This window comes from Daphnia pulex, chromosome 2, assembly GCF_021134715.1.
Source record: "Daphnia pulex isolate KAP4 chromosome 2, ASM2113471v1".
NCBI classification, from domain to species: Eukaryota; Metazoa; Arthropoda; class Branchiopoda; order Diplostraca; family Daphniidae; genus Daphnia; species Daphnia pulex.
This window is the reverse complement of record NC_060018.1, coordinates 10195053-10262706: the sequence shown is the minus strand read 5'-3', so window position 1 is coordinate 10262706 and position 67654 is coordinate 10195053. Positions and strand designations below refer to the sequence as shown.

The 67654-nt window shown below is 41.7% G+C and overlaps 9 protein-coding genes, 1 long non-coding RNA gene and 2 other non-coding genes across 18 annotated transcripts; 9 read left to right on the top strand and 3 right to left on the bottom strand.

Annotated features, from left to right (window-relative positions):
- Positions 1-11294: 11294 nt before the first annotated feature.
- LOC124206047 (enhancer of split mbeta protein-like) lies at positions 11295-12598 on the top strand. The gene is made up of 2 exons (XM_046603664.1): positions 11295-11494; positions 11619-12598. The coding sequence occupies exons 1-2, from the start codon at positions 11426-11428 to the stop codon at positions 12267-12269; spliced, it is 720 nt and encodes a 239-aa protein (XP_046459620.1). The 5' UTR covers positions 11295-11425; the 3' UTR covers positions 12270-12598.
- Positions 12599-16996: 4398 nt separating this feature from the next.
- LOC124206180 (transcription factor HES-1-like) lies at positions 16997-20175 on the top strand. Its single transcript, XM_046603884.1, has 2 exons — positions 16997-17703; positions 18254-20175. The coding sequence occupies exons 1-2, from the start codon at positions 17629-17631 to the stop codon at positions 19244-19246; spliced, it is 1068 nt and encodes a 355-aa protein (XP_046459840.1). The 5' UTR covers positions 16997-17628; the 3' UTR covers positions 19247-20175.
- Positions 20176-21408: 1233 nt separating this feature from the next.
- On the top strand, positions 21409-21482 carry Trnan-guu. The gene has a single exon. It is a non-coding gene; the product is annotated as a tRNA-Asn (tRNA).
- A 5181-nt stretch (positions 21483-26663) lies between these two features.
- LOC124202636 (transforming growth factor-beta-induced protein ig-h3-like) lies at positions 26664-28419 on the top strand. The gene is made up of 8 exons (XM_046598990.1): positions 26664-26796; positions 26896-26998; positions 27133-27235; positions 27300-27426; positions 27508-27584; positions 27658-27791; positions 27871-28080; positions 28164-28419. The coding sequence occupies exons 1-8, from the start codon at positions 26734-26736 to the stop codon at positions 28256-28258; spliced, it is 912 nt and encodes a 303-aa protein (XP_046454946.1). The 5' UTR covers positions 26664-26733; the 3' UTR covers positions 28259-28419.
- A 362-nt stretch (positions 28420-28781) lies between these two features.
- LOC124205361 (transforming growth factor-beta-induced protein ig-h3-like) lies at positions 28782-29694 on the top strand. The gene is made up of 4 exons (XM_046602759.1): positions 28782-28960; positions 29025-29130; positions 29195-29404; positions 29474-29694. Exons 1-4 carry the CDS (start codon positions 28901-28903, stop codon positions 29569-29571), a joined length of 474 nt encoding a protein of 157 aa, XP_046458715.1. The 5' UTR covers positions 28782-28900; the 3' UTR covers positions 29572-29694.
- Positions 29695-30149: 455 nt separating this feature from the next.
- Positions 30150-34405, bottom strand: LOC124205371. Of its 5 annotated transcripts, XR_006879292.1 has the most exons (13): positions 34205-34405; positions 34025-34128; positions 33814-33960; positions 33635-33705; positions 33317-33563; positions 32781-33238; positions 32653-32714; positions 32323-32587; positions 32025-32256; positions 31224-31957; positions 31031-31152; positions 30792-30966; positions 30150-30729 (listed from the first exon to the last, which is right to left on the bottom strand). It is a non-coding gene; the product is annotated as an uncharacterized LOC124205371 (long non-coding RNA). The 5 variants fall into 5 exon arrangements; XR_006879293.1 differs by having other exon boundaries at positions 32323-32714; positions 32781-33233; XR_006879290.1 differs by having other exon boundaries at positions 30150-30734; positions 32323-32714; positions 34205-34404.
- A 495-nt stretch (positions 34406-34900) lies between these two features.
- Positions 34901-41003, top strand: LOC124188665. 2 transcript variants are annotated; one of them, XM_046581459.1, is made up of 6 exons: positions 34901-35162; positions 38479-39037; positions 39126-39708; positions 39776-39972; positions 40031-40420; positions 40487-41003. In XM_046581459.1, exons 1-6 carry the CDS (start codon positions 35134-35136, stop codon positions 40763-40765), a joined length of 2037 nt encoding a protein of 678 aa, XP_046437415.1. In that variant the 5' UTR covers positions 34901-35133; the 3' UTR covers positions 40766-41003. The 2 variants fall into 2 exon arrangements, with proteins under 2 accessions (XP_046437415.1, XP_046437416.1); XM_046581460.1 differs by lacking the exon at positions 34901-35162 and adding an exon at positions 37916-38329.
- On the bottom strand, positions 35310-37915 carry LOC124188667 (DNA-directed RNA polymerase III subunit RPC3-like). Its single transcript, XM_046581464.1, has 9 exons — positions 37738-37915; positions 37362-37649; positions 37174-37301; positions 36985-37115; positions 36655-36928; positions 36225-36590; positions 35962-36154; positions 35726-35896; positions 35310-35645 (listed from the first exon to the last, which is right to left on the bottom strand). Exons 2-9 carry the CDS (start codon positions 37518-37520, stop codon positions 35499-35501), a joined length of 1569 nt encoding a protein of 522 aa, XP_046437420.1. The 5' UTR covers positions 37521-37649; positions 37738-37915; the 3' UTR covers positions 35310-35498.
- Positions 41004-46714: 5711 nt separating the features above from the next.
- On the top strand, positions 46715-47524 carry LOC124188669 (dnaJ homolog subfamily C member 10-like). Its single transcript, XM_046581466.1, has 4 exons — positions 46715-46730; positions 46789-47010; positions 47071-47281; positions 47344-47524. The coding sequence occupies exons 2-4, from the start codon at positions 46825-46827 to the stop codon at positions 47439-47441; spliced, it is 495 nt and encodes a 164-aa protein (XP_046437422.1). The 5' UTR covers positions 46715-46730; positions 46789-46824; the 3' UTR covers positions 47442-47524.
- Positions 47412-49198, top strand: LOC124188668 (dnaJ homolog subfamily C member 10-like). The gene is made up of 5 exons (XM_046581465.1): positions 47412-47524; positions 47590-47842; positions 47905-48100; positions 48180-48453; positions 48538-49198. The coding sequence occupies exons 1-5, from the start codon at positions 47505-47507 to the stop codon at positions 48689-48691; spliced, it is 897 nt and encodes a 298-aa protein (XP_046437421.1). The 5' UTR covers positions 47412-47504; the 3' UTR covers positions 48692-49198.
- LOC124188666 (protein gooseberry-neuro-like) lies at positions 49199-55016 on the bottom strand. Of its 2 annotated transcripts, none has more exons than XM_046581463.1 (6): positions 54675-55016; positions 53977-54329; positions 53733-53910; positions 50636-50841; positions 50144-50345; positions 49199-50081 (listed from the first exon to the last, which is right to left on the bottom strand). In XM_046581463.1, the coding sequence occupies exons 1-6, from the start codon at positions 54745-54747 to the stop codon at positions 49489-49491; spliced, it is 1605 nt and encodes a 534-aa protein (XP_046437419.1). In that variant the 5' UTR covers positions 54748-55016; the 3' UTR covers positions 49199-49488. The 2 variants fall into 2 exon arrangements, with proteins under 2 accessions (XP_046437419.1, XP_046437418.1); XM_046581462.1 differs by having other exon boundaries at positions 53745-53910.
- Positions 55017-60135: 5119 nt separating this feature from the next.
- On the top strand, positions 60136-60208 carry Trnar-ucg. The gene has a single exon. It is a non-coding gene; the product is annotated as a tRNA-Arg (tRNA).
- Positions 60209-67654: the final 7446 nt, after the last annotated feature.

The window sequence follows — 67654 nt, the reverse complement described above, 5'->3', positions numbered from 1 at the left end:
AAGAAAAAGGAGATTGGGCGGCTATACAAAACAGGATCTGTGATGGAGGCGCTCGCATTCAATTAGAAACACGTGCGGTGTAGTAGTAGTAGTGGTAGTAGTAGTACAGGGCTTTCCGAAGAAGCTGAGGCTCCTTCTTCTTGGTGCTGCTGAGTTTCTTTTGTGTTCGCTGAAAGGGCAGCGCGACTATAAGACGAAAAAGAAATGCGATCCTTTTGACCCGCGCGTTGCTGATGCTCGGCTCTTGTGTGTGTCCTAGTCTTTTAATGACTTTAGCAGCAGCAGCAGCCCCTCACAGAGAGTCCCTTTATATTCATCTGGGCTAAAAAGACGCTAGGGTTTCGCTCCATCCATCCATCCATCTCTATACAAGCCGAAGAAGAGAGAAGATGTATTTAAATAGATGTCTAGCTGTTGTGTGTGTTGTCGCCCCCACATCTTCTTCTTTTCTCTACCAGCATGCAGCACCACTTTCCTCTCGCCCATTCTCAATAGACGAGAGAGATGGGCTCTATGTACTTTGCTCGGATTTCCATATCTACACACTACATCAAGCATGTACGCTGTGCTGTGTTGTTGCTCCTTTGCCAAGATTTCACTCGTCGGAGACAAAACAAGACCCTCACCAAACACACAGCAGCAGCCCAGTAACACACCCATTTCTGTCTGGATGGTCTTGCAGCCGAGAGAAAGAGAGAGAGTAAGGAGATACTGCGCGTTGGCGTTGGCGTTGGATTAGCGTCCTCTTTCCGACTAATTAGTCACCTCATTATATCGCCATATATGGCCAAAGCCATCATTTTCGTGTGGGTGTGGAGATGTGCTGGCTGGGCTCGAAACGATTTTCCTTCCAACACGTGTTTTCCACCAAATTTGACATACGATCGCTCTAGTGTGGTCTCTCTATTCTATATTTATCTATTCAAAAAAGGCGGGGAATATAATATAACTCACACGTCACTCGAGTTGATTATTCCCCCATTTACTTTGTCATTTGTTCGTCTTCTATTACCTTATTCGCCTTTTTTTCTTTTTTGTAAAAGGAGAATTTTTCTCGCCTTTATATTGCACAGAGGAAACTGATAAAAAAGAGTCGGGATGAAACGATAAAACAAGTTTTCGGCCCTTATTTTATATCAAAGATGTTGTGCGTATTTCGATGTATAATCTCGAGATATATAATAATATAATTTTAAAAAAAGGAGATGTTTTTTTCAATGACATCTGTGGCGGCCGGCAAGGAAATAAACGAACGCGTGGCTGGCATGACGCACACAAGTCTTATTATATAAATAAGACACAAACACCAGCAGAAGGTTTGATTCAAAACATTCCGACCGAAACCGCCGAAAGTATGTAAACACTCAAATCTTTTTAAGACTGTATAAACTTCTTTTTCTTTTCGAGATTCGTTTCGTCGTAGTCTATAAAAATATGAACGGGATTTCGTTATATTCTTTGAAACAAACATATATATATATCGGTCCCGCGGGCTGGAAATTGTGTAAACAACACAAGAGACGGGCGTCATATAATTTAAATATATACTTATAGTACTGGGCATATACATGTATGTTAACATAGGTCGTTTTGTATAAATATTTTTAATCCCCTTTACATCATCTGCAGCCAATTATAAATCGCAGTTCCAACCGAGTTTTATTTTTCCCAAGATATAATGACCTATAAGATGATTAGAGCCTATACATTGTTATACTGCGCCGTATAAAAATACGGTGAGTGTATATATACAGTTATAGCTTAAAAGTCCCTCGGCGCTATGCAACAACAACAAGTTCATCCAGCGGAAAATGAGCGCAAAAAAATGATTTGAATGTCTCAATCCTCCCAACAAAAGAAAAACAAAATAAACGAGGGAAACATAAATAATAACGGTGACGCGGCCATTGCCAAAAAGTCGTAAACCAAAATCCGTTACGTCAGGAGCGGACCAACAACAACACGACCAACTCCAATTCCATCCATCACAATATAGATGAAGTAAATAAGAGCGTGTGTGTGTCACACACGATGAAGGGTGGCAGGTCAACACGGCGGGTCTTCCCCCCTTCTTCTTTTCGTTGTGGAAATGTAAAGAAATCAGATCGCTCAAGAAAGAGAGGGGGGAGAGAAATGTTATTTGACTAACATTCTTTTTTACTTTTCCCTATACCATTATTACCATGCGAAGAAATATACAAGGAAAAAGGCAGCACAGCACGGCTGGTTGGAGAGTTTTTCGCGCTTCTTCGGGGTCTTCTTCTCCTTCTGGGTTCGAGCGTGGGAATCTCGGGGAACTCGAGCCCCCCGATGAAACATGGTATAGAAAAAACACTTGTCAAACAGTCGCTAGAACCCGTGTTACGATCAAGAGGGCCAAGGCGGCGACGCTCCCTCTCTATCCTACACAGGGTCCGTCCGCAGTAGTACCGCGCGCCGGTTTCCATCTGTTCTTTTCTGCTAGGGGCCCCTCTGGTCTCGGCGCTCTGTCTATATACACACACCCCCTTTAGAGTGAATGTCTATAACTATTCAGAGGTGGGTAGTACTTGCTATCCTGTGTGTATATAGAACCCCATAAAGAGAAAGAAAAAAAAAAGACTCCCACGCTTTTCAAGATGTAGATCGAATGAGTCACAATACGAAAACCCGGGGTGTATAAGGAATGTACACTTGGAAGACATCGCGTATATAGCTTTGAAACGCGTTCTATTATAATAGCATTTCCTATGTAGCAACTGGACGACTATTTAAAAACAAATATAGATGGATGGTTTATTGTATGCGCTTTAATGTCTATCTATAGGTCTGAGCATATAGGAAAATGTCTTATAACGTCATACTATAATGACTTCTCGTCAGGGTATCTAGGAGCTAATTATTATCAATCCTAATATAAAAATGAAGGAAAGACAAAACAACGGGCCCCCACACAAAATGGGGAGGGGGGAAACAAAACAAGAGAGAAATTAGATTTTGGTTTATTTTTTCTTATTTCTTCACGGGATAACACGATGATCGTCCAGGTATAATTATTATAACTTGAATTTTCTGGGTTTTTTTTTTCTTCATCCCCCACCGCAATTTTACTTATTTTAGACCGGCGGTGTGAAAGTTGGACCTCTCGAATTTCTTAGAAAACAGCACGAGATCAAACCCAATAAAATTAGAAATTTAAATTAATTAAAGAAAAATGTTAATAAATTTTTAAACCAAATTTTCAATTCTTTTTGATACTTTTGGTATGACGACTATAATCGTGAAATTCCAATAGAATTCCACGCATATGTCCCCAATAATGATTAAATTGCAATCATTCCCTTCACGTTATAACTGGTTTATTACTCTGCATAAAAATTCAATTCCATCTGAGTTAAATATCATCAAAGAGAAGAAAAAAAACCCTTTGAAAAAAGAGCGCGCGATGATAAGTGAGGGGGGACCCTCATCATTCCGATTCAATCCCGTCACTTTTGTGATATTGGGTAACTTGATACCAAGGGCGGGGATGGCGTACTTCTATTCCATCCGCACGTATGTGCTGTATATTTAAACGTATAGCTCTACGATAATATAAAATCAGCTGCCACGTCAAAGGAATTCAATCCTGAAAAATGCGACGTCTTTCATCGCGTCATCCCGTCCCGATGACAATACAAAAAGGCGTTTCGTTTTGATGGCCCCGCGCGGTCCATTTGCCAGCTCGCTCTTCTGCTCAATATATAGTCCCCCCTCACACACAAACACAGCACTTTTTGATTCATAATATTGACAGGAATTCCGATTGTCATGGGCGGATCCTCTTTCGATTGATTGCGTGACGCCCCATTCATTTATGATGCGACACAAAAGCGCCCCGGCAAATCGATTGAAAAGTCCTGAATGTCGATCGTCGGAAAAAGAAGCCCCTCTTCTTATATTTTCTCTCGCAACAACAACAACAACACGGAGAATTAAATGTTAGAATGAAAAGAAACCAATACACACGAGGGTCGAATGAGAAAATGCCAACAAATATGTGCTGTGCTCATGGGGGCGAGAAAACTTATTGGGCTCGCGCATACCTCCCGCAACCAGCGCCGGCAAAAAATAATATAAAGCCTTTTTTGTGTGTGTCTGTGTGTGTATGTGTGTTGTTGTATGCGCAGTTAAACTTGAGGGATAGCTCCGAGAAAAAAGTTTTTTTTTTTCTTTCTTTTTAAACGTGGGAAAACATCTGCTTCTGGCTGTGGCCATTCTCTCGACATGCCCATCAAGACCACCGACTGCTGCCGGTTTCTCCTCGTGTGTGTGTGTGTGTACACACAGATAGATGTTGTAGGACTACTCAACAAACTCCCCCACTTATCTCTCCATTGTGATACGACGACCAACACACACCAGAACACCAGCCACACATTCCATCGTCGAGTTTTTTTCTTCTTCTAATATTTCCAACAGCTTGTAAAGAGCTTCTCTCATATCCGGACAGATCGATACTTAAAATAACACACACACATACAGGAAAGAAGGAAAAAAACTACTATATAGGTGTATAGGCCAAGTCTTTTTTTTTTACCTGCTCGTTGTATATCGTACGAACCCCCCTGTTATAATTGTATGGAAATGCACACAGGGTTGCCTATAAACACGAGGCTATAATCACATCATTATATAGGGAAACAGTTAGACTAATAGATCCATTGACCCGATTTAAATGCTTTTGACTATACAGATATAGCCTATATATTTTTCTGTATTATTTAGATTCTCTTGTACTTTGTATCAAACGGAAACGGGGGAAGACGAAGAAAAACTTGGTGGTTTTTTTTCTATTCACAGGTAAACATGTGTGCAGATAATCACTCTCTCAAAAGATGTAGAGACGCTCAATTTGTGGGCCTGATGAAATCTGCGCGAAAAATTTTTAAGGAATAGAATAAGAAAAAGATTTATGGGATTCATTATTCTCAATTTATTATTATCCTGTTGTGATTGTATTAAGGAAGGATTTATATATTTTTCGGGTCCTATATAGAGGACATGGCTCAATAGTGGGTATTTCAATGGGATGTATTTATTTATACACGGAAGGATTAAATCGAATTGTGTTGTAGTACATCAACAGCTGTGAAGAGTATTTTTGAAACGGCCATTTGAATTATTATTAGTTCTAATAAGATGATTATTAATCTTAATCGTTTTCCAATAATTTTATGATGAAATTTAATTTAATAATTTTAAAATCAAAAATTAAATTTCGTAGGAATGTTAAACGAAACCCCATTCATTTATTTTTATTTCTTATAAAAATTCGAATTTCAAATTTTGTTTCATTTTTTTCCCCTACCTTATTGTGCCTTGCTGACATTTCAGTGCAACTCGAATTCTATAGCCACCCCCATTTTTAATAAATAATGGTATAAGGTAACAAGTGCCCGCTCGGATTACCATGATAGACCTAATAGATTCACTATAAAAAAATACATTTTTTTTTTCTACGCATAAAAGATGTTGTGTGTGTATAGGCTCCTATTTTTTTTTATAGGCAACTCCCACTGTAGGCCATACAAATATTAGATAGATAATACATCCAGGAGATATAGGAAAGCAAAAAAAATGGATATGATGGAATGAAAAGGACATAGGCGCGCTGGAATTCGACACAAAAAATTGTGTGTGCATTTGATGCAACACCCGATACATAAAGTGTACGCACTGCTGTGTGTGTGTGTGTAAATATTCGATCGAATGTGAAACCCGATCTCCCCCCTCCACGTCTATAAATATATACACACAGTGCACGCAACATGTATAGGCCTACATTAAATAGATTCGGTGGCCCCCCTGTTGAATGGAATATTATCGTTTTCTTTTCGATTATTATCTTCTCGGCTTCTTCTTCAGATTCTTCTTCGGCATATTCTATAAAGAAGAGTTCAAAAGAAAAAAAATAAGTTCTTGGCTCTTATATCAATCGATTCGAAACGACCTTTCACTCGGACAAAAAAAGGTTTTCTTTTTTTTTTCCTTTATTCTTTCGAACCGACATACTTTATTCGAATTTAATAACCACCATCAAAGTGTCAAAAGTCCGCTGGCATCGGGTCGTCGTCCATCCAACACATCATCATTACCAACTAAATCCTTTTCAGGTTCTTTTCTTTTTTTCCTCTCTTAAATTCTATTCGATTTTTCTGTGAAACGAGTAAAAAGCTTACGGTCGTTTTTCGTCGGTCTATAGAAAAATCTCCTCAATTGCACAGCAGAACGCACCTGGTCAGAGCTGTTCCCACGACCTTAACCCAACCGCTGCCGCCACCTTAACCAATTACTACTCGACAGATGATTAGAAGAAAAGAGCGCACAGCACAGCTATCATCCAGCAGGTTTTATTATTGCGCGGCAGTCGCCAATCTTCTTTTCTCTCAGCTCACAGCATCTCTCTCCGAGTCTCGGCTCATCACGACGGTGGTCTGGCGGCCGCAACATCTCACACACCGCGATATCCGCTGCTGGAGAGAGAAAGAACAAAAAAAATAACAATTGGAGATCAAAGGTCGGTGAGCTTCTCTCTGGTCGTTAAAAAGGTGCGCTGGCTTCTCCGAAAGATGATGGTGATTCATTCAGCCTCCGTCATGTTTCCCCCTTCTTGGAAGAAAAAAAAAATAAAGAAACTGACAGCGGATCTACGTGGTGGTGGGATTTAGCCGTCACGCCGAACGATGATGACAATAACTGCACGGCACAGCCGGGTAAGAAGAAGAAGACGACTCCGTTTGGCGTGATGGGTGTCGTGATCATAATGATGATGATGGACGAAAATCTTAGACTCCGGTTCGGGGCCAAAGTTAAAAGGCATCCAAAAGAAAAACACACAGCATAGGGCAAATAGAATTTAGAAATATATAGAACTCAACAGTTGGGCGCACCTGCCGTCTTTTCCCACGACCGGGCCATCACACACACACAGTCTCTCTCTCTCCCCTTCTCTTCTCTTCACAGTTACAGGTAGTATTATACACACACACAAACTGTGGAGAGTGTGTGTACACACACGCAGCACTGATAAGAGTTCCCTCTCTTGACGTGTACACACAAGGAGGGGGGCTGATAGATGCAGGGCGTCGTCGTGAGTCAGGTAGAATTCACTAACATGTTCTTCCCTCCTCTCGCGCTACTAGCTGTCCACATATAATACTCTACAAGCAGGGGACTTCTTTTTTTGTTATATTATTCACTTGATTGTTATCGTCCGTTTCACTTGCGCTCCAACGTCGCGATTTAATAGCCGTCGTTCCCCTTCTTTTCTTTTCTTTTCTTTCTCCGGGGGGATTTATATTTTCCGACCAGTTGTAATCGTTCAAGAACCAAAAGAGGGGAGAGACTATATATGGGCAAGAGTTCAAACGATGTTGTTGTCTGGTAATTGAATAGACGCCGGTCAAATGACTCGGCAAGGGGGAAAAATAAAAAGAAAAAGGAAAATCTTTTTTTTTTTCGTTTGCGCAACGATTAAGGGATTTTTTTCGTTGGGTTTTATCAGAGGCATACGGGCTTATAGATGTTATCTGGTGTGGTTGTGTGTGTCTTTTGCCTTTTTTTCCGGTTTGAAAGAAGCCATAGTGGATAGCGCTCAAGTCACGTTTCAACTGATTACAGTCAAGTCGCAGTCAAACAAAAGAATAGAGTCAACATATTGGTTCATTAAATATAATATCGACGTCTTATTTTTCCATGGGAAAGTGGAGTAGCCAACCGTCAGTAGTCGCGGTGTGTATATCGCTCAGATTCGTGTCTGGAAACAATATGACCCTTAAGCGTTCGGATTTCCAACGATTCACAAGGCCTATTTAGCTATACGCATCTCTCTGCCTACGTGAGAATTTGTTTGGTGTTGACGTTTTGGTGGACCCACACACGAAGTCGGATCAAATGGATTTAAAAGAGATATCGAAATAAGGCGTCCCAAGTTTACATCGTCTTTCTTTAATTTAATCCGTCGTCGTGAGATATATTTTTTCCAAGGAAACTGTGGGGGGATTATAAACTGGTTGTCTTAGTTTTTAACTAGTTTCAAAATTTGAGATATTAGACCGATAATCCTGATAGGAAATAAGAAATGAGTGTTTTTGGTGCATTTGAAATCCCCCCCAATTTGGCGCGCGCTCTGGTTTGGGGTGGACAGTGTAGTTGAGCAGATTACCGCTAGACTTAAAACTGGCGCTGAATTCCAGTGTGAGTCGAAAAAATAATAAATAAACATTTTTTCCCAATAGGACGAAACCCAATCCCCCCCGTACATAAATTTCGTTTAAATAATCATCTAACGCGCCGTGTTGACGTAAATGCCCGCGTGAGATTCGAGTGGCGCTGATTTTTCCCGAAGAAAAAAAAAACCCCAAAAAATCCGTGGTTGCACCGCGTCGCCAGTTACGTATACCGCCGTTTGCTCTGCGCCGGAGAGAGAGAGAGAGCCGACAGGAAAACAAACAATGGAACCGGAGATGACGGTGTCGGTAATGATGACACGGCACATTGGAAGTTGAGAGAAAAGAAAAAAAGAAATAAAAAAGGATGAATACATCCAACTAGAGAGAGAGAATAAGGACGTGAAGCTGAAGCCACGTGTGTGTTATTGATGTTCTCTTGTGCAGTGCACATGCAATGGACGCTAGCGATCCTCTCTCAGTCGAAAGGAGAGAGTTTTTTACACACACACGCACGCAGAGTTCCGTCAGTTGCACGAGAACTGACGGATTTGAATGTCGGTCCCGGGGGGTCACGGACGACCGGACAACGCGCGTGTGTGTGTGTGTCTATCCTCCCCCCAACTGTTCATATAGACGAATGTTATTCACACATGATGATGTATATACTAGGCAGACGCAAAAAGAAGAGAGAGAGAGAGAGATAGACGGCGGCGGATATGAGCGTGAAGCGGATCGAATGATCGGACTGATTTCCAAAACAACACCCAGTCACAATAGAAAACGGTTTTATTTTTATTTTAGACTTCCCATCATCTCCCCCCCCCCCCTTTTTTTTGGTTGTTTGTCTGATGTATAATAATAATAAAAAAAAGCCGCCGGATTTATATATTCAGAGAAAATCGCTGCTCCATCCATCAATGGCTATTGGGAACACACACACAAAAGCTGAACATTGTTTTCAGAATCAAAAAGAATCAAAGTAAAGTTCATTGTTTTCAACCGAATCGATGATGTCAACCTAAAAAAAAAGTCGAAAGTTCGAATTCTACACGTGTGAGACTGCGGTGGTTATCCGCGGTTATAAGTAACGAAAAGAATTCCGATGGAAACGGAAGCGTCCAATCAACACCCAGACGAGAGTCTTTTAGTGTCCAACCAAACACGACCCACCCTTTCTTTTGAAATGATTATTTCCCAGAAATCAAAAAATGGCCGCGCCCATTCAGATTCAAGATAAAAGTTTCACCAAATCATATCATCCGATCCTTAATGGATTATAACGGCCTCGGAAATGACCAATAAGTCATTAGCACCAGCAGACGGCTCAAAAATAAAAAACCTCTAAACACAAAAATGATCGTCGACCTTTGACCCGAGAGACGGCAGGTCATCATCGCCAATAAACGACGCCACCACTTTTGGTCATTGTAGACTCACACACACTCGATTGAAGAATGAATGATTCAAATCACGTGACCAAAAATGGCGAGTGGCCACACACACACGCCCCGAGTCAAGGAAAAAAAAAGTCTCATGTGTTTGTATTATTTTTAAAAAAAGAAAGAGGGGGAATATAATAATAATAAAAAGAATTCTTTTTAAAAAAGAAAAAAAGACGATGGGCGCATGCCACCATCAGAACCGTTCCCACGGCAGCCAAAAAATATGGCGGCGGCTTGTCTGAGCTGGTAGCAGTGGCGGCACGCGTAGAGAAGAGAGAAGAGGAGGGAGAGAGACTACTAGTATATATGGAAGGGAGGGAGGGAGGATGAATAACAATGAAAGAGGAGGAGGATGTGTCGGACTTTTCTCTTATTTTCTTGACTGTACGCTCCCACGATTCCATGTTTCCCACGCTTCTCTTCAGCACAAGCCTTTCTTTCTAAAAACAACCTGGCGGGGTGTTGAATATCACCACCATAAAGTAAAAGAAGAAGAGGGGGCCTTTTTTCTCTTCACAAGAACAAGTTCACGTTGGTCTACCTGTATCGATTGATTCCCTTTTTTATGATTCCCTTTTTTTATAAATGGCAGTTCTTATCGAACGGCACGTGCCCTAATCGGCCGCCATTTTCTGGGGGGAATATGTGGAAAAAGAAAGAAGGGTCTTGCACACACACACACACACAAAATGGCCGAGTTTTAATGAGACTATTTAGTGTGTATCGATAAAGTATTCCCCAATGTCTTCCTATCGACCAAATCCTGGAAAAAAGATGAAGATGCCGACATCACTCAACTGTCAACTGGAAAAAATCTTTTTGTTTCGTTCGCATGGGAAAACGTTGGCCAACGTCTTTTTTTTGGTTTTTCATTCTTTCGCAGACGAATTCGGACATGATGGCAAAATCAGATCACCACGTGACCAGGAACAAAAAAATGGCTGACTCGAGGCGATACAACAACACACACCTTTTCGTGTGTGTGTGTATGTGACGGCATTGGCTCACCCCCCGAAAAAGAGAAAAGAGTTTTGGACACAACCGAAAAAAATAAAAAAAGAAGAAAAAATAACGTGGGAAAGTGACCAAAAACGTCCCGACGTGTGCGCGTGCTGAAAGAGCGCCCCGCGTCGATTGTTCAGCGGTTGGAACGTGACTATACACCCGTGCGACCCGGTTGGGAAAAGAAAAAGAAGAAAAAATTTCATGATCATAAAAATAAAAATAAGAGAGAGAGAGAGAGGATAAAAAAACAGAAGCCGCGCGACGACCATTGTACCAAGAGCGGTTTTTAGCTCGGGAGTGAAAATGTTGGAGCCGATTTTCCTATTGGGTTGGCCGGGCTTTTGGCTGGGGCGAACTTAAAGCGCCGGTCCAAATCGGTCGGTCCCAGGACCGTGGGAACGGCTGCAAGCCGACAGATCTTCTGTGTTGTATAGCCCCCACGCACATATAAGCGAGAGCCAACACACCGAGACAACAACAAGCGGGGGCAAAGTGCCGCTACACCAGCGCCGATTCCCATCGTGGCCGATGGAGGCAACTCGGCAATTCCCCCACCGCCCACCGACTTGATTACCCCACCACCCACGGCACAAGCCAAAACGACGGTGGGAGGAGCTTGAGACCCTCCTCTCCTATATAAACCACCCTGGACGGGTGCCGTTTTCATCACTATTCATCTTTGTGCCTTACAGTTCACAACGTTTGTCAGACTCTCTCTCCACCGAAACAATTTCTCTCAAGTGAATCTTTTTCTCTCATTTTCGACAACACACACACACAACCAAAATGGCTTCCACAGTTTTGAGCAACGTAGAAGAAGAGCAGCCCATTTCGAGGACTTACCAGTATCGCAAGGTGTGTTCAACTTTCCACGTTTTACGACCCAAAAATGTGTTCGATTTCAATCGAACAATCGACTCCATTTTGCCACTGAAACAACCGAGACTAAATATATTTTTTCTTTTCTTTTTCCCTAAAGGTTATGAAACCCATGCTGGAACGTAAACGTCGTGCCCGAATCAACCGGTGTCTGGACGAATTGAAGGAATTGATGAGCTCGGCCTTGGCGTCTGAAGGCGAAAATTTGACCAAATTGGAAAAGGCCGACGTTTTGGAGTTGACGGTTCGCCATTTGCACAAATTGAGGGAACGCCAAGCTCTCGGCTTGAGCCCGTCTCCGTCGTCTCCCGGATCGCCCAACAACAATAACAACAGCCAAGACAAATTCCGCGCTGGATTCACGCACTGCGCCGCCGAAGTGTCTCGCTACCTGGCCACCTCCACCGGCTTGGACGTGACGGTTGGCCAGCGACTTCTCTCCCATCTGGGACGCTGCGTTCACCAATTGGAAACTTTTCCGGCTTCCGGTGCTGCTATCCCGTCGGCCAGCTACACTCCACCCAGCTCTCCCACCCAGCAGCAGCAGTCTGAGCTCCATCGCATTCATCGCTCTTCCGTCTTGCCTCCGCTGCCCGTCAGTCCGGCTCTTTCCGACGTCATGGATTCCACCAGCAGCAGCACCACCATGACCGGACCTTGCGACTACTCCAAATACTCGATCCGTTCCGATCTGTATTCTCCGTCTGCCGTGATGGCCAACGTGTCCGAGAAAGTCTGGCGGCCTTGGTAGAAAGAGAAGAAGAAAAAGAATCTACTACTACCCCCAAAACGTTTCCATTATTTGTTCGAGCCCCCCCACCCCTCGATTGTTGTGATAACATTTTTGCCTAATGTTTTATGTTGGTGGGCCGGGGGATTCATGTGATAACTTGTACAAAAAAAGAAAAATTAAAAAAGATTTTGTTTTTGTCGTGGGATTCTAAAGAAAGAAGAAGAAGAAGTTAAAGAAGTTGATCCCAATTTTTGGTTTCTTATTATCCCCGTTTCTTATGTGTGTGTGCGTTTTCCAACCCCGAACAATTTGTTTCCAATACATCAGAATATGTTTTTCTCTCGAAAGAAAATGTGTTTTTGATTTGATTATTCTTATTTTGATTATTCTGGTCTCTTATATGGGTGACTGATCATCTCGTGGGACGAGGAGGAGGTGCGAAAATCGTCAGGTGGTCGCTAATTGCGCCATCATCCCGAGAAATTTGATTTTGGCTTTCATCTTTTATTTTTATTTTGGACCATCATTTCGGACATGGAATTTGCGTTGGGGACGAAAAAGAAAAAAAGAGAGAGGTGTGACATTCCAGACGGTCGACAATATCCGCGAAAAAATATCGAAACGGAAAAATCGCACATCGGCGATATGATGGGAAAAATAAAAGAAAAAGAGGAGGGTGGTGGTGGATTGCGACTTCCTGTGTCGGTTGCACTTGTTTCCGAACTATCCGAAGGCCGTGGGAAAACGTGCCAGGTGTCAAGTGCGTCGACTGCGCGCGCGCAGGTTTGTTCCTCCTATACCTGACGGTCTTCTCCTATACCTACCCCGTGTAATTTCTTCATAACGTAATACGATGATGGCCGTCTTTCGACAAGACAACACACCATTTTATTTTCCCTCGAAATAAAAAATCTCATTTTACCCGGAAGTCAAATTGAAAGAGAGAGAGAAAAAAAATGAAATTTTATAAATTGAGGTCAACCGGAAATTTCGGACCAAAAATAAAGAAACAAAAAGGGGCAGAATAAACGGTTGCGTGTTTGTACTAGGTAGTAGTAGTAGTAGTACACAGGAAGGTGTTTTAACAATAGAAGAAGAAAGATGCTGCTGCTGCACTGCTGCTGGCTGCTGAAGATTCTGTGGGAAAATGAGGCCCATCCGAATCGAAAACAAGTCAGCCGCCGTCCGCGAGAGATGAACCAGCAGCTCACAGGTGGCGCTCACCTCACTCACGCAATCTTTTTTTTTTTACCTTTTGATAATATTCCAATTTTGATTTTTTTGTTCCCTCCGTTTTTTTTTTAGATACATATAATCACCTGGTGGAGGATAGGTAGAAAATAACAGGTAGGGACAAGAGTGAGTGAGAGAGAGAGAACAATCACGGTCAGCTGATTGAACCGAGTCCATTCTCTTTCTCCCCCCCCTCCTGTCTCTCTCTCTCTCTCGACTCTTCTCTTTTGTTAAATTCGTCTTTCTTTCTCTCTCTCTCTTCTATCTCTATTTTTTCGTTTCCCTTCAGTTTTTTTGGTTCTCACGACCCGGCGGTCTCTCTCTCTCTCTCTCTCTCCCCTCCGTGCGCTCATGGCAGCGCATATAATTAAGCAGCTCCGACCATAAAATAGCGAGAGAGAGAGAGAGAGAGAGAGAGAGATTGGTGGGCTGGAAAAAGAGACAGACAGTTCAAAGCGTTTCTTTCCCATTGTGGGAGCAGCAGCAGCAGGAGCAACCCAGCAGCAGCAGCAGCTATAGTAGAAAAGACATGGAGAGGAATAGGCCGCAGGCGATGACGGCACGTGCTAAGTGAAACTGCGGGCGCGTACTGCCCGGGCTGCGGTCCCCCAAAAAATCTTTTCCCCCCCAACCGACCATCATCTACCACCTCCTTCCACTTTGAGCGTTCCCCATTCAAACCGCGCGCGCCCGTTTTCCTCCACCGCCGCCGTTTACCGCCCGCCATCTCTCGGCCACAGCGCCAACCCAATCGGAAAAGTTTAAATTTAAACAAAAAACCGCGAAGGACAAAAAATAGATAAATAAAATAAAATCAGAAATTTCAATTAGAAAAGAATCAAATCTTTCCCACCCGGATAGAAAGAAAAAAAGGGACAAACAAAAGAAAGGGGGAGGGGAAACCCAACAAAAAAGCAAACACTTGGAACGAGGCCGAATAATCGTGAAAATCACCTTGTTTGTCGTGCTTTCATGGGACATGTTTGACATGAAAATAATCCCCCCTTTTCTTTTTTTTTTTTGAAAGTCGGTGGGGAGAAAAAGGGACGGCGTCGGAGAGTCACAACAACAGCAGCAGAGCCGGAGCTCGTTTTTGATTTCCCGCCGCTTCCGCATTAATGGATCACGACATTAATGGCCGACGAACTTGAACCGAACTCTCCGTGAAGTGCCTCCCACGGCGTGTGGCGACTTCTTTTTCACTTCGTGATGTCGTTCTTTTCCCTTTATTGTTGTCTATATACTCCCGCCAAACAAAATTTCATCTCGTGATGATGATTATTACGTCCTTGGAGACACCGGAATCGAGCGGAAAACAATTCAATCGGCAAATCAAAATTTCGAAGAATAAATCAAGAACTGGGCAGCAGACGACGACGAACGGCTGGAACGATAATTGAGCCGCGCGGTCAACGGCCATATCCGAATGAAACACCATCTTTTGATTTATCTCCGTGTTATGTCTACAGCAGAGTCGTTCAACTCTTCTCCTCTTCTTCATCTTTCTTTCAAAAGAAAACTTTGATATTAAATTGTAGGTGTTTGATTTCGGATGGAAACCGTTCAAGTGGTCAAATGAATAAAGGGTGGGAGGGGAGAGGAGAGGCCATTGAAATGGTGAACTTAATCCGTCATGATTCAATCGATATGGCCTACTAGTTACTACTACTACTACTACTACCACTACTACCACTCTCATTTGAATAGAATAAGCGCGGGTTGTGCCTCTTTTTTCTCTCTCTCTCTTTCTCTGATTTTTTAACGATTTGATGATTGTGTTGCGCGCGCTGATGTATACACGGGAATATAATGGGGTGGCGGTTGGGGGAGGTATATACGTATATGAGAAAGAAAAAGAAATGGAGGTCAAGACCCCGGCGTGCCACTACACACACAATATGGCGGGTGCCTATACACAGTGCACACACAGCACACACGCATACAATACACACTGGAAAATGGAGGGGGAGGTAAGAGGAGGAGGATAGAGCAGGAGCTGCTGTGTATAGGAGCGCGCTGCTGACTCGTGGGAAAGAAAATGTTCTCACGCTGAAGAGTTTCATTTCATTCCCCCCCTCCTCCTCCTCCTCCTCCTCCGCGACCGCCCACCTATTCTCCACCCACAGCAGAAGCCACTACCGACCAAGGTACTACCACCACTACCACCACCGTCCCTTATCTGCCTACTGTACTCTGTTGCATCACGACCAATTTTCTGTAGATTTTTTTTTTTTATTTTTTATTATGATGATGATTTTTTTTTCTTCTTCAGGAGGATGGGAAATCTGTTATTTCATTCCCCTCTGGAATAATTTTTTCCCGTCATCAAAACCTCTTTTCTTTCTTCTTATAATTTTTCTTCTTCCACTTTTTTTGTTTTTTTTTGTTAGAGAAAAAACTACCACCTCCATTATTATTTCTTTATTAATGAATGAACTCGTTCTACATTCTTCGCTCTTATTCCTTAACTATAATATAACACACATAGACACACCGACGGGGGTACATTCTTCAATTATTATTCAGACGCCTAGCTGCATCTTACATATAGAGTCTGGCAAATATTAAATTATAGTTGATTGAAGAAACACCAGCACAACGACCGCTATGACGGTATCGAATGTTTTATTTTTAAGACGAATTTCGATCCACCTTATTATTTCATTTTCTTCCTTTCATTCGCGTCATGAGGGTTTATTCCCCCCTTCATTCAATAGCATATAGGAAAAGACGTCCCCCTTGTAATTAAAGATGATGGTGGTAGTCCGTCAACGCGCGCCATTGTCCGCGCGTCGCTCCATCCACGCCAGCGCCGCCGCCATTTATCGTCCGATGGGCGTGAAATCGATCTCGAATTTTAACCGTTGATCAACCGATACCAGATATGGGCCTCTTCTCGAATTTGATAATGAGGGAGAGAGAGAAAGAGAACAAAATAAAATAAAAAGGCCCCCACTTTTTTATTATTTTTATCCTGGATATAATAATTATCCGTCTCCTGGACGTTTCGTGTTAAAATCATCAGAGAGCCGGATCCGCGTGAAACAATTCAAATCACGCCATCGGGTTCCAAAAAATCGTTTGAGTGCGCCCGGGATAATCGTATCAAGTCCGAAAAGCGAACGACCTTTATGTGTTCCCTGGAATTTTATGTTTCGATTTTTTGCGTCTTGTATCTAAGTTGATGAGCGTCTGTCTGTAGCGCATCCGCTTTGGATTCGGCCGGCCCAATCATCATCAGGTTGCCGAGCAATTAAATGCATTTTCATCGGGGCCGGTTAAAGGGGGGGTGTAGAGAGAGCGGGAACGGGCCGGCCGCTGCAGCACAACAATGTGGAGCGTGTGTGTGCAATCAACATGTCACTGATGAATAAAAAAGAATTTTGGCGCGCACCTTTGATGGATGATTCCGATCGTAATCATCCGGATAACAAAAAAAAAAAAATACAGGTGGTGGCTGGCCCTGGCTGGCCCTGGCCGTGGCCCTGGCTTGTGCTGCTGCCATCACATTTAAGCCGAGACCCGGAGAGAGACTGTGGGAAGACGCCGGATTCCCACGCTTCCATCCAGCAGCAGCAACTGACGGAATGAAGAGAAGAGAAAAAAGCACAACACCCCATCCACCCCCCTCCCACCACCGCCCGCCACCATTTTCGCTCTCTATACAGTCGTAGGAGGAGTTAAAACGACTCTATGTGGGGGTGGTGGTGTTTGAGCCTGGGAACGGAGGGTGGCATAGCTTTACACGAGGGTGCAAGACCTCACAGGAGACTCTAAAGAGGAGGAGAGGGATCTTTGAACCGTTTTTCTTTTTCTTTTTTGACTGGGATAGATTTTTTCGCTCCCGCTCTTCTTCTTCTTCTCTCTCGTCTCCACGTGGTGTCGCGGCACAACAGAGCGACCACGACCAACGACAACCACCGACAAACTCTCACGGACGGTCAGTCTGTATCGGCATGTCGAGCTGACAACACCTACGTGCGCTCACTCCTTTCCCAATTGATATCTAACCTGACGTCGATGTCCTATTAGACCTTGTATACACAGTGCACTACTCTATTACACTACACGAGACGACTCAATTCAAAGTTGTTGTTTTTTACCTGTGCGTTCATCAAAGCAAATCATTTCGTCTATCGCCAAAATGCCTTCGCATCCGCCCGCTACCAACACCTGGGATGACAAAGAATCCGTTTCCAGGACCATGCTCTACAAAAAGGTAAACCAATTGATTCAGAATCATCAGCCAAGCGTTCATTGATTATGTCGACAGCCTTTTATTAATTGAAACAAATTAAAAAAAAAAGCGAATTTTTTCTGGGGGGAGGAAGAAAAAAACAAAAGAAATTGTCGGTATACACCGTGACTATTTTTTTTTTCCTTTTCTTTCGGGAAAAGTCCGCTTTCTCACGCTCGTCACGGCCGGCAAAGCCCGTCACAATCCGTTGATGAAACAAGTTGAGAACTAAAATAAAAGATTCAGTCGGCTGTGACGTCACCACGTTGTTTTTGACCATTCACAGCACGGAGTTATAGTTATAGACGATAGGGTCCACAATGTTTTTCTGATTTGTGACGAAAGAATGGACCAATCGAAACAATAGTTGGATAGTCTGCCCGTCTCCTTTTGTTTCGCCCGCCTTTTCTAGACTGTACCAGTTTGAGCCCATCACAATTGAAATGGACGAGATCAATTGAAAATGTTAACCTTTTTGTCTCTTATTTTAATTGTTTTTTATTTTATTTTGTCTCCCTTTTGTTGGTTTTAGATCACCAAGCCGTTACTGGAACGACAGCGACGAGCTCGAATCAACCGGTGCCTGGACGAATTGAAGGAATTAATGAGCGCCGCACTGGCGGCCGAAGGTGAAAATCTCACCAAACTGGAAAAGGCCGACGTCCTGGAATTGACCGTCCGCCACCTGCACCAACTCCACCGCGAAGGTGAGCTCAGCCTCAATGCAGTCGGAGGCGGTGGTGGCGGCATTTTCAACCGGCCTCCGTCCGCTGCCGCCGCCGTGGCCGCCGCTCCGGCCGATCGCAGACGCTACCAGGGCGGATTCATCGCCTGCGCTCAACAAGTGGCCTCGTACGTCATGAAAACGCCCGGATTGGAACCCGGATTGGGTCAGAGGCTCTTGGCCCACCTGGCCAGGTGTTCCCAGCAAATCTCTCCCGAACCCCAGCACCAGTCGGTCCCGCCTTCTCCCGTCCTGGGATTGGCCGGATTGCCACCGCTATCGCTGCCGCCTGCCCTTCCGCATCAGCCGCAGCAACAGCCAGAAGGAGCCAATTTCGGTTCGACCGCCTTCCCATCGCTGACACTTCCGGTCGATTATCACGCACCGTCGGCGCGGGAATATTCCATCACGGCCCAGTTTCAAGTCTACCGCCCGCCCGTAGCGCCTCAGCCGCTGCGGATCACTCCCGACCTGCCGCCAGCTCATCCAGCCCACGAAGGATCGTCCGACGAATCCGTGTCGCCCGGAAGCAAGCGACGGGCCTCTCCCGATTTCCCGCACATTCCCAAAAAGCGCTACGCCCATTTCAATTTCGACGAGTCGGCCGGACGCCTCCGCACCGAGTCGGAATCCAACGAACCCGTGGCCAGCACTTCCAGCAGTTCGCCCGGCTCCGCCGCTGCTGCCCATCCAGCGTCGTCCGACTGTTACGTGGTGGAAAGCCAAATCGTCCAGCTCTCGCCTCGACCTCCTTCATCCAGCGACGGCAAAGATACCGATTCCATGTGGAGGCCTTGGTAGAGATGTACAACATTTGATTGTGCGCGCGTTTCTTTTCGTTCGGAACGAACGCGGAATCATTCCGGAACCACTTGTGATCATCCTCCCACGTCTTCTGTCTAATAATACTGCGACAGCTGTGCGCGTTTTGTTTGTTTGTACATTAGGAACTCGGCTGAAAATAGAAGAAGAAGAACACAACAATCTGCGCTAAAGTTACAGAAATGTTTTTTTTTTTTTATTCCTTTTTGTTTTACACGGTATGTTGGCTCACCTCGAGATTCTGACGCGCCGGAACAACCGGATGTCTTTCACTTTCGCATTGTGTGGTATGGTGAGCGGAATTCACACGTGCCTCTTTTTTTTTCTGTCTCTCTCGTCTTCTTGGCCTTGTGTAATACGTTCCGTCTCTTCCGCATTTCCCACATTGTTCATAAGCCAAAATCCAAGAAACTAAAACTAAAAAAATTAATAAATAAAATTAAAAAAAAAGAAGAATTCAAATAAAATTGGGAATAAGATTTTCAAAAGTAATTAATTATTATAAAGAAAGTGAATTGAATTATGGCTTCCTATTGATCTCTTCTCGCATTGCCGTTGATCGAAAATTCGATAAACAAATAATACAAAAAAAAAAAAAAATAAATAAAATCTATACACATGTGACCCAGTTCGGAATGTAAAATTATTTTTAATTTGGAAAAATTGGAAACGGGCGCAGAATTTTGAAAAACAAAAACCGCACGCAACAAAACCATCGTCGTCTTCCAACCAATTTCTCCCTCTAATCTCATTTATGATTGTCTTTGTGTTGTAATTTTTTTTTCCTGTTTGATGTACATAAAACTGTGATTGAAAAAAATAATAAGAAATTTCACCCGAGATTCTCGTGTGTGTGTGTGTTGTGTGTGTTGAGAAAAAACCCTAATAAACATGTGTGTGCGCTTCAATCTCGGCTCTCCGCGCTAATGAGACTTGATCGATTTCCAACAACCTGTACAGCAGAACTATCTCTTTTTTTCGTAGATAAGAAAAGAAACTCGACGTTACGCTTTAATAATAGCACTCTCATTTCAGGTAGATTCTTATTGAAGTAGCAGCAGCTAATGTGGAGCCCTTTTGAATTCGGAGCAGCTCACAAAAATGTTTTCCAAGGTTCTTTGAGGTTGGAAAATGACCTGAAATTTTCACAGGTATATAAAATGTAGAGGAGAAAAAGAAAAAAAAATCCTTGAGCATACACACACATTCATTTCAAGTAGTATCGGATTTAAATACACACACGTATATATATGTGTGTGTTTATATACGGTGTGTGTGGATATGAATTTTACGCCTATTTCGTGACCTTTCGAAAGAGAGGGGGGACCATGCTAAAAAGCCCAGAAGGGAAGAGAGGGGGGATGTGACATTGATGGCTTCCGGTATCATTAAAATAATAAATATTTACCATAAAAAAAGGAGAAGAAGTGGAGCCATCAGAAATGCGCTGGTTCTCAGACACAGAGAAGGGAACCGAAAGTGACGTGGTAATTTCCAACTAGTCAAAAGTCTCAAAAAGAAGAAGAAAAGCTCGGCACGGGCGGCCCGCGATTGTGCGACAGGTCACAAAGGTGAAAGCCCCTCGTACACGTAGTATTATAGATATGAGAATAAATCCAGGAGCACGTATATACGTACGCGGAGCTATATAGCCGAACTAGAAATCGTGATTTTATCAAAAAGAGTTTTTATGATAGTTGGATTATATGCTTGGCCCTTTTTTTCCGTAACGTTGATTTTTATAGAGCAAGTTCAAGAGTTCCGAGAAAAACTTTTTTTTTTTAAGAAACAAAAAATCTATTTCATCCACGCTTTTATTACGACACGATCAGCGCCACCAGAAAAGACGATAAAATTTAACTGTTGATTTCTTCAATTAAAAAAACGAGTCGCTTTTTTGTTTTGTTTTTATTAGGCGATATTTTTCTTTTACTAAATATCCAGTTAAATCTGTCTACTTAGTTTTAAACGAAAAATTTTCTCCAATTTTCTTAACCCTCATTTGTTTTTAAATGGGATCAGAAAAGTCAAACTCGTTTTTTTCTCAGTTGTCCCACAAATCGTTTCACACCTCAAAGACGCGTGATGTACTTTATACATTTCATGCGATTTGTATGTTGTGATCATTCCATTCACACATGGCCTCCGTGGCGCAATTGGCTAGCGCGTTCGGCTGTTAACCGGAAGGCTGGTGGTTCGAGCCCACCCGGGGGCGGTTCATTTTTGTTCCCAAAAACTTCATTTTCGATATGCAAATTAGATTCCACTTTAATCCGCTGCTAAGAAAGAAATGTTATCATGTTTTAATAACAATGTGGTCATGCAAGATTGTTGTTTTTTACGAGATGGCATATTGCGGCGCACACCCAATCATTGTCGATTCGTTCCGACTGAACTACATTCTTGTACACGTTGTAATTGGCTGGCAGTCGTTGGCCTTAATAGCGTCACCCACGCGCCGTTTCAATTTGCGCTGACATGACGCTTCGATTCGGTCCAACGAACGTCGGTCTCGCCTTACAGAGGCACAAACATTACGCAGAGCTCCCGCCCCGATCGCATCTCAACTCTCATACAAACTGGCGGAGTCCAATCGCAGTCATACAGTCCAAACAAAAAAAAAAAAGAGTAGCAACTAAGGGGAAAAAAACCCCCAAAAAACAAATTTGATATCCTTAATTGTTCTATTGACCTGGCCAGGAGAGTTTAGGATGTCACACAAACAAATACAAACGCATTATACAAAAAAATAAAATAATCATAATAATAGAGAACAAAGTTCATCGGGAAATTAAAGATCGTGCGTGAGAGAGAAAGGGACGATATCATGGTGGCTGATGGGTAACCAGAGTCGGATTTATACCACTTCCTCTTGTTGAAAAATCTACGGTCCAAACTCACAGCATCAATTGCACACACACGCTCACGCACATAAACAAGAGCGTGATGATGAGTGCTGAGTGCTGACGCGCGGCCATTCCGCTCAGCGACTGCTATGGGAATGAGAACGAAATTTAAAACACTCACGGCCAGAGAATGGGAGAATGAGAGAGAGTCTCAGCGCAGAGAAGAGAGGATACACCCGATTCGGGAGAGAGATTAGTCCTCCGAGAGTCTCCTGTCTAACGCGCGTGTGTGAGGCCAACAAAACGGTCGAGTTGAATCGACAAAAGCGGCGGCGGTCGAGAGCAGCAGCAGGAAACCGTGACTGGTTCTTTCTCGTTCACACGCCGTGTGTGGTGTGTCGTCTATCGACTCATGCCGGACAGATCCAGCTCCAGCTATAACATTACCTGACCGTCATTAATACGTTTTTTCCAGTCGGGGTTTTTGTGGACGAGAAAATAATTCTTTTACTGATTTTTCTAATGCGTCGATCTAATTTTTTCTTTTTTCGTTCGTTCGTTCGGCATTTGTTTACAGCGTGTAGCGTGACACCTAGTAGCGAAATCACGAACTTGAATCCTCTCGACGGCCAATCGTAGAACCGGATCTGTTTGAATTCTACAAAACAAAACAAAATCTGCTGAATTTTCAATTTGTGTAATGCCAATTGCAATGTGTGCTGCACTACACATTCCAAATTAAGGCCAATAATTTATCCACCCAAAAACCGAACGGATCCTGCCAATATAACACGATATATCGATATAATTCTATTTCTAAGGATTATAATCTGCCGTAGTAGTTATAAGCTTTCTCGTATTTCCAAGCAAAGAACTTTGAAATCTTGATCCCAATCGTTGTTAACGGTTACTAGGAATAAAGCACGAACGTCAACCGTTTCTGGCCTTGTATATGCGCTCAAAAAGTTAAGGGGGATAGAGCTAATGTCGGTAAAGTGAGCCACCGTATTGAGCAGACCACTGCAATCTTTTACAGCTTCCATAAAACCTTTTTTTCTTTTTTCTAAACTCAGCCCTCCCAGAAGCGGGCCGTTGTACGCACACAGTAGTTCTCCACGTTATCCTCTGTTCCATTCGGGTGGGTTCAAAATTCTTATTTTTAAGAAATTCGTTTAATATTTTCACGTAGTTTGATTACTCCGCGATAAAATTTATACTAATAATACATAACAAATTTTCTGAAAAAAATCAGGTTCGATCCTATAGACGTTCTAGGCGGCTGTTGGGGTCCGTCGTTGCGGCAGGGCTCTGATTCTCCTAGCGTCTCTTGCGCGTTTCCTTGGATTTATCATACCTGTATTACCCGCAACGAAACATCGACATGTTGCGCATTTTCGGCCGGATCCCTTCGTGAGGGCACTTCCACCAACAGTCCTAATCGTTGTCATAAACCGTCCCTGATCTCAGCCCCCTCTTAGCTGGGTTACAGCAGTGCGCCAATCTGCCGGCATTCAGATTCAAAGTTGGTGGGTACAGAATGTTGCCTCTGCTGTTTAACTGCTTCTCACATCAATATTCAACATTCCGATAACAAGATTAATTTGAGTTTAGTTCTCCACGCTCCCAGCTGTTTCACATATCCAAATCGTGTAGATGTCTATCGCTATAGAGTCGTGATGCCGTTGTTGTTTCTTATCGATGCAAAAGACCAATCATCGACTCTGCTAATAATTCAGTTAACAAAAATGTTTCGACAATATCCTGACGAACCAATCGTCTTAACCAAGAAAATATCCAAAGTAAAATGCATGTTGTTAAGTGTTGTGCTGTCTATTTTGAACGTTGACAAGATTTCCATGTAACGGTAGGTAACGGCAAAGCTTATTTAAGGATGAATCACTTTGCTGGATTGACACGTCAATTTCGTTTCAGCATCCGTTTAGTTTTTTCCCCTCTGCTCTGTGCTAGCCTATGTGTGTACGAAAAGATATAAGATCGTTATACCCCACCGTAACGAATGTAAACCGTACTTAAAGATGAATGCAAAATGGTCTGTCTTGACCTATATATACAAAGTAGACACAGAGTCACAGACATTGTCGTAAAACATGCCCAGAAGTCGACCTCCCGTACAACTGACATTTCAGCGAATCAAAGCGCAAACCATTGAGGCATTTTATGCTGCTGAACTTATGCGAATCTCAATTTATTCTACGAAATTCTCTACTCCACGTTACAACTTTTGAAAACATAATTAACCTTGTTCCCAAACTACCTGGAGCATATAAACCCGCTGTTCCCTTCTGGTGTCTTCTAAATTTTTATTCTTGCAGATTCGTTTAATATTTTCATTTAGTTTGACTACTTCACGTTAAAATAAATACTAATAACGCATAAAAATTTTTTAGAAAAAAGTCAGGTTCGATCCTATAGACGTCCTAGGCGTCTGTTGGGGTCCGTCGTTGCGGCAGCGGGTTTTTCCTAAGTCCTAGCGGCTCGTGCGCGTTTACTTGGATACACCGTACCTGCAGTACCCGCAACGAAACATCGACGTGTTGCACAGCCTCGGCCGGATCCCGACAATTGGGAGTTTCCACCAACAGTCCTACTCGTTGTCATAAACCGTCCCTGAATTAAGCCCCCTCGAAGCTGGGTTACAGCAGTTCGCCAATCTGCCGGCATTCAGGGTCAAAGTTGATGGGTTCTAATGCATGTTGCCTCTGCAATTTGACTGATTCTTTTTGTTTACATTCATATTCAACAAAGAATCCAATTCCGATAGCGAAGTTTGTATCTTCTAAATTTTCTTACTTTCTCATATGATGTAATCAGTAAATTCACAGACGTGGTCAATCAATTTCGTCTGCAGATTTTTGTGTCGAAAAGGAAACATATTTTTCGTACCTTACACCAACCCCAACCCAAAATCAAATGTAATTAGAAATAAATCCTCAGTTTGCTTATAATTTCCTTCTTTTCAATTCCGGTCGTTTCTTCGAATAAAACCTAATCTCGGCGTAACACGTTCGCTACCCGATTTCGTGATTTTTTCCAACCTGTTCCCACATATGTCCGTTCAATAGCGCATATTCGCATGACGGAAAGATGCCTCCCACACGATTAAGACTGACGGTTCGGGAAATTTTCGTGCTTCTGGATTTAGTCATCCTTGAATTGGACCTTCTGTGATGACATTGAGCGCACCACCTGATCGCCATAACGAGTATATGTTGTTATAGCTTTGTGAACATCAGTCATCGTTTCGCCATTTGGCTGGTATATCCATCAGATACGAAAGCGGAATTCCACTCGATAGTATTATTTCGGGAAAATGGAATTCAGAGACCAGAAATATATCAATTGCAGGTTTTTCGTCCTTATCATTAGTAGAGCTAAAGCTCACGATTTCTTCAATCCACTGAGCGGGTATAATAAATCATCGGTTCCCTACAAATCAGACTCCCGTTCACACGATAATCAGGGCAAAGAAAGTCACCCTACAGATAAATCAAGGTATAATTACATTTTGGCTAAATAAAAATTTGACCAAAGTGTTTGAATATGAAATTCTCCGAAAGTTAGATTGATCATTGTTTGCTTCATTAATGTCTGCTGACATTGATAACAATGTATGCATTTTAGAGGCAGAATATAGTGAAATCAGGAAACACAACAAACAGGTTAACTTGAGCTCTCGAACAATGGGGCTATTCGATTCGTAACCGGAGCTATTAGAAATCTTTTCTTCTCTCGATCACGACCTTGTCGTCGAGTTGGTTGTTATACATTTTACTTTTGGCTTTTGTTTCAATTTTATTTCAATAACATAGACTCGCCTATCGTACTACGCTGCAATCGTAAAATATATAGAGGCAATCGACACTGAAACGACCATATAGTGTATATAATGTTCTTTTCGTTGGCGGTTAGCCGGTTAATAAAAAATTAGACGTCATCAGTCGAGATTGAATTTCGGTATAGTCGTTTCTTGAATCCCACACAATGGCATCAAGGTTACGACGCCAAGGTTATACACTATTGCTATTGAGGAAACCATATGTTACGTACAGCAGTAGACTTGGCCGCAGTAGACAATAACTGATATCTTCTAGCTCTAGCCCTCGCTGTGAAGTCAGTCCAGCTATTAAATATTGGTAGCCCTGTAAAATCTGAACAAGTCCAGTGTCTGTTGCGATATGCAGCTATCGGAATATATTTGATCAATGTATCGTTTAAAAAACAATATTTCAATGAACAAGTACAAAGAAAATATTACTATATCCGTTTCACGGATTGAAATGGAAATTTGCATTGGAACTTCCGCAATCCAAACATTTTTTGATCCCCATCGACAGGAAAAGAGATTTCTATGGGCAAGCACGCACCGTATGCAAATTTTTGGACAAAAAAGACGGAAATTGAATTCACTGAAAAGCCCTGTTACCATGAAATTATTACGTTATTTACATGTTGGAATATAGATAGCAGCTTCCCTTCTGTGACATTGGTTTGTATGAATATATTGACATGTAAAACGATTTAGCGTGTCATTCCTGTTGGAGTAACGCTGCACCCAAGAGCCACCAGCCGGCTAATTTTCAGTTAACTGGAAATAAGAAAATGAAGCCTTATTGGGTCATAGCAACTTTGTTGGTGGCCTCGTCCGCAATCGACGCCTCACCGGTAAGTTCCCTACACACAAAGTCATCCGCAACAATCCGTTATTTCCGTGATTTCTATTATTAATTGTGAAAAACATGGGTGTGAATTGCTCAATTGCAGGTCTCACCCAACAGTGTTAAGGTCATGCTAATTTCAGCCAATTTCACGGCACTGGTCGACTCACTCGTAGCCAACCGTCTCGATGACGTATTAAACGCCACAGGTCAGCCTCGATGACGCCATACCCAAAACGTTTTACCTTAAAAAAAAAATAGAAAATGATGAATACAAATCAAGTTCAGAGAAATAATTTCAACATCGTTGATTGATTATATTTATCACCGGCTTATCTGACAGGGCCAATTACAATTTTCTGTCCGACAAACGAAGCGTTCAAAGCGATGATGGACAACAAACCAGAGATGGTGAAAGGATTCAATGGCAACACCACCCATTTCAAGCAAGTATCTGTGTGAATTTAAAATTAACAAACTGTTTTGAAATGACGTCAAAATAAATTGCAGGAGGTTTTTGCATTACCACGTTGTTCCACGAAAGATAATGCCCGCCGACATCCATAACGACATGACAGTTACACCATTCCTGAAGGACAAACAACTTCGCTTCAATGTTTACGGAACCGACAAAAAGGTAAATATGATTTGAATAAGGCGTGGTACGCTTCATACACCTTAGCTTCAATATCTATTCTTATTTTTTTTTAAATAATAGATAATGACTGTTAACGGTGTAATGTTTGGGGTACCAACAGTTGTTACTCCCACCGTCGTCATGTACAAATTAAACAAGTACGCTAAAACAGAAAACTATATTTAGATGTTTTTATGTTGAATTTGGGAATGATTTGTTAAATTACGACAGTTTTCTTCTCTGCGCGATTGGAGGAGGCATATTCGATTTGTTAAAAATCCACAAACAAGAGAACAAACAGCAACATTTTACTATTCTCGTGGAGGCCATCCAATTGGTCAATTTGACCCATACTTTGGAAAAAGGTAAAATAAATTACGCTACGATTTTCCGGGGCCTTAAAACACATGATTTAATTTCTTTTGGTGGTTACACGAACAATAGAGGGGCCGTTCACGCTCTTTGCACCGAACGATGACGCCTTCCGCCGTTTGCCTGATGGCGTTTTAAATAAATTAATGGCATCTCCCGCCGAATTGAAAACCATCCTGCTGGGTCATATTGTTTCTGGAACGTATTTCCTTAGCGGATTGACAAACGAAAGTGATTTACCTACGCTGGATGGCAGATCAAACCGCATTGCCGTGGGAAATAGTAAGACAACAGTTTCGAATCATATTATAGCTAAACTCACTTATGCAATTTGAAATAAAAAACGCCGTGAATGATTTCGTAAGCTTTGACGGTCGACGGCGCCAAGATTAACGTCGAGGCGGATATGTTAGCTGCCAATGGAGTCGTCCACGTAATCGATCGTGTTTTGATGTCGTAGTGATTAATGGCCCTGCAAGAAGATCTGAACCTCAGCACCCATGAATAGTTTCTTCGTCATTTTATAATTACTGCATATTATAACTTGTCATCGCCGATGGTTAATAATGCACGTCCGCTACTGAAGATGGATCAATAAACACATTTCCATGTTTTCCAAAATCTCAGTTGTCAAATCGACAGCGATGCGAGGTATCATCGTTTCAACGCCTGAATGTTAACTGTTGTGTGGTCATAGTAGATACAACCATCCGGTGAGATGGAAAGCAGAGACCCCCCGACTACACATGGACAATCATTCTCAGAATAATTCCAACAACGTAGTATGTGAAAAAAGATAAACAACATGACAATAGCCTAGTTCTCTTTTAGGCCAGCCAGGAAAAAGGATCTGTCTGAAGTCTGAACAGAAAAATGGCACACGCAATTCACTCTCACGGAGGAAGTGCATGTTACCAAACACAGTTGTTCGGTTCAAACAAGATTCATTTAATTGGAAATTTTTGGAATAATCATTGTGTTCGAACTACACAGCCAGTATTGAACATTAACTGTAGTGAATCGCTTTCACGACGCTCCTCACTATATAAAGGAATTCGAGCATCGACTTCAGTTACGTCAGTATCGTCTTCTAGAAGTTAACATGAAAATATTGCTCCTCGTATTAAACGTGATCATTTTCCCGTGGTCACTGATTTGCGTAGTGAGTCACATTTTTTTTTCTAAATAGATTTTCATTTTTTGAAATCCTTACATTTTCTGAATAGGTCGAATCTAAAAACATAATGGAGGTATTGGAAACAGACAACGATCGCTTTTCTATGCTCTTGCAAGTCATTAATTTGGCCGGCTTTGCAGACACTTTAAAAAACGGTGAGGCAATATTTCATTTCAACTGTGCTTTAATTCTGACCACTATGCTGGTATCTGGAAATAGGATTGTACACTTTTCTCGCTCCGACAAACACTGCGTTCTCCAGCTTATCAAAAGATGTGCTGGACGAATTGTTTTCTAACACCAGCGAAATGAAAACATTATTGAGTACGCACATCGCTGACGGTGTTTTCTTTCTCAGCGATCTAACGAAAATGGTTGAGTTGATGACTATCGACGGAGATATGAAAAATGTTACAAACGACGGAAGTAGTACGTCAATTTAAAAATAACTGTATAGGCTATTCAAATTCTATTGGTAATAAAAACTATTTTTATTAGTTAACATGGTGGGAAACTCCACGATTATACAAACAGATATGAAGGCCGATAATGGTGTTGTTCACGCTATCGGTACGGTCCTCCAAACTACAAAATAATAATTACCTGCCTCAATTGACAACTAAAGTTCCTATAACACTTGTCACGATGTGAATGTCGCCTTTAAAATCGTATGCAATTTTTGTTAATCATTTATCCCTATAATACACGATGAAAGAAGCAATTGATAACCACAGTTACAGTCATTTTACGTTGCATCCGGTAATTTCATTGATAAGAATGAAAATGATTTATCTAGCTTTGAATAAAGGTTTGGCGCCAACTGTACAGAAATTGTACGCAAATTCACATTTGGCCATTGTGCTGCGCGCCTAGCGTCGCCAGTTTCCCTCCGGGTCTTTTGGGGTTTAACTTTTTTCTTTTTTGATGAAGTGTGCCTAATAAATTTTTTGGGGTTAGGGCAGAGCTATAGAATACTATTATAGTCCGCGGATGTTTTTTTGTTTTTTTTTTTGCGAAGAGGAGGATCGGATCGATGAACGAATTACTAATTAGCCCGTTTGATGCTTCTGAAGACGATGGCGATCGAAATGAAGCTAAACAAATATTTTGATGAATAAGACGGGCATAGAATTTTAAATTAAATTTTAGTAGAATTTGACGAGCGAATCGACGATTTCTCCAACTTTGTTCATTTCTTCATTTTCAGAATTAATTGCAGTATAAAAACATATTAGTAGAAATGTTGTCCAAAGAAATGTTGTAAATGACCACGATACTTCTACTGAGCCATGGCCCAGCTTCTGAAATGACTACCATTCTTCTCTAGATAGGTCTCCGCCATCAATAGTTGTTGTATCCTCCTCTTTGAATACCTACGCCATCTGGATTCAAACGGCCTGATGGAGGCTGATGATGCGGTGGTGGTGGATGGAATTGTCCAGGATAGTTTGGAGCGAAATGACCTGGTCATCCTCTTCGCTTCTGTCATAAGAACCGGGAGGTTCACCACCTCCTCGATAGTTGTTGGGATCAGGACCTGCACCCCAACCGCCAAAAGTTTCCTTCGCCATGCCGATCACTCATTCGTGGAGGTGGGGGAGGCGGATAACCGCCTTCCATCCGCATGTCGACTTCAATGGGCTGCATTGTGGGTCCTCCAATTCCTATATAATGCATTCTTCTTCATTATCCATAGATTTATGGTAGACCACCCCACGCTTGATCTCCACCTGGTGGTCCGTGATGACCTCTCCCTATTCTTCGATCCGAAAATTAGTTTAAATGACATGACCTAAACTTAAAATCATGAGCGTACCTCTGCCTGGAGGTGGAAGTAGAGGTCCACTTTGATTAAATCGGCCCTGATGGTGCGGTGGCTGAAAGTAGGGTCTATTCATTGGGCCCTGGCTATGAGGTGGTCGAGAATGAAAGCAATCTGGTTCCTGGTTGCTGTTGTAGTTCGAAAGGGGGACGATCCCAATTTCCTATTTCTGAAAATAATATCCGACAAATAAGTTCAAGTTCATCATGTTTTTTCTACTATTTAAACAAAACCTTGAGGTGGAACACCGTGGTGATTATAGTGGTTATTGTGTTGCTGCAGTTGTTGTTGCTGCGGTTGCTGTGGTAATTGATGGTGGTGGTATTGCTGTTCAGCTCCTGGTGGTAAATGATGACTATTCCGAAATTTAGTACAATCGTACAATGTCAACAGCAGAAGAATCATTTACGTATATAAAATAATTACCTCTCTGAGGGAAGTCTCCTAGAAAATTCCCAGTCGATGTTAGACCAATCTCTGATGAATGACCCCTGTTGTAGCACGTAGAGACGTCCAGAACAGGTGTTCGAGAGCGCGGATAAAAATCGCGGTCGTCCAATTCTCGATCTTGATTATATTCGCCAGTTGGAATTATTTTGGGTTTAGTTTCCTCCTCAACAGTCACTTTTCAAGCCCATTGACGGTAGAACCTGATTTAATTCTTCTTCGCCGTGACGAATGGCTCGCTCTAACTTTTAATCAGCTTCGATGGACAGTCTCGCGGCGTCCATAATGACTGCAGTCGGGAGTGGGAAGTTGAGTAACAGGTAATGACTGAGCCGTGTCGAGCAACAATGCATCCACTTTGGATCATTGACAGGCATGTCAAACAAGGTCAATGATGCGCCACCCAACTGTTGCATTCCCAAGGTAACGGGATCAACACCGAGGACGTGATCCTCTTCATCAGACGGTACACCAGATGCTGACGATAGGCTGGATGTGGGTAAGGTTTTTTACTAGCTCTTTTCATTGTGCCTGGAAGTAACGTGGAATTGGTTTGGCATACGGAACGTTCGTGATGGGGTTCTGCTAATTGCTCCTCATCGAGAGCAGGAATCATGCCTGCTCTTAATAAACTGAGGCTATCCGTCTCCGCCTTCTGCTTCCGCCTTCGATTCATCTGGACAGGAAACTAAATTCCTACAAAGTGTTTTCGACTAATTGGAAAAAAACTGTATTGTTCAAACTTTAATTAAATAAAGCAATCGACTATGTTACACTTACCCAGATGAAGATGGGCAATAGGTTAAGAGTCACTTGCTCGAGACGACTCAGCTGCTTGCGTAACTCCATGGCAGCTGGAGACTTCCTCACACACTGCGTTCCAAACAGCAGCGTGAGAAATCACTTCGGTGAGTAACGCCTCACGTTTCCTCCAACTGAGAAGTCTTAGTATCGATTCTGTAAAATAGCTCATTGTTTCGCTGTGCGAGAGATAAGAGTGGATCGCCATCGCCTGGAATAAATTAACAAATTCGTTAACAAAAAATAAACGCATACCAGGACACAATTTTAAGTAAACCTAGAAAAATCCAACTCAGACGGTTTCCAAGAGCAGTAAGCATGGTGTTGGAAGCTTGAAGAGCAGGGGAAAGTTTTCGGTGAAATCGATGGGCCATGTCCGGAAAAAAGAGGCGTGTAAAAGAAACGACGAGCCCAAAGCCCCAAAGCTCCAATCGAATGTTGTTTTGTTGCACTACACACAAAAGAGTGTTCGGAATTTTTTGTAGAATTTGTTGGCGTTGGCCAAGAGCCACGTTGGTAAAATTTTCGCTTCGCAAGTTATTCTGAAACAAAGCATTAAAGCAACTTTCGTTAGCTGGACTTCACTGATGATTTCACACTGCTTAACCAACGCTTCGATGGCACCTAGATCGAAGAGTTCCATAGTGGGAGTAGTCAATTATAGGAAACCTAAACAATCAACAAGGGTTAAAACTTTTATCGACTAAACGAAAACTATACTCTTCAAATTAATACCTGAAGATTGACGGAGTTCAACAGGACAGCAATTTTGGGTCGAGATCGCATGATATTTTTGTACTGTTCCCAGAAAAAAAGAGCCACAAAGCAAAGATCTTTCAGAAATATTGCCCATCGTGACTATTCAATCGTTTCATCCACTTCGAGAAAAGTGTGATGAAGACCCTTTTCCGAGGCAATTTAAACTTCGACAGCTACGGCTTTTAGCAACCAAGTCATTTGTGAGAGCTGCGAAAATTGAGATCTTTCCGGAGCAAACGGATGGGTGACGCATTTTCTCAGCAACATCCGACAGATTAGGATGAGAACAAAGCAAGCTGGTAGAGGAGTTTTTTGGTCACTTCAAAAGCACGCGAATTGGCATCAGCAGAGTGACCATCTGCGAGAATATTTATCTCCAAAATCCATGTGCATGGAAACATCTCCGAGCCTGATCGCGGATTCCAGCTACTGTTCTGTCAAAACACAGAACACCATGAAATTACTGGAATACAGAAACTTGCATTTTTATTAAAGAGGAGTAGGACACTTACTTGCTTAATAGAGCCTGAATGCTCAAGCCAAGAAGGAAATGTGTGAAACTGGCATAGGGAAGATTGACTCCTTCACTAAGAAGATTGAAGATGAAGATTGAAGAACAGCAAGCCGACATCCTTGTCCATCACAAGGTTTTTTAATTGATACTGAGCTTTATATGACAATTCTAATGGAGCTAGATGTATCATGACTTCATGGAGGTGTTCCATATCTAAAGCTTCTACAAATCTGAATTTAATGTTGCTACAAATAAAAGAAGGAAAAAATTAGAAAGAAAAGATAATAAGAGACTTAAACTATCAGAAATTGCATACCTGTTGTCAGAGCGAAAGGTATGGTACACAAGGCCAGGATCGATTTTAGGATCAATGTGGAATTGCAGCAACTGATGATCGGATAATTTATGCAGAGCAACAAGAGCATGTTGGAAAGATTCTGATTTAGTGTCACTAGGATCATGTGGCTTTAACAACAAAAGAACAGAAAGTTTTACTGTTTCCAGCTCTTCCATTCCAGATGTAGGGTGTGTAAAGTCCAAGGCACAGAAACTTTTGACCACGACATGAAGCAGGAGAGCGAACAAGTTGGAATCATGCAGACATTCCACTGAAAGATGATACACTGGTGGTTTGCATCGAACCTATACGGGAAAAATGAAAGCATACAGAAAATGTTTAGATGAAATCAGTTTAATTATGATTTACCAGAGGGTAATTCAATGTAGGAGTTCCGATAATCATCCACACTGGGTTAGGAATTCAAGAGCAAATTTTTAAAAAAATATCTTTGAAACACAGACATTTATAATCTAAGAAACGAAAACAATATTATTAATAACGATTTTTTAAAATAACATGTTAAACGTTAAACGTAAACAAACAAACCTGACGTTTTTCTGTTCAAGGTAAGGGATCTCCATTTATACAAGGCCGCCGGACAGTTGTAAAAACTGCTACCCAAGAACCCAACTCGCTTCTTGAAGGCCTGCAAACTATAGCTTTTGGGTTGACGCACATCAAAGCCGGGAAAGTGAGACCGTTCCACTTTGAATCGCTGTGTAAAAAATACAGCTATTTGTATATCTTCATGTGGTCTATTTTGAAGACCTTTCTTTGTTTAATCTCTTTAATACAAAAATTTGCGTGATTGGTAACACATTTACGTAAATTTTGTGTTAATGTTTAGTGTCGGTTTGAATTTCGCAGTTTGAATTGCAGCGGTGGCGTTTCGAAACTGAGCCCCGTTTGAATTAGAATCGCTGTTTTAAAAAATACAGCTTATTTATCTTCGTAATATGTGATCCATTTTGAAGAGATTTCCTTGTTTAATCTAATGCATACAAAAATTTGCGTAATTGGTGTCACAATAACGTAAATTTAAGTGTCGATATTATGCATTTGAATTTTGCAGTTTGAATTGCAGCGGTGGCGTGTCGAAACTTAGCCTCCTTCGACTGTGACTAGAATCCCTTCGGGAAATTTGGTGATCAAAACAAAAAATTGGCACGGTTGTCAATCATTAATCGTGTCATTGAGAAAAAAAAGGCGCGAAGCGGACATTGCTCGAGATATTTCTGTAGACAGTCAAGGGCAATGTCTAGCATCCGGCACGTGTAGCTTTTTCCCATACAGACTAGTCTATAGCGGTTCCCTCAAGCAATCGACATATTTTACAAAAATTGTTCCTATCTGGCGTGTTATCGAGAATCTGTCATTCGACAAGCAACAATTGGTGGTCAGTTTTTGAGTGCTTATAAACCTGTGCCAACTACGCATTACACTGTTTCTTAATTTTCTACCGATAAGGTGACACAATGACAAAATTGTCAACGAGCCCCATAACGTAAGTTTTGCTTATTTACATGTTTTTTCTTCATTCCCTTGAGGGTGTCTATTTCACAAAGCGCGCCTTTTGCTGTTGCTCTAGATAATTTTTCTTCGACTACAAACGGCTGGTTTTCTTTTTACTGAGTCATTTCTGCAAATACTTATGTTGAAAAATTCTTAGTTATTATTCTCGAACAAAATTTTACAATCCAAGACAATTTCGAGCGACACATGACATGAGTTAGGTTAAGGGATGATCCTTGATTGCTTTCTTGAACATCTTCGACAATTACGCAGCAGTTTCACATCCAAAACCCAAACCCAGACAACGTCAGATTCGTGACACCCAATGTTACAATTCCTTTGATTTAAACTTTAAATAACTTTCCAATATTAGGATTGTTTCGTCTGCCTGGGTTTGTCCTAACGTCAGATTATCACTCATTAAGTGAATTTTTTCCACTAAAGACTTTTCGGCAGGGTGCATCGTATCGGATAACTGTTACAATAGAAAAGTTTCGTAAGTCAAACAGTGGGAGTATTTTAATCAAGAGATTTGCGAAAATGGGAAATACTAACTTCTGCTATTTCCTCTTCGGGAACTCCATCATCTCCTTTTAGACGTTCAAGCATTGATTCCAACATGGCATGTTTTTCAAGCAGGCGTTTGTTTTCTGTCAAGTCGTGCATTTGCCGTACCATAGCGTTAAATAAGCCTTTGTAACTCGCTTCCAGTACTGTCCGGACAACCTGTGCAAGGAAGTATTTTTGCAATTACACAGCATCATATCAAGGTATTTATATTTCGTTCTCACCTGAGGTAAGTCGACGTGGTACAAAATGAAGGATTTGACCGGAGCAAAATTGGAAGTCCCCTTTTTCAGTTCCTTGATTTGTAGAAAGTTGTGTTCCAGCAATTTGTAGGTGAACATTTTGGCTTCCTTGGCCGGAATCATTGCAACATTCTGCATCTGGTCTTGTTCCATAAACTTCTGAATCCGAGTCAGTCTAAGAGTGTGAAACAAGAAGATTTAATGTTTTAGCATATCCTGAACCATTTTTAAAATTTCTGATCCACCTAAAGAGTCGTAAAGCTTTCGATCCAAATCTTTCTAGTACAATCGAGTCCAACGAAGCGCAAGCCAAATTTTCGAAAACTTTCGAATAGTCAAGATTGAATTGACCGCCACCAGCATCGCCCGGTTTGTCAATCAAACCAGCAGAATCCTCGTGCAGCACTCTCAAGTAGTGATCGAAATGTTCCAACAAAATCGGACTACTGTCGTTTTTTCTAACGGCATCCTTAATTACGTTGTAGGATACGGGAGTTGTTGCTGGTGAATCGGGGTTGCTACTTTCGCGCCAGAGCTTGAGGATTAAATGGTATAATTCGCCAGCTGTTGTATCCACTCTTCTGGCAGCAGCATTGACTAGAATCACATTCCTAAAAAACATTTTTTACATACAATAAAAATGGCAATTTAGGGTGGAGATAAATTTATTTCTACCTCAATTCAATGTCAAATCGTTCGTGATTTACACGCCAAATTATTTCGCTGTCGCAATGTCCGCCTAACTGAGTTGCTTTTTCTTTCAGCATTCTGGCTATAGGTTCAATCTCCACGTTTGGAACAGCAAATTTTTCTTTCTCTTCAATTTCAAGTGTGGGCACTTTTAGTAAAGTTGCGTTTTCTGCAAGCTTTGGGCATCTAATGATGAAGTTATCTTGGGCAAGTCTTTGAAAACTTTGATGGAGGGCTGAGGGACTTAAAACTTCACTATCTACAACGAATATAAGTATGGTTACTGTAATTTACAAAAATCAGGGCTGAAAATACCATTAGCTTCATTCAGCCTATTTGCTGAATGGAAAATAACATTGGAAGCACTTGCTTGTCCTAGATTTAGCAAGATCTCTAGCAGAATTTCTTCCGATGTCCCATAAATCCTCTTAATCATGTATAGATACCTGCAAAGTCAACTGTAAAATTTTAAAAGGAAATTACCACTATATAAGAAAAATGTACTTTGGGTATCTAATGAGACAGTAGACATTGTGATGCATCATTGAGTACTCTGCAACATTGTTATTCCGTTCACTTGCTTGGAATTTGACTAGGTTATGTTGAATCATCACAGCCAAAGCTTTCTTAACCTATGAAAAATGCAGAATTTTTAGAAAGTGTATCTTTAATATAGTTAAAATTGATCACACTTCGCGAATGGACAAGCCGGTTGCAGTACGTATGTCGGTCAACATACGATTGCCTCGCCTAAGTAAATAGGATCCGACTTGGCCGACAATTTCTCCATAGTAGTGGTTTAACAACTGGCTGCATACTTGGCTAAAGTGACCTAATGTAAACGATGACATTTTCTCGTTTGATTAGTTATGTTCCTTCGGAATCTAAAGAACATGTGCTCTTCAAACATCCACTAAACTACAACTTTTGAAACAGTATTTCTCAAAATGTTCGTCTGCAGCAAGGTATACTGATACTTCCTGCGTTGCCAAACGATACAAATGCAACCAAAAATTAGAAATCGAATTTTGCGTTTTATAAAAAATTAAACACGTGAACTTCCACTACCTGCGCATTTGAGCGGGGATCTTAGTCCTCAATCAATGAAAGACCTTGATGTGTAAAATTTCATGTTTTTCCCATTAAGTCTAAACAAATCAAAGTACAAGGTCACAGTGGGAACTGGGAAGCAACCCCTTTTTGCGAGGATGAAAAACGGCACGTGGCTATACTACGAACAATCAAAGAATGAGCTCCAAAAAGCCAAAACTGCACACGGTTATACCTTGGTCGAGGTATACTCTTCAAGATTTTACCTTGAAACACTTATAAAACTCGGCTGTGAATGGCCGTCGGACATCGGGAAGAGAATTTGCGTTCACCTTTTAATATTGTGTATGAGGCATTCGGCACGTGAAGTGCATCCCAAAAGGCGCTTGAACCCCAAAATTTTATTAGTGTAAAGTTTAGCGTTTAGGCTACGCTTACAGTGCAAAAGTGTTTTAGTAACAATTTTCCAAGTGTCTTTTATTATTCAAAAATGTGTTTCATCAACAAAATGTGGCAATCATTCGTGTAAAAAAAATGCCGCCTTTCGTATTCGAAAAACAGCCGTTTGGAATAAAATCTAACTTTGATTAATAATAGCGACATTTTCTTCGTAAGTTTTATTGATTTTATAAAAAATGTAATTTTAATTTTGTTTTCGCCAGAGAAAAATTGGATGCATCAGTAAACTGTCTAATTTATAATTTAATTTATGAAGTTTTCCTATCTTTGAACTCATATCTTTTTGTTTTCTCAACGCAGTGCGGTGGTGAGGCCGATCGCCGTGTCTAACTTAAGTGATAGCCGCAAACGCAAGTCTAGTCAAGACGTAGAAGGTGCCTATGAAGGTAGCTGGGCCATGAGACCGAAACCTCCGACGACGACAACACCGCCACCGTCGTCAACACCTTCATCGTCCGAAGAAGCATCTGCGCCTGGATTGGAGGAGGAAAACAAAGACGAAATGTTAAACATTTATTTTTGCATGGTTGACGCCCTGCTCCGATCAGCCGATGAAGAACGACCACTTCATTCCGCTCGTAATGAGCTAAATCAGAAACTAGGCCAATATGACGCAAATAAAAATAAAGATATGCGTCTTCGACTACTTAAACATTTTCAGAGTCAGGGAAAAGAGGCCAGAGATCTAGTGGGTCTTTTTCGCCTTCTTGATGTTATCTTGGACGATCACATGGACCTCGTCGAGATTCCTTGTAGGGACGAGGATGGATGTGAATGTTTTGATAATCGCATTTTGCCGATCATCATCAAGCGCTGCCCGAATCTTGGGAAACTTCACTTCCATTGCTCAAACGGCTTGGTAGGTTTTACGTTTTAGAAGTGACACATAAAATTATGTTTTAAACAAATGATAACTTAAGATATGTACTTATTTTATTAATTATTAGGCGCAAGACTGGCCAGAGACCATTGGTTTTTACATCAGCCAATTTACTTTTCTGACAAGCTTGCATTTAGACAAGGTTCCCATTCAGTGCAAATCCATCATCTCCGTTTTGGGAAAGTCTTGTCCGCGTCTAAAGTCCTTGCGTCTCGGTTTCGATAATTTACCTCTTTCTATCGACGAATTTTTGAGTATATTCTACTGTGGTGATTTGACCCTGCTGAGAAATGTCACTCCAGATGTTCCCTCAATCGAACACGACCAAAACCCGGCCACCGAACAGAAAAAGGCTTACAATGAATGTTGTGTGCCGCCTCATCTCTTATATTCATTCTGCCAAACCTTGGAAGAAATTCGGATAAATTATTTCAGCAGTAATGAGCCATATGTTATTGCCTTCATTCTACGCCACCTGCCGCTTTTACAAAAGCTTGAAACATCTGATTTTGAATTCAAAGACTACACTACTAGTATTCGCGCACTGTGGGATACTCAGAATCGAATGCATCGAGAGTCATCTGCCGACGAAAGCATGGAGTTATCTCTTCCCTCGAATTCAGATTCTATTGTGCTAAAAGAATTTTCAGGTATTAATTATTATTGTAACTCGCAACTTTCTTCAACCAAATAATCACAATGATTTTACGAATCCAGGAAAGTTGGCTCTGACGAGTCTTTTCGTTGAAGGTGAGAGGGATTACTTGAATCTCAAGAGCATGTGCGAACTCTGTCCTGATCTTCAGAAACTTCATCTCCTTGAAACAAGTGTTCGTGACGTTGCTGAAACTAAAACTTCAGAAAATGGATTCACATTATTAGAAATAGCAAATGATTTCAACAAATTAAATAAGGTATTAATTTTAAAATGTTTGCGCATTATTTTTGAAATTTTAATTTGTGCCCTATTAGTTAAGGGTTTTAACTTGTACGGAGAGTGATGGTCCACTATGTTCTGTGATCACGCAAGCAACGGCGCCCTTCCTAACCGCGCTCGAAGTAGTTTTGGACGGCGTTTTTATCCCGAAATTCGACTTTCTTATTTCGTGCGACAACCTTCAGATCCTCAAACTTTCTACCGAGTTTCACCCACCGCTCAAAAGCTATTTCAGTGTAGAGACTAAATCAAATCTGATCCCCGAGACGTTTTTGCCAAAGCTAGAAGAGGTGCAATTGGATTTCTGCATGAACTCCGAACTCGAGGAACTTTTTCTAAAGAAGTCTACCCTTAAACATATCGACGTCCTATGCTTGCATCATGTTGGACAGTCGGATGAGCAATTTATCGAACTTTTTCTGCAAGTATGACAAGAATATTCAAACATTTATTTTAAGATTGTTTATAATTACACTTGTTTTCATTTACAGTGGCCTCATCTAGTCAGCTTCAAGTATAAGATGCCTCGGAAATTCACTGTTGATATGGGACTGAAGATACTGGCACATCTTCCATGTTTGCGCTCTCTTTCTCTCTTTAAAGATATTAAATACAGATGTTCTGGTGATTTTAATCAACTCAAGAAAACTTGCCGCCAACGAAACATCAAACTCGACTTACATTTGTTTGTAGACACCTATCTCTGCATTGACGGAGATGTGAACGGTGATCGAGTGTCCACCTCCGACGAAAGCGAGACGGATTCCTAATGTTCTACTGTAAGATTTTCCATTCATGTAAACGGATATCGTTAACTCTCATACCAATCGTAGGGGCTTCCGATTATTAGTTTGTTAAGTGTACAGTAATGCCTATATTTTGCATTTATATCAACTGCACGTAATATCTTTTATTCAAATTCTCTTTCCGATTCCGAGTTTTAATTGTTTTCATGTGGCTTTTATAAAGTCAAGTGAATGCCATTTTGATACAACGTCTGTGAACGCATATAGCTTAAATCTGGCCTTGTTTATTGTTAATCGGATGCAAAAAATGCATCGATTTGCCACACTTAAATTCTCTAAGTCACCGGCGTAGCTAACAACGAAATTAATTGGATGAATAATCGATAATTTCTAAATTTAAAAATAAGCCAGAAAGCGTGTTAGCGGCGAAGTATACGATATTTATCACAATACGAAATTCTTTTATATTTTAATTCATGGTTGTGCTCCTCCTATGTAATAAACTAGTCTCAAGATCTAAAATAATTTATCCTTCTTTTGTGGTGGGGTTGATAGTGACGGGTAACCATGGCGCTAAAATATATTTACCAATGGCAATAAGGTACATTTTCAACAAGATAACATGACTAATACAAACATTTCACTTTAGGTTAAAAAGTTCATTCAATAATGAGTAGGCCTATAATTGTAACACTAGAGGCACTATACAATACAAACAACAAAATAATGAAATTAAAGAGTGCATAGGAAATTATTTTTTTTCGATCGCCTGAATTCTTCTCGAGATTGAAAATGTAAAGTTTTCCTCGGTTTCCCTGATGAAGGCCTTGCGCCCTTGCCGCATATTTTATAAACAATATTGAAGACTGGCAAGTTGGCAACAAAGCAGCTATTGCCGCCATTTCGCGTTTCCCTTGTTCCGTTTCCTTGTTCCTGGTTCGTGGTTCCTGCTTTATCATTTCTATGTCTGCCTTATTAGGGTGTGGCTGGGGTGACACTGCTTGTGGAGAATTTAAGAAAAATTAATTTAGAAAATCTGTGGTACGGCTTTCATCATTTTCTATTCAGAAATCCGTTTGTGTTACTTGTGTGAAGATTGTAGCAAAATGTGTACATTTATTTTATTTGTAAAGTGTGGTCGGATTTTCACTTAACCGTTTTTGGCCCTTTTACCATGGCCTCTGCGCTACCCACTCCCCACAACTAATTGAAGACGGAAAGACATAATTTCTAACATTAACCTTTCCTGATTTAACCTCGGTTAATAAATTTTCATTGTTGTATATTTTTCATGGCTCACGCGTCACCCATTTCCTTACCTACCCGATTTAAAAAATAAATCTTCTTGTATGATGTTTAGTAGATGGGTTGGATTAACTAATATGTTGGTCCAACCTTTCAACTAAATTCTTATACAATTGGATGGATAAAGTCGATTGTAGTCTGTAGATCAATTCGCCCAAGAAACGTTTAAAGCATATCTCTTGGTGTGAACGCTAGATGGCGTTTGTATACGATCAGCGTGGGAAATTCAAACGACAGGTTTTCTTCGCGTGAGAGAAGCTTAATACGAAAAAATTAGAATTTCGCTGCGTTCCAAAAAATCCAATTTTTGACGGAGGAAACGTCTTAGCAATAACTTTTTCAAATACATTTAAATCTCGTCTCAAAACTGCACCATCGCCGTATTGTGAGGCATCTGCATCGATGAAATACTGCGAGGAATCTTTCGATTTGCTAATCCGCAGTAAAGTTGTCCACGTGCACATTGAATAATTCGTGAATTTCTTATTAGAATTTCTAATGACGCCCAGTAGAAGAACAATGATTCGGAATATCCAGAACTCTAGTAGTAAAAACTTATAGAACAACAATCTTCATTTTCAGATTTTTCGCGTCATATTTCATGTATTAGTCAATTGTAAATTGAAAATAGATTTTATTTTTTTTGCCCTTTCTTCTCCCCCATTTCACCCACGCTGAGTTGTCGCCCCCTCATAAGCGCGTGTTTTCTTTGTTTAACAAATAAAACGGCGCGCGGGGTGGTGTAAGAACGTTTATTAACACTGTTTTATGTGATCATCAAGCGTTTTACTGAAAACGATGATGTCGTCAAGGTAAACAAGTGTAAATTCATAAAGTACGTCCTTTAACACCGTATTCATCTCTCTTTGGAATGTGCCTGGTGCATTGCACAAACCAAATGGCATACAGTTAAATTCGTACAAACCATATTCACAAATAAAAGCTGTTTTATATTACGTTTTCTTCTATCTCGATTTGCCAGTATCCACTCAGCAAATCCAGAGTCGAGAAATACCTTGCACCGTGTGATGACAGATCTGGTTGTTGTATTGAATCACGAGCTGCACACATACACTGAGTGGGGGAAACTGAGAGGGGGAATAGAGAGGAAGAATAGAGAGAGGGAGAATGAAGAAGGAGAATAGAGAGGGAGAACGGCGAGGGAGAATGAATAGGAAGAACAGCGAGGAAGAGCAGCGGGGAAGGACAGCGGCTACGGAGGAGACTGCGGAGTAGTCGATGTCCGGCGGCTGGCGACTCGGGCGACTGACTGGCTGAAGATGCTACTGCTCTGCTACTACTGATGCTACTGCCCCCGAGGATGTCGTGGCTGCTGGGTTATATACCAGTAGCGTAGTCGGTGTAATTTGGAGATGGCTCCAAATTCCACGGTCATCGGCGGGAAATTGGATGAGGGGAAAAGGTACCCCGAAAGGTTTGAAGGAGGGTAATAAGAATACATATGGGTGATAATAAGGTGAGTGATGGGTCTGACTCGGCAGAGTCAGAGATACGTAGTTGTAGATTGATTAGCTGATGCGGAAGCTGAGGTTGCGGAAAAGGGAAAGCGATGTGGGGGGAAAGGATCAATAGTTTGAAATACATTACATACCTCCCCCTACGAAAGTCCCGTCCTCGAGGCTTCCAAAGGTTGGAGTGGCAAATAGTTATAAGAGTACGGCCATTTTTGGGATTTCACGCGTAGTGTGATGTATTTTTCCATGCGGGATTGGCGAAGCTTGAGCGCTTGGTTGTCTTCAATAATTTTCTCGTTCTCGGCGAGGAGATGCTGGTCTGCCTTGACTTGTAGTTGGTTGGTGCCGTATCCATTTCGGGCGAAAATTGGTTTGTGGAAGACATCAATGGCTGACTCTACAAAATATAGAAAGCGGGCGTCTTGTTGCGTATATTCCGTGCAATACCGTCCGTATCGCGGGTAGTCCTTTGCGAGGATGGTTAAAGATGTTGCAAGAGGGTGTCCATTTGCTGGTGTTGACGAGGTGAAAGGTTGAAAAAAGTAGTTCCGATGGTTTGGTTGGAACTGGGACTTTATGATGATTGGGAATTTCTACCCAATCGTCAATAAAGTTTGACATGTATATTTCAAATAGTTCGCGCGCCTCTAGTTCGAGGGGGCGCTTGAGGAATGGCTCCGCGGCGTCTTGGAAGTTGATTAGGTGTAAACACTTTGCAACTTTTCTGTTGTAAATGTTAAATTTTGGAGTTTTTGAGTGGGAATAGCACGTATTTGGGAAACTGGGGAAGTTTAACTGGATGAGACATGATGTAGGACTGAGCGTAAATCGGGGGAAATATGGAGAATTTTCTTGCATGTATATAAAGAGTGACGATTTTTTTTTTGCTTTTATTACTGTTGGGGGGAATAGGGTGGCGATGACAATCGATAGAAGGGGACGGTTTTTATATTGAATGAAAGGGAAGCGGTTGGTTTAAAAGTGAGAAGCGGGGGTAGTGAATGAAGGAAAGAAAGCGGCTATTTTTCAGAAGTTGAAAAATCTTTTTGACTACTTCTTTCAAAGTTTCTTTTAAAGAGAAAAGAATTTGGGCTGCTTCGACTGTCTCGGGGGTGTTAGATATTATTTGTTCGACAGTCGGGTTGTTTCTAATAAAATTGGGAAGTTTAGTTGGGTTTATTCTGACGTTTTGAGTCATTATTTGGCTGGAAGTGGAATTATTGGGTATGGGATCTTCGACTTTAACTTTATAAACACAACAGCTTTTTTCGGTTTGTGGAATAAAATCTGCTGTATCGTTTTTACGCGTGGAGATTGTGATTGCGGAAACAAATTGGTTTGTTTGGATTTTCGTGATCACAATCGCATATTTCATTTGGGGGTCAGTCATATTGAAGGATCTGTAAATAAATATGGAAATACTAAGGAAAGGAGAGTATTTCTACTGGGGGATAAATATGGGTAGAAGAATATTAATTAGACAGATACGGATTTTTTTTTAGAATTTGGGATTTTTTTTTAAGGCGAAGCTTTTTCTTTTTGTGTGGTTTTTCTTTTTTGTAGGTTTGGCATATAGCAAGAATTTAATCAAGATATTTTTGAAATGGAAATGTGGAAATGGTTTTAAATATTAATTAGAGAGAAGGGTATTATGGCTTAGATAGAAACCTTTTTTTTGTGATGCCTGAGCGGCGGAACTTTCTATCGAGAAAAAATACTGCAGAGGTCCTTATAGGCCGGACGTACAAGGGAGATAGGAATGAAGGGTATAATGGCTTTATTAAAACTTTTTCGGTGTCGCCTGAACGGCGGCACATCCTCAACTGGTGAAAATAATTTTAATAAGCGAAAATACTGCAGAGGTCCTTTAAGGCCGGACGTCCAAGGACAGAAATAAATGATAAGGGTAGGTGTCTGTGTTTGCCTTTTTCAGTCTACGTTTAATTTGGGAAGTTAGAATGTTAAAACACATTATTATTGTTGCGGAACTGCAACGGACGTATAACGGACTATACAACATTATTATTTAAGCTTTTCTCTGTATTGAATCTTGTGCTACTGTTTAAAGTTCCTTCTTCTTAAAAAAATCCTTCTTTTTCAAGTAGAATCACCCCCATTTATTACTAGCTTATACCTGTTGCTATGGGCGTCTACATACGAGATTAAACGCTATATTGATGTGGCATGGGTGGCCACCTTTGAATAACAAAGGCTGATTGACAATCTCTCTGACAAAATGACTCTCGAATAAACACGTTCAAGCCAGTATCCTAAAGTCTGTCAAACAAAATTTTTTTGAACAAGATGCGCACTGCACTAGCATTACGTTTGAAGCGTTTCTGTCTGGATACTTTTGAATAAACGCATTTAAGCCAGTTCTTTACTCTGGCGCACACATTTTTAAGGAAAAAACGAATTTGGGGTACTGATTTTCTGTCTGGAATAAGGTTTTACTTTTTTAATCCAGGTGATGGAAACTGAGAAAGGAGGGGCACACATTTGTTTTTGTTAAGCGCGCGGCCCGCTAGCCATTGCTATACATAAACAATAGCCAAATCGTTATTCCCAAATATTTTACAAGTTGATTTTGACAAGTACCTTAAGAAAATTTACGGCTTAGTAAATCAACTAGAAATTTTCCTTCATTGATTTGATTGAAGACAAGAAATCCTTGACACAATATAATTTTTCTTTTTTTTTATGTTTCTTTCCTTTTACTTTTCTATCAACATTGTTAATAAAAGAGAAAAGGGAGAAAAGGGGTGCTTCCAAAAACGACCATGCAATACATAAACGCAATAATGATTAATGATGATGATGATGATTGGGAATTTCTACCCAATCGTCAATAAAGTTTGACATGTATATTTCAAATAGTTCGCGCGCCTCTAGTTCGAGGGGGCGCTTGAGGAATGGCTCCGCGGCGTCTTGGAAGTTGATTAGGTGTAAACACTTTGCAACTTTTCTGTTGTAAATGTTAAATTTTGGAGTTTTTGAGTGGGAATAGCACGTATTTGGGAAACTGGGGAAGTTTAACTGGATGAGACATGATGTAGGACTGAGCGTAAATCGGGGGAAATATGGAGAATTTTCTTGCATGTATATAAAGAGTGACGATTTTTTTTTTGCTTTTATTACTGTTGGGGGGAATAGGGTGGCGATGACAATCGATAGAAGGGGACGGTTTTTCACTTGTTTTATATCCCAATGTAAGTTGTTTTGTGCTGTGAAATCATAGTGTTCATTTTAATTAAGTTTGATTTTTAGAAAGATAAATACTATGGGGAGAGGACTCCTGAAGACATGCAGAACTTTGTTTTGCATAAACTACCTACTCAGGCAACTGAAATTTCTAACTACAATATCCTTAAGGATACTCTGGAGGATGAAATAATAAGAAGTTCTCCCTTACTGTTCATCTTCTGTAAAGATTCCGACGACACCAATTGTCCTTCGTGGCAAAGCAGGAGCAAGCTCTCTTATATCTTCGTCAGTATTTAGATGTTAAAGCAATTTAAATTAGTCAAACAAAACTTTGATTTTTGTTAGGATGGGTTAGTTGCAGTGGCTTATGTCGACTGTTCCTCCAAAGATATATCATGTTCCAAGACCGGATTCCAGTCAGCTACCGTACACCTACCGTCAGGCAATTCTACTCTTCAAGCTGGCATTGAGATTCACAGTCTTAACTATCTTGAAATCGCGACTCAAATACTCGGACAGCTTCCGGAAGCGGAACTCGTTGACGAAGAAAGTCTAGACTCTAGAGGTAATTTTAAGCTTTCAAAATAAACCAACAAATATTTATGTTATCTCGTTTATAGAATATCAGGGCAAAGTTAAACGAAGATCTCGGCCAAGATTGGCTCATTTATTTTACAGAAAGCCAAGATTCGTCTCGCTTCACCGATCTACAGTAATAACAGTATAGACGACTACCTGCCCTCTTACCTCATATAAAATTAGGTCACATCAATTGTAATATGTCTGAAGAACTTTGCAAGTACGTCAAATGTTTCTCCCATATCGAAACATTTATTGAATAATCGATTTTCTCTTTCTAAACAGAGAAAAACATTACATCGCAAAGTATCCGACATTTGCTACTTTCAAGCGAGGTGGAGCGGTAGAGATCCATGTCGGTGGAGTGTGTGTGTCTGAAGTAGTGAATTTTGCACGAAACAGCATTTGGGCACCTAATCTGGAAACTCTGAATCCGAGTTCGTTTCCCAGTTGTCTCAAAGATGGACATACTTGGGTTGTTGACTTTTACGCTCCGTGGTGCCCACCTTGTATGCGTCTTATTCCTGAATTCAGAAGAGTAAGCTTATTGTAGTTTGTTGTGGCTCCAGAACTATTGTTTTTCAATTCTATTTATTTCAGGCCAGTAGTCTGGTTGGTGGCATAGTCAAATTTGGCTCTCTGGATTGCTCCGTTTATCGCGACCTCTGTGCCTCTTATGACGTTCGCTCATATCCAACAATAATCTTTTATAATTATTCAACTCTACATGCGTACACTGGTCAGTTTGTCAGCCGTGATATCGCCACATTTGTTGAAGATGTTCTTCGCCCTCCAGGTATCTCGGAAATGATCTTTTACGTTTGAAATCGTGAGAGAATAATGAATTTGAAATTTTTTTTTTTTACTTTTCGCAGTGGTTGATTTGACGATCGACAATTTCGAGTTGCTGGTGTTGAACAGACCTGTAACAGAAATATGGCTGGTGGATTTTTTCGCTTCGTGGTGCGGTCCTTGCATTCAGTTGGCACCCCAGTGGCGTTCACTTGCCAGAATGCTCGGCCCTTTAACTAACATCAACGTCGGATCAGTGGATTGCGTCACCCAGGAATTGCTCTGTACCCAACACAATATTCGTTCCTATCCAACCATTCGGATGTATGTTATGGGAGGACGCTCTGGTGAAATCATGTAAGTGTTTTATCACTTTTTAATTTTCTGTGATTTTATTCTTTGTTTTTTTTTTATTAATTGAATTGTTTGTCTCGCTACTAGTACCTACAACGGCTTCCAGCGGGACGCATATTCGCTACGCAGCTGGCTGGTCAATTCGCTACCATCGTCGGTTTACGCTCTGGGCGATTACAACTTCGCGGACCTGGTGCTCCGTTCCAGTACTCCTTGGGTGGTTGACTATTACGCGCCGTGATGCGGTCCTTGTCAAGTGTTTGCAGTGGAATTCGAATTAGCCGCCAAGCAACTGGACGATGGCCGCCGTCTGAAATTTGCCAAAGTCAATTGTGATAGCTTCCCAAATGTGTGCCGAAATGCTGGCGTTCAATCCTACCCGACTGTGCGATATTATCCGGGTAAAACGGGATGGTCGCATCAGAGTCCCTTCGGCATCCCGTTTGTCAACGACCGCAGAAAAGTGGAGGACCTCGTGGAGTGGCTCGAAGAACTCCTGGTTTCTCATTCTCCTAGTGCCTCTGATAACAAAGTTGCTTCCAGTCGTGACGAGCTCTAAGTCACTAACCTGATCTTGTCAAAATATTTTTCCGATCAATCTCTTGCACACTCGCCAAATCAAAATCTCACTTTATACAATTTTGTTATTTTCCCAATGAAAAATGAATTGTGCTTATTGCATACTTAAGAAACGCTTTTTTGCCTGTTCTGCCCATACTTAATAAAAATGTTTTTGGATTATACGAAATTCTTGTTAATGTAATGTATTTTCCTTATTTTTAAAAAAAGATAAGAATAGAAAATATTAAGAGACATGCGTTACTTTAGCGTAGAGATTACATTCCGATGAACTAGTTTAATGTTTGATAAGATGATGATGTAATATTTTAAGGCATGATAGAAAAGAAAATATGCAGATCAAGTAATACGTTTGAATGTTTTTTTTTCATTCCTGAGATTTTACAATCCCTCCCTATGATGACATTTTCACAGAAATATTTGAAAATATAATTTATCCTTCTTTAAGTAATTTTTTTTTTAGTAAAATCCGAATGAGGCTGCCGCAGCACTGTTTCCTTTGGCCAAATTATAGTTCCGGTAAGCCACGGCGGCTGCGGCGGCCGAAGAAACGCCCACAACGGCCGGATTGTGATGATGGCCGTAAGAGAAGGAGGCCGAGGCGGCTTTTCCGACATCTGCATAGCTCTGATGATGGTGATGGTGATGATGGTGACCCATAAACATTTCACCCGTGGCCAGTCCGTTGTAGTTGTCGAATCCGTTGAAAGAAGCCGGAGCAGTTGTCCAGCTGGGCATTTCGGTTCCGATCGAATTGCCAGCGCTTCCGCCGCCGCCGCCGCCGGATTTCACAGCATTCCAACCGGTTTCGCCAAGGGCCCCCGGTAAGTGATGGTGCGGATGCGGTGGGTATTCCACACCAGCGGATGATGCGGAAGAAGAAGTCGGAGTGTAGTTGCTTAATCCGCCACTTGGTGTAGCCGCCGCCGCGGTCGCGAATAATTGTCCGAAAGATTCCGCCGTGTTGAATGCCGAACTAGCTACGCCTCCGGTGTTTGCTGATTGCGGAAACAGGAAATTGCCACCGCCAGTGCGATCCGGCCAGCAACGATCTACATCTCAATAGAATTAACTTGTGTACTTTACAATAAAGACTTTTATTTTGAATAAATACCTGACGTGGTTCCAGTCGATTCCGATGCGCTGTATTGGCCAATATGGGAGGCGACGGCCGGTTGGCTCTGATAAGGCAGACCGATGGAGCCGATGCTCGGCCCCGATGACGAGCTTCCTCCTCCCCCCGAGTTGGGATGTTGATGATGTTGCGACGTCCCCATGTGTTTGCGCCACCTGGCACGCCTGTTGCTGAACCACACCTATTGGAATTCGAAAAATAAAAATAAAAATCCGGTTTAAGTCAAAAGGATTTTTCTTTCTTCCTTCTTTTCTTTTCTCTTAAATCATCCGTTTGCGAGCACGTACACGTATTTCACGTGCTGATATTCAGCACAGATTAACTAGCGACTATTTTGGTATTATAACCTTGGCTTTTGAAAATGGAGCCATATCTTTTCTTTACGGAGGAATGTTACATTGTGTTTCAGAATGTCTGTGAAATGCATAGATAGATAGATATAGATTCCGAAGTCTATTTATTGGAACTCACCTGAACTCTGGCTTCGGTCAATCGGGTCTTCTGAGCCAATTCTTCCCTGGTGTAGACATCCGGATATTGGGATCGCTCGAATGCTCGTTCCAGTTCCTCCAGCTGATCGGCACTAAAGGTGGTCCGAGAGCGGCGCTGTTTCCGCTTGAGCGCGATCCCGGGCTCCGATTCGATATCCGACGAATCCTCATCTTCGCTCGAGCGGCCTGCAAAAGAATACGTATACATAATAGGCCAATCACAAACGAGGAACAATGGAGGACTTGATAATATCGGCAATAATACGGTCATAGCGCCCATAAGGAATGTTCTCTATTCTTCTGGAATCTTTCCTTTTTTTTCTATCGTTTAAGTAAATAATGTAAATAGACATCCATGACATCCAATCAACTAACATTCCAGGTAAATCATCATTTTCATTGCGGGTACAAAAAAATAAAGAAGAAGAAGGAAAAAAGAATCCCATTTGGGGAGGGGGGCTTAATAAACATGTGGGTGATTGAATCAAATGGCGAAGAAAGAAAAAAAAAAACCTGTGTCGGTGGGTTGTTTATACGTTCCATTGAAAAACGGACGGAAAAAAAAGAGAATGATAATAATAAAGAAGCGAAATATACGAAAATATACACATGTGTTGTATGCGTGTGTGTATACTGGTATACAGCAGTCTAGAGAGAAGAAGAAGAAGAAGAAAATATAATAATAAACAACATTTTCTTCTGGTAGGTCTTTGGCGGCGTGTCGGACGGAGCGCCCGGCCGATGTCACTTCATTTCCACACGTCATTGAAAAGAACCTCATCACTCTTATGGAACGTACGCGCAGCCTCTCTTTGATGCGAGCGGTATAAATATACGTCATATTTCCAAATCACTGAGTCTCTTTTTTTCTTTTTCTTTTTTTTCTTATTGCTGTGTGTATGTCCCATTTATTCAAATTCTTCCTCTCCTTTTTCTTCTTCTTCTTCTCTCTCCCCTCCTTCCTGACTATACAAGAAATTGTGTGGCCGCTTCGTCTGTGCACAGATGGCGCTCCGCTGTTCCATTCAGCGGGGGGTACGTATACTATACACCTATACGTGCGTACACACACACACGGTATACTACACACCTTTGGCGAGAAAAAAAAAGGTGAAGAAGAAGAAGAAGAAAGCCGTGTGTGGTCGGCTCGACGCGTGATTAATGAACGCCGGATTCCCGCCGACAAGGAGGAACCCCCCGAGTGCAGCGGGCCACCCGATCTGACCGCACAACCCGCGCGCTCCTTCGCGGGGGGATCTCTGAGGGTTGCATATAACATCCCTTATTCCACCTATGGCATACCAAAGCGACTGCCTATGATGGTCGTATCGATACATAAAAATCGTATTTCTTTTCTTTTATTTTACATACAAGTTGGTCGGAGAAATGTTACCAATCGATACTACTACTAGTCGTTATTACTATTTCATTCTGAACATTCCCTACCAGCAAGACCGACTGTATGGCACTATCTGCCGTCAGATTCTTATGAGAGATATTCGAGGGGATCTATATATATATTACCTGTTGAATTCACTATACACGGCCACCCGAGGTGGTCGTGTGCTAGGTGTTAGACAGCCCCCCGATCTGCATTGCTAATGAGGGCTTCAAAGTTATTCAGAGCGAATAGCTCCTCTTTTGTTTTTGGCATTTCAATCTGAAACGATCACAAGTTCCAACAGTTTGGGGGGTATAAGATAAGTTTTTTTTTTTAACATTTTCAATGCCAGTAGCCATTTATACACGTGCAAGTAAACCGCACAGGCGCATTATAATGCAAGCATATAAGTCACACTTTCGTTTGAAAATCCTCTTGACGATTCAAAAGTCATGGCGACGCGACTGAACGAAGATAAACGACGACCAAGAAAAGAAAAAAAGGAAGCAAAACAACAACAATATAACACCTCGGAATCTGAATAATAATCATATAAAAATTTCGGGGAATGTTCAAAGGAAAAAACCACACCTGGCGCTATTATTTTTCTCGCTCCCTGCGTTTAGATTTTTTGGTTGAAAAAAAAAAAAAACATTTTTTTTCTTCCCATATCCAGCAGCATCTAGGAAATCTCTATTTTGGCTACTTGTGTGTAATATAATGTTTTTTTATTTGAAATTCCGATGTTTACCTTATGTGTAATATGGTGTGTAGTACACACACAACTGCTTTTCTCTCTCTCTCTCTTGCTCTTTCCTCTCGGGTGATTATTACTCAAACGAGCGTAACAGGTCGACCAACACGTAGCCGTCGTATCTACACACTCACACTCGTTTCGCCTGCATAATATTAATACACAGAGACGGACCGCGCGGTCGGCTATACCAACATCTTCCAAGGCGGCCATCTATATAGTGCGCTGTGTACCCCCTTGTACGTAATATTCTTGTATTATTATTAGTAGTATTATATGCATCTCTCCTCACCTTTCCCCACCCCCCACTCCGTTCAAAGAAGAAGAAAAAAGGGCCCCCGTACGTGTGTATAACTGTATACAACATTTCCCAGGTATTCATCGGTATATACTACGAGAAGAAAAAGAAAAAAAAAATCTTCTTTCCACTGCGTTCTCTTTTTCGGGATGACATCTTAGAGAAAAGATTCCGAACGAGAGACAGCTAGCACCAAAGGAAGGAAAAATATATGTATATCGGAGTCTCGGAAAAGATGACAAACATCTTCCGACGCGCTGATGACCTTTCACGTCAAACTGTCACTCGTTTCGGTATGCGCAGGACGAGTCCTATAGCCTATGCTGATGCAAACCCTTGTCAACCGTCTTTTTTTTTCGTTTCCCTGGCTTCCACTATGTGAATCCCACGAAATAAATGAATATAAGTATATTATATTCATTTATGAAATCCGATTAAGCTGTTGAAAAGGCAGTCCCAATGTATAGCGCAATAATACCCGTAGGACTAAGTTGTCCAACTCATTTCGTCTACGGTGTTAAATCCTTGCTATTTTTAGAAGTTTGGCTACAAAATTATTTTCGAGTATGATTCATCTCCCGTTAATGAAAAACTAAAACACTTCTAGATTGTTTCCCCTGGTGTTAGTGTTATGTGCTGTGTACCTGCTAGTATACCGTTGATGGTGTGGTCGTGTTGCGGACGATGAGGATCAGCGCTGATGTGTCCGTCGATACTGCTGCCGCAATCGTCGCTTCCGTGTCCTTCTCCGCCGCGAGGTCCACGTAACAGTCGGCTGATGGATGAGACGGACGGTGCGGATGACTTGTCGCATATTCCGTCCTTTTTTTTTAAGAAACACAATCCGTTATTAACCGTTGAACTTTCAATTGTAAATCCCAAATTTACTTTAATGAGACGATCTCGAATTTCCCACGAAAAGATGTTGGGGTTGTCCCGTCGGTAGTCGTCCATCTTGCGCTCCACCTCGTTGCTTCCGCCGGCCGGAGTCGTACTTCCCGACGAGCCTGAGGAACTGCTCTTTGGTTTCGATCCGCCGATGACTCCCGGGCGGATGCTGCCCGTCTCCTGGTAGCGATTGAGGATCTTTGAGACGCAGCCGTGGGAGACTCGCAACTGGCGGGAGATGACGCACGGACGGACGCCAGCCGCCGCCAATTCGACGATCTTCAATCGGATGTGGTTCGGCAGAGGACGGCCGTTGATGAACACTCCGCCCAGCTGATTGACACGACCCTGGCCTATAATTGAATTGATGATTTTCATTTTGATAGCTACTTTCGATTTCATTTTCACTTTTGAAACTTTAAAAAATGTTGAACAGAATTGCCATCTTTTATACGAGAAGTGATCCCGAATTTTCGTATTGCGATTTCGGCTATTATTGGAGTCAGGTACACAGGATAAATGAATTGAAATTAATTTAATATAAAAACTTGGACGGAAAAAAATAGCTATGTTATAGTTTTTCCCGTCTAATGATACCAAACTACCGAAGGAAAACATTTCACTTTCTTATGTCGATACAACAATAACTATAACAAATTTATTAATGAGTAGAAATTCCAGTTTGATATCCGGCCTACCTTGGAAAGGATAGCCGCCGAGAAGTGGACGGATTCCTAGCGGGTTCGTCATGGCGAGACTATTAGAAGCCATCCGCTATGCAAACCCCGCAACTAAAAAAAAAAACAAAACACTGTCTTGGTTTTTTCAGTTTCGCCAAAGTAATCCTTTTTATTAATTAAACTTTTTTTCCGTCCAAAATGATTTGCGATGTCCAAACGCGTCAGCACCGACGGCGATATATATCCGGACTCTCTGCTGGTCGGACCTAATTTCCTCTTCTTGCTGCTTAACCGATGATTGGACTGATACTGAAAGGCGGTCGACGGTCACCGACGTGACATCAGACCATTGTTATATCGCAGCCGTATATACCAGCACACAATATTTCCCTTGCTGTGAGCTGGGCAAACAAAACAAAAAACCGACGGCGCGTACGACTCGTTTTCCTAAACTGGCCGTCGCCAATCAGGAAGGAAAAGAGGCGGTACCTCCAGCAGTTGCATGGGAGGAGTTCTCGGCGGTCTTATATGATCGATGACGGTCGTTCAACAAAAAATCCCCCCAGCCAGCATCGATGCTCTTGTATAGACTAGCTATACACGTGTATAGCAGATTGCTATAGCATGGTCTCTGTGTGTGTGCTCGTTCGATTCCGTGGTAGATGCGTGTCGCTCCAGCTGGGTGGTCGTGTCGACTATACAACATGTCTACATACAAATGGCTTGTAAAAAAGACGAGAGAGAAGCTGAGAAGGAGCGCGCGTGCTTTACCTGCCTTCACAGCTGGAACGACGGCGGAGCCACGCCTTCTTCCTCCCGCCCGATTGGCTGGCGGGCGACGTCTCTCTTCACCATATCCCGCCTTTCGCGCTGGGATGTTTGCTGGCCCTTTTTTGGGGCTGGATGGCGTCGATTCCTCTTTCACCTCCTTCTGCATACATTTTCTATTGATATGTATCAATATCGGCCCCTCTCTCTCTCTCTGAGAAAATATGGGTGTTCCATAGTGCCATCTTGGGATGGTCACGCCCAACCGATAGAAGAGTCTATCACATTTTTTTTTCCTTCTCAACTTTAACTGTATATTTTTATTTTTTGTGGCTTTTCGACGTGTATTGGCTATTCAAATTAAATGGCATGTAGATCGTATAGATTTTTTCGTTTTATTGGTGGTAAAAGATTAGTGCATATATACATGTGTATAGGATATAATATTCAACAGCCACATAACATTTTATTCCTTCGTCGAGGTAAAAACTGGTTCGAAATCATCGCTTCGTGCACGTCAAGACAATCAAACGAGATATTTTATCGATGCGTTATACTATACAACAATTTTGAATGTAAAATTTCAAAAGCTTCGATATACGATCTTCGCACACGAAACATTTTTCTGATTCCGAAAAAAACAGCAACGCCTTGCCATCAGCGTTAATCAAACGACATTCGATAAAAGTAAAAAGCTGAAAATCGTTGGACACAGTTTCTTTCAAAATACATTGACCATTACCCAAGCCCCTGTTTACAAGATGTATTATCCACACTTGTATTCACGCAGTTTCATTCGGGACCCACACAGATATCGTCTATAAGCAAATATTATTACAAGAGACGGAGCTAGAGACACCGAGTCGGAATTGTCAATATAACACCGAGAGTCTCTCTGTCTGTCTATGTGTATACTAACACTTTCAGTCACGAAATTTCCAAGCTATATAATAATAGTAAAATACCAAGAAAAAAATTCCTTGGATCGCATTACCATACGTATGCACGCAGGCAGAGTGTACGTACGTAGAGATACATGAAAATAGTGAATGTAACCCTTTCCCTCCGACTTCAATATGTATATGAATATTATAGCCTATATTTCTCTTCGTTTTCGGGACAGATGTGCTTTCCCGAATTCCCGTTGCGTCTGGAAGGTGTTGGCATGCGTTCACCCATCACCCGACACCTCTTCCCCACTCTCATCTCCCCGCCATCAGTTTCCACCATTTTCTCTTTCGTATATTACACACATCAACAGGTAGAGAAAGAGATACACAAGTAGACGTAGATATAATATGTATATGTATATACAGAATCGGTGGATTCGAGTCCGGCCCACTCGCTGAGACCTGCCTAATAGAAATAACGGCAGGTGGGCCGGCCAGCCGACACTTCCCCCGTGTTTTTTAACTCTGAGATTCTCCCCTTTCTTTCTTTTCGACACCTTCAAACGGGACCGCCGCTGCAGGAAATTCAATTCAACCCCTGTGAGAAAATAAAAATTTACAGAGGAGAAAAAAAAAATAATAATAAGTGCCATCTGTAGGAAATGTTACCCGCTCTAGGTACAATAAGGTCCATCATCAACATTTTGTAGATTGCCGCTGGTGTAGGTTTAAAGCGACAAATGTTGGATCACAGCCTATATTGAATAGATGAATAATTTTATTTAGAAAATTAAAAAAACCAAAATGACAGACAGCAACCAATCAAAACGGATGCTCATCTTTTGGTTGCGCCTACCTACACATAGCCAGTGATTTATTATTGCGAAAGTTTTGACTTCTGCAAAAAATTGATTCATTATTCCGATAATAATTCCGTAACTGTGTTTGACCTTTTACATTTTAAAAAAAAGTTGCAGCTTCCGACGCCGCTTTCTCTACTCTCAATCGAGACTGGCAAGCTAGCAACATGTTAACATGCGTGCTGCTGCTGCTGCTGCCGCGCTAAGAATAAATGAAGGTTGAACTGCCGACGACCGTGGGTGCCGTGATGAAGTCGATAAATCATGGCGAGTGCTGCCGAGCGCGGACAGGTGCTTCGTGCCATTATTACGAAAAAAGATTTAAAAAAAACTCACAGGTGGTGGTGGCGGCGACTTGCTCCTGCTCCTGCCGACTCTATATGTGTGGCAGGTAGCAATTATACCGCGTTTGGGCCGCCCGGGATCATCTCTCTCTCTCTCTAGCAGAGCGCAAAAGAAACGCATCTAGACGGAGTATACAAAAGATGCGACTAAAGAGTCATCCTCCAACCCCGGCTAACACACAACTTCCCCGTCAGCATCTTCTCTAATATACTGTCCGTATATTTACACGTGCATTCTCGTATATAGATACAACACAATGTGTGCTGCGTTACAAAGCCTTTGATGTGTATGCACTGTTGAGCTGATGATGAGCGTACCAAGTCATGTTTCTTATATTCTCCGTGTCTCTCTCTATGTACTTATACGCTTTGTGTAGACGAAATAGCCCATGGATGTTCTTTTGTCTGATGTTCTCTGTGTCAAATGAGCGTGCAGCTGTTGCATGTACACCAGCAGAAAGAGAGTATAGGACTAGGAAAAATATAGCTATTTTAGGATGGTGTTGCATCGCACTCGAAATTCAACGATTCTCAAACAAGAAATAAACATTTGGTATTTAGTCGGCAAAAAATCAGAATGTATCACGCTACTTGAATCGTGTATATTAGATACAATGTGTCACACTTCTAGAATCCGTTCTAACGGACGGCAAGCCAAACATTTAGAACCAATAAATGAGAATTAGAGTGACGAGTTGAATTACAAATAATAATGCGTAAGACAGGATTATAGCTATAGTATACCCGGCTCCATGTATAGGTATAAAAAGAGCCTCTCTCAATAATCTGGTACAGGTCTTATATAACAAAATGAATCGTTCCAACTGGTGGCGATAAAATGGTATGAAGACGGCACAGGCGGGAAATTCAAATGTTCCTAATACATTGGGATTTGTGTCGTCGACTGCTGGTGGTAAACTGGTAATGTGTAAATATATTTGACAAGGGCTAACAGAAGACGAAAGCATTTCCTATAGTCTGTTACATCAATGACGGACATGAAGTAGTTGTAGACCCAACAGTCCGTTTTAATGAGGAAATTCAGACAGGAGGGACAAAAAGTCCCGCTGGTTCCCACACTCGCTCCCTGAAGTTGACAAATGCGTGAAATTAATTATTCGTTGACAAAAGCAGATGGCAAGGTAAGAAATGCAAGTAAGTCCTCTTTCACAAATTTGTTGATTCTAATAATAGAAACTAGTCGCTGTGAGAGAAAATTTATTTTTAATGAATACCACAAAGTTGCAGTAGAAATACATACGCTATATTGTTGCGGCAAGAGCTTGAATAGCAAAAGTGTAAAAGACCAACTGGATGGGAATATTCAGTGGATTACTCGGTAAGTCGGTATCAACATGAGCTAGACACGGAACTTAAACATTAAGTTGGTAAAAAGTAAAAGGATATGTTTCTCCAGCGGAAAACAAATGTTCCCCTTTACACTACGAGATGCGGACTTTCTTTTACATTTAATAAGACGTACGTAAAATGCGACCTAAAAATTCTTAATCAAATTTTAAAAAATGCTTAGGAAAAGATTGTAGCTGAGTAGTATCACCCTGAGTCATAATTGTACCGAAGGAACTCAATTTTAGGGATAAATTCCTGATTCACTGGCATCCCCAAGTTGGTAAATGCGTGAAATCAATTAAACGAAGACTGTTTAGTGTTTACACAGCAGATGGCAAAGATATAAGGAATGCGTATTGTTGGGGTACGCAGTAACCCCTCTTTTCCTAAACAAGTTCCTCGTTTTCTTATTTTTTTTTTTTCAAACTAATAATAGAAACTGGTAGTATAATAAACGTGCCGTGTTCCATTTCATAATAGGCCAGCAGTTTTGAAGAGCTTTCAGTCAAAATCATCAGTCAAAAACCATGGAGCACGGTGGTCGGTATATAATCTCATCTTGAATCGAAGACTGCGGCAGCCCCGCAACATTGGTGGACAATGGAACCACCAACGAAGTAGTGGTCGCTTACCTTTTTCTTTTTTCTTCTCCCAAGTCTTATAACCAAAAGTTGCGTCACAAATATAAGAACGTATATATATACACCCAAAATCTTAAAACATAATCCAAGACCTTGACGGTGAGTGTGAAATACGCCGCGTCACTGATTGGGGAAGCCGTACAGATGGCTCGTGCTGAGTGAGCACATGCTTCCAAATAAACGATTTTTGACCAAGACGGTCTGGTTTCTTCAGCCATTCAGTGTCCCCCCTTTCTCCACGCCTCGTTGTTGCGGTCTCGCGACTATTCAGCTCCATTAAGCCTATACGCCTATACGAATAGCAGAACCCGAGTCTATGTAAGAATTGGCCCGCTTTGAGCATCTTATTGGTCAAAAGCCATTCATAGCATCCCGACACAAGAACTTCGTAGTTTTATGTAGGGGTATTTTAACGAAACATTCGACTGTGATGTCTGTTGGTGATATTGCCTTAAGGACCTACGGCCTAAAACATAAAATTTAAAGACACATTTTACCAGATGCTAAACATTTTCGTAAGTTTTTATATTTGAGGCGGTTAAGTTTTGGTGTAGGTTTTAATTTGAAATAAAAAAAGAAGATACATATAACGACCATTCCATAGAACAGCAAGTGGCACAAGATACGACCATGTGGCCTAATGGATAAGGCGTTGGACTTCGGATCCAAAGATTGCAGGTTCGAGTCCTGTCATGGTCGAAAATCTTTTTGTTCTTTCCTATCCTTTTTAAAAATCACTAATGCGATTTAGAAGATTGGCATATATTCACAAGGAAAGAAAAGAATTTAAATGTTACCAGCTATCTACTCAACACAATCAACGCGATGCACGTATACCACTTGACCCGAGCTAGGCAGCTACGCCAGCTAGGCACAGCTATATAGTTGGGCGGACTTAACTATAGCATAATCGCGGCATTAGAAAGCGTGACAAGATGGTAAATAGTGAATGCGAAGACAGAGTTCATTCATTTATTTGTTTTCTTTCTATAATAAAAATCATGATTGAGTGATCATTGGCTACGTCAGAAAAGAAAGTTGCCTAATTTTGATGAAGAGAACGTCGTATATTATCCCCCGTTTATCTTGGAAAATAAATAACAGCGCCAATTGGGTAATTTTTAAAAATTCTGTTTCCCTTCTCTAGTTGGCTCTGTAAACTGTTTTTAACTGTCGTGTTAAAAATGCCAGTCTGAATGCGAATTATCGGAGTCTTTTTCGTGCCGCCATGGTACCGCGTTTGGTGCGGACTCGCCCATGTTTGTTTAATTTTTTTAAATTAATTAAAATTAAAAAATTTCGTTAACTTAAAAATAATTGTAGTATTACTTTGTAATTCTTTTCAAATAGTAATTCATCAACATTTCAACAAAGAAGCATTGACTGTGTGTGAAATTAGGTTTTCAATGATGAATGCTAAACCATTAGTAGATATCAGTAGGCCTATCATTTGGCTTCTGGAAACCGTTTCGCCATGACCGTTCAATGAATTTCCGCATCTTAAAAAAGGTTCTTGAAAAGGACCTGTATACGAGAATATGTCGGAAGTGATCCTCTCAGCAGGAAATAAGAACATCAGTAGATGACTCTGATGGACAATAGCACACACACATAGGAAATGTACAGTGACCGCAATAGAGCAAATAGATTGTTTCTATACACTCTCCTCGGTCTCCCATTCGTCCCCCCTACACACTTCATTGTACAGAAGAAAATTGGCAATCATCTACCCAGCAGCATTGAGTGGCCGAAAGCGAAAAGGAAGGTTATAAACCTGTCCCAAAAAAACTTGTCGAAAAAATTTATTGCACCGCCGTCAGGTGCCATAAAACGAAGGGAACCCGTACATACATCCTATACAAGTCCATCTGCGAAAAACCCTTCAAAAAATATATACAGCTACACATCCCCTCCTACATTTACCACCGACAATTTAGTATGTGGTATACTCCTATCGTACAACTTTAATTTCAGCCTGACTGGGTGATAAATCGATCAAAGGGCGGTCCAGCAATATGTGTAGTGCGGTCGGCTGTGAAATCGGTAGGCCCAAAATAAAAAATAAAAAGGTGAAAATAAAAAAAAAAGAGTCATCTGTTGTCTTCGACTAATGGAATGAGAGGTGGTTTTTAGTGTGAGGCTGCCGCTACTCGTCTATATAATACAACACGGGTGAAAGGGGGTGGAATATACACTACACCTTTGTATACAGTATACCTCTGAGCAATTAACCAGATCATTGAACTGATGTGTCTTTGATGGATTGTGCGCGCCGAGAGCTATTAACCCTACACGCATACAACATCATAAGGGCTCAAATCTTTTTTCTTTTTCTTTTGAAAAGTCAACGTGGGATTTTCTGAAACTTTCCGTGTCCTCTCCAGCAGTCTTCATCCTCTTTCTCATCCTACTGCTGCAGCACAAGAGAGAGATTTGAATAGAGTTGAGAAAAGGAATGATATTATTGGCATAGGGCCATTGAGGACACAGCAGCAGCGGCTGACTAGAGCTTTTTTTTATTTTTTCGCTGGCCTTCCACGCTGTCAGGGTGGGCTGGCCGGCTATATAGCTGTGCGCCCGGGTTTCCCTGGGAAAATGGTCGTTTGTTGGCTATAGTTTTCTGACCTGTCTAAAAGTTTCCTCCAAAAAGTATCTAGGTATTTCTTCTTTCGGTCCTCTCCTCTCCTCTCTCTCTAGCTATCTCTTTCAGGTTTCCTTTTGATATTCTTTTCTTTATTTCTTTCCTTTCAATTATTGCCTTACCTATATCTACGAGAGAGAGAAATATAACCATTAATGGTTTTACAAGGTTTTCCGGGGGGTGTTTTTCAGTTGGCGCGGTCGGCATTGTCGTCGAACTTTGCTCTTGACTGTGTGTGTGTACTGTGTAGTCTGTAGCTGTTGGACAGCATTCCACTCGATTGCTAATGTCGTTTTACATCCACACGGACACACAGACTCTCGGCTGCTGATGGTTTGTTGTAAAAACCAGTGTGTTGCTATTGAGGAAAGCAATTGAGTGTGAGAGAAGAGCGACAAGGAGAGACAGGCAGGGGGGGGGGGGGGGTCAGGTGACGAAAGGAGGAGGAGTCGACTACATATCCAACTGATGTCATAAGGATAGACATATAGGCCTATATGGTGCTGGATGCTGCGTTGTAAAAACCGGTCCTTTTCCCAGTCGGGTTTTTTTTCTTTTTCTCTTTTCTCAGTGCCGATTGACATTCCAACGAAACATTATTTCCCTATGATCATCTCATGAGAGGATATGATGATGATGGTTTTTTCCCAGAAAGAGAGTCCTAATGATGCTCCATCGTCATCATCGATGTGGTATATTCTTTCATCAGCGAAACAGTCCGGTGGTCTCTGTCAACAGCCGGGCCCCTTTTGTGTATACGGCATGTATACCGTCCGAGATATTTTCGGTGATGGGCGATCGGCTGAACTGATGCGATAGTTTATAGCCAGTGATTAGCGGGCCGGCCTCCCTCTACCATCAGCTAAAGAATAATCAAAGGAACTTTTATATAAATGAAACGACAAACACACCGTGGAGACCTTGCGTTGAAAGGAACTGAAACGCAATTTGGGCTTGATTGAGTTCAATGGAGGCGTATGGGCTCCATCATTGATTTTTGATTGTCGTAATTTACGATCGGGTAAAACGTTTCATTTGTTTCTCGATCTGGCGATGACGTCAACGCCAATAATAGTCGATGTTTCAATATCATAAACGCCATCCCCTGTGTGGATATAATTAGCAAAGACACTCAGCGCCGCCGGCCCATTTGAACATTTCCCCCTTTTTTTACTTTTTCTTTTTCTTTCCTGGAAGTATAAAATGATTCAATAACATCCGCATCATACTGATTGTTGAAAAACAACGTGCTCATTCTCCGCATACGGCGGATGCCGGGCATTCTTTCACATTCAACCCGAGAGACATTCCGGTTCGGCCTGCACCGCAGCCTATATGCACATCCAGCCCTTGTATAATAATCGAATCCATAAAAGAATTGAAATATATGTATACAAGAAAAAAGAAAAGAAAAAAACCTTTTAGACATATACCTACCTAGTCCTCGTAGATATGCATGGCTGATAGTCTCAAGTCAAATCAGCGCTGCGTTTAGTTTGTGTGGGCGAGAGAAGTTGGGAGAGTTGCAGCCAGCAGCCATAGCTATCTATCCGGAGGTGTTTCACACATCCACCGGCGCAGCATACGAGCCGGAGCGATTCACGGGTGGGCCCCCAGCAGTAGGCTTTTGCTGCATTATGTTTCCCTTTTCGTCGTGATGCATTCAATAAGTCGGTGTGCTATGCTGGGAGAGAGAGAGGAGGGCGCCACCCAGCAGGATGCCTTTTTCCATAGATAGAGAAAACTCTCTCTCATTTTCTTTTCGGATCCTTGTGGTGGTGGTATACCTTAGGCAGCGTGCGGCACATTTCCCCAGTCACAAGGGGGCTAAAGTGACTTAACACGGACGATGGGAACAGGTCGACGACATCACCAGCAGGGGGGCGTGTAGATCTCACCCACACAAACGCCAGTCAGACACACACACACAACACCGCCCAATGTCACACACGCAGCGCCCGTCGTCATCATCATCATCATCTTTTTGACCGCGCGTCGGGATCCTGAGCGATGCCACTCCATCCTGGCCAATCAGCAGATTGCGCATCATGAGACCAAAATAAATAACAACAATCATATCCACCGTCGTCCGTCGTGATTTATAACGCAAAGATTCATTTCGTTCGTTGGCTAGTTACGGGAATGAAAAAGAACGTTATATAAGACTGTGCAGCACGCCCAGATAATGTTTTCTCCGACAAATATCATTTTTTTAGAAATCTCACTGTCCGTTGTGTATAGTTCTTGGCAGCAGTTACCGGCACAGTTGAGCAACACCATTAATAAATAATACTAACCTTTGATGTCTTAAATCGTGTGCTGTGAGCCTATCCGTCCTGTTGCCCGCCGTGGTGTAGGCCTTTTATACTCAAAATAGGTGTATAGTACACTGCCGCCTTTTCCCCCTTCAAACCAGTGAATGAAGCCGGCAACAGAAGAAGAAGAAGAAGAGCCCAAGCCATCCCTCATATTTAAGGGGGATCTATTATATGAATAGGAAAGAAAAACAGCCGATTTTCGTCTTGAATTGTGTCTAGAGCAGCACCCTCGCCTTCATTCTCTGTTGGCCACCGCCGCCCGATGGATCACACCATTGTGCCCATGACTATAATAGCCTATAAAGATAGTTGCCTTCCGTCGATCCTATATATACGTATTTTATTAGATCCCTCCTCTCTTACGAGTTGTTCCATCCCTCAACCACTTGAGAGCGGAGGGCATCGGGCTGCATCTTTTGATAGATTTCGGTGTGTATTATCAATAATAGTGTGCCAGCAACAATGTGAAACATCTTGTTGGCTTGTGTGTAGCACACACAATGATCACCGCTGGAGTTTAAGGGCTAATATTTGGACGAATCGACCGAGAGGGACTCGACAGAAATCAGCTGACGTCACTCTGTTTTCAATGAACCCAACAGTCCACCGCGCCCCCCTCTTAATGTAATGAAAATCAGCCAAAAAATAAAATAAAAAAATGTATCTCGGCTCCGTTCAATCGCAACAGTCGTTTATTTAAACATCAGTCGAATTTTTTATTTTTGTTTCCCCCCTCGTTCATCTTTACATTTTTAGACTCGTCATGTACTAGGCCTATTTCTTTATAAGAGAATCTATAATAAAGTGGACGTTTGTATACACAACGCGTATGAGTCTATTTTTCTGATTCTGTGATTGAAGATGGGCTGCTCCGATGATGTAACTGATTTTCATAAAGATCGCGGTCGGACGACATTCTTGTCTAAGAATTTTGTGTTACAGCTGCTTCCTGGAGCTGGAGGCTTTATTGATAAAGAAGGATGTCTAGTGGCTAAGTCGAGTCTAACGACCTTATATAGATCTTTGTGCACAGAATAGGCTTTTATAATAAAAAAGTGGATTAGGCTGCTGCTGGATAGGCCAGCAGGCCAACAGGCAGCCCAGCACGGCAGCAGTGCGTTCAAATCCCCTGGAAATCCTACCATAGAGACGCGTCGTAAATGTTGGGATCATCAAATCGCCTGACAGTTTTCCCTGTGCAAAAGCCACCGTGATTTCATCCCCTCGTTTCCCATCATGAAATAAAATAAAAAAATTACCAAAATCTATTAACGTACAATAAAGTAAATCGTAGAAGAAGAAAACAAAAATTATCCGACCTGTTGCGCCATTGAAACTGTTACGATCGCGTATCCCCCACACAAATAGGGTCGAATTGCAACATCAATCAGCCCGAAACTCGTGTATATAGACATGGGATATAGACACGTATCCAATCATCAATACATAACGAAACTTTCGGTCATCGACTAGACGAGACTCTTGGTCCTTTTATTCCTCCGTATAATATCGGCCGTGTCGTCACCGCCACCCCCTCGACATGACCAAAACGGGATGAACAAATTGAACATCTATCCCTCTGTGTATCATCCCCTTTCACGTCCGGCTTCTCTCTTTATTATATTCTCCCTGGGCCCTTAACTTATTTGATATGAATGTAGGCCCGCCGATCCATCTCTACATGTGTACATTTGCAAGGGGGCTTTCAACACACACACACGGGCGAGAGAGAGAGAGTTCCCCTTTGCCGAATGGATGGAAACGGCCGAAAGCAGCAAAAAGGCTTCACGGATGCCAAGTCGAACTCTGGCGCTGCCACGGCAGGAAGAAAAAGAAAAAAAACTCTTAATCGATTCGATCCTTGCAGATGTTGACGAACCGCGTCTCCCCCCGATGGTTCGATTGTGTGATGAATCGAGCAGAGACCTAAATCTCTCGTCTCGTTTTGCTATACATAGACTCTAAGCGGACGCGTCCGTCTAGTTTATTTATGTACATGGCGAAATAAAAGCTCGTCCTCCTTTTTCCTCCTATTTTTCTATTCTCATAGCGATTCACAACCGACATGAATCCGAAAGACATCAACTTTCTCTTATTTTTATTACCTTATTAACTAATATGTGACTTGGAAAAATCTAGTTGATGGCATTAAACTAGGCCTATATAGAAGCATCCAACTCAATTTTGAAATGATTCAGTCGTTTGAAGTGATAGAAATAAAGCGCCAAATTTGAATGAAGCTTTTTATGTATTACCAAAAGTGGCAGGCATTAGTCATAGCAGTTAAAGGAAATGGGACAACATGTCTCCTGGCCATTAAAATCCTTAAAGAGGCATGTTAAATGAACGGATAATTACGACCTTCCTTTAGCGACTAATCAAAATTGGTCGCAGCTCTCCGAAGTGTGTCGCACGACAATTAAAATCGTAGACACAATTAGCTAATAATATCAAACAGTCCATATGACTTCAATGAGGCCCTGATGAGGCCCTGATTGAGGGTGGCGAAATGTTGTTTGTTGGTTGTTGCTCGGTTGCATAAGATGCGTGTTACAAGCTCGGCTCTTTCTGGTTGCGTTACAAGACGAATCGATCAGTCCATCAAAACAGCGGCGCAGTCAATAGATTTCCGACGAGACGGCACACATATTTAGCGGCCGCTACGGCGCTACATATTGATGCATATCCCCGATCGACCGACCCGAAAGTCGCGGAACCATCCAACAACAACAACAACCCGAAAAAAGTGCCAGAGAAAAGTAGCGTGTCTAAGATGCGTGTACGGCAGAGCAGAGAGAGAACGGGCGCTGGCTGTGTGTATATATCTATAAGCGCGAAGCTGATGATGATGATGATGCCATGACGCCTTTTCTCTAGGCGTGTGACAATTCGATAAGTCGCGGCTGATTTTCCGTCATCAGTTCAGCCCCAGCAGCCGACGAGGTTGGCTCGTACCGTCGGCGGTCAACAAGGCCAGACGAAACGGGCCGAACACTGGGCTGCTCGGACCGCATCGGCTATGCCGGATCGACTTTGTTACGCCCCTTTTCTTCACACTCATCTTTCTCACTTTTCTTTTCTTCTCTGCTAGATTGATATAATGCGCCGTGCCATCTTTATTCTTCACTTATTCTCTTCGCTGTTTTTCAGTTCTTTATTCGTGTTTATTTTTTATATGTTGTGGCG

Excerpts from the sequence above, each read along its gene's own strand:
- LOC124206180 (XM_046603884.1), top strand. The coding sequence starts at position 17,629 with ATGCCTTCGCATCCGCCCGCTACCAACACCTGGGATGACAAAGAATCC. Across the intron at positions 17,704-18,253 it reads GGACCATGCTCTACAAAAAG|ATCACCAAGCCGTTACTGGA; the intron begins GTAAACCAATTG and ends TGTTGGTTTTAG.
- LOC124202636 (XM_046598990.1), top strand. The coding sequence starts at position 26,734 with ATGAAGCCTTATTGGGTCATAGCAACTTTGTTGGTGGCCTCGTCCGCA. Across the intron at positions 27,236-27,299 it reads GGCAACACCACCCATTTCAA|GAGGTTTTTGCATTACCACG; the intron begins GCAAGTATCTGT and ends AATAAATTGCAG. Across the intron at positions 27,585-27,657 it reads GTCATGTACAAATTAAACAA|TTTTCTTCTCTGCGCGATTG; the intron begins GTACGCTAAAAC and ends AAATTACGACAG.
- LOC124188669 (XM_046581466.1), top strand. The coding sequence starts at position 46,825 with ATGCAGAACTTTGTTTTGCATAAACTACCTACTCAGGCAACTGAAATT. Across the intron at positions 47,011-47,070 it reads GCAAGCTCTCTTATATCTTC|GATGGGTTAGTTGCAGTGGC; the intron begins GTCAGTATTTAG and ends GATTTTTGTTAG. Across the intron at positions 47,282-47,343 it reads CGTTGACGAAGAAAGTCTAG|AGAATATCAGGGCAAAGTTA; the intron begins ACTCTAGAGGTA and ends TATCTCGTTTAT.
- LOC124188667 (XM_046581464.1), bottom strand. The coding sequence starts at position 37,520 with ATGTCATCGTTTACATTAGGTCACTTTAGCCAAGTATGCAGCCAGTTG. Across the intron at positions 35,897-35,961 it reads ACCACGTCGACTTACCTCAG|GTTGTCCGGACAGTACTGGA; the intron begins GTGAGAACGAAA and ends TTCCTTGCACAG. Across the intron at positions 35,646-35,725 it reads CCGAAGAGGAAATAGCAGAA|TTATCCGATACGATGCACCC; the intron begins GTTAGTATTTCC and ends CTATTGTAACAG.
- LOC124205361 (XM_046602759.1), top strand. The coding sequence starts at position 28,901 with ATGAAAATATTGCTCCTCGTATTAAACGTGATCATTTTCCCGTGGTCA. Across the intron at positions 28,961-29,024 it reads CGTGGTCACTGATTTGCGTA|GTCGAATCTAAAAACATAAT; the intron begins GTGAGTCACATT and ends TTTTCTGAATAG. Across the intron at positions 29,131-29,194 it reads TGCAGACACTTTAAAAAACG|GATTGTACACTTTTCTCGCT; the intron begins GTGAGGCAATAT and ends ATCTGGAAATAG.
- LOC124206047 (XM_046603664.1), top strand. The coding sequence starts at position 11,426 with ATGGCTTCCACAGTTTTGAGCAACGTAGAAGAAGAGCAGCCCATTTCG. Across the intron at positions 11,495-11,618 it reads GGACTTACCAGTATCGCAAG|GTTATGAAACCCATGCTGGA; the intron begins GTGTGTTCAACT and ends TTTTCCCTAAAG.
- LOC124188668 (XM_046581465.1), top strand. The coding sequence starts at position 47,505 with ATGTCTGAAGAACTTTGCAA. Across the intron at positions 47,525-47,589 it reads ATGTCTGAAGAACTTTGCAA|AGAAAAACATTACATCGCAA; the intron begins GTACGTCAAATG and ends CTTTCTAAACAG. Across the intron at positions 48,101-48,179 it reads AGATGTTCTTCGCCCTCCAG|TGGTTGATTTGACGATCGAC; the intron begins GTATCTCGGAAA and ends TACTTTTCGCAG.
- LOC124188666 (XM_046581463.1), bottom strand. The coding sequence starts at position 54,747 with ATGGCTTCTAATAGTCTCGCCATGACGAACCCGCTAGGAATCCGTCCA. Across the intron at positions 54,330-54,674 it reads CGGCGGCTATCCTTTCCAAG|GCCAGGGTCGTGTCAATCAG; the intron begins GTAGGCCGGATA and ends ATTCAATTATAG. Across the intron at positions 53,911-53,976 it reads TTCGAGATCGTCTCATTAAA|GACGGAATATGCGACAAGTC; the intron begins GTAAATTTGGGA and ends TTAAAAAAAAAG.
- LOC124188665 (XM_046581459.1), top strand. The coding sequence starts at position 35,134 with ATGACAAAATTGTCAACGAGCCCCATAAC. Across the intron at positions 39,038-39,125 it reads TCCATTGCTCAAACGGCTTG|GCGCAAGACTGGCCAGAGAC; the intron begins GTAGGTTTTACG and ends ATTAATTATTAG. Across the intron at positions 40,421-40,486 it reads TTATCGAACTTTTTCTGCAA|TGGCCTCATCTAGTCAGCTT; the intron begins GTATGACAAGAA and ends TTTCATTTACAG.